Source organism: Schistocerca nitens, chromosome 2 (genome assembly GCF_023898315.1).
Source record: "Schistocerca nitens isolate TAMUIC-IGC-003100 chromosome 2, iqSchNite1.1, whole genome shotgun sequence".
Lineage (NCBI taxonomy): Eukaryota > Metazoa > Arthropoda > Insecta > Orthoptera > Acrididae > Schistocerca > Schistocerca nitens.
Window position 1 is genome coordinate 93018266 of NC_064615.1, and position 71499 is coordinate 93089764.

At 51.0% G+C, this 71499-nt stretch overlaps 2 protein-coding genes across 2 annotated transcripts in view; both read right to left on the reverse strand.

Moving 5' to 3' along the window:
• Nucleotides 1–1434, reverse strand: part of LOC126234850 (loricrin-like) — a 113059-nt gene extending 111625 nt beyond the window's left edge. Inside the window, exon 1 of the mRNA XM_049943592.1 lies at nucleotides 1242–1434. Coding sequence (XP_049799549.1) covers nucleotides 1242–1434 — 193 coding nt within the window. The remainder of the gene's footprint in view (nucleotides 1–1241) is intronic.
• A 22439-nt stretch (nucleotides 1435–23873) lies between these two features.
• LOC126234851 (uncharacterized) lies at nucleotides 23874–59685 on the reverse strand. The gene is made up of 2 exons (XM_049943593.1): nucleotides 59613–59685; nucleotides 23874–24874 (listed from the first exon to the last, which is right to left on the reverse strand). Exons 1-2 carry the CDS (start codon nucleotides 59683–59685, stop codon nucleotides 23874–23876), a joined length of 1074 nt encoding a protein of 357 aa, XP_049799550.1.
• Nucleotides 59686–71499: the final 11814 nt, after the last annotated feature.

A 71499-nucleotide genomic window follows, 5' to 3' on the forward strand; every position in this document is an offset into this window, starting at 1 on the left:
CTTCGAGCCGATCAGCCAAGGATTTGAACCACAACATAATGGACATAACTTACGGTTCTCATATGTGTAACAGCCAAGGAGTAAAACAGGAAAACGACTAAGATTTTAAATCGCTAGGTGTAGCTCCTATGGAATGTTATGTGATCGCTAGCAATGACGCGGTTAACTCAGATACGATACGATTTGTACCATGAGAGAATTTTCTTTACTTTAAGCCTTAATTATGTCTTACTGCCGGAGAATCGTTAGAAAACCGTTAAACCAAGAGGCCTTCAGTGACACGAGGCATTTACGCGTTTCACAAATCATAAAATTCCCCACAACATATGTCACGGACAGTTACAGCTGCATGTTAACACATGATGGAATAATAGAATGGCTTCCCCTTCAATTTCCATTTCGAAATAGGCAGCATTCTGGTCGTATGTCTATCCATGCGAAGAGTCGGAGACAAAATTTGGGCTCGTGACCAGATACCAGCAACTGGGCGCGTCGTTGTGAACGCAGCCGTACACCTACCGAACATCAAAAATTAATAGGCTCACGTGTCACCAATGCGGCAGCGTGATGATGCGTTGTTGAGTCATACAAAGGTGCCATACCTGGTCATGATTTCAGAACAATGTATATATTTATTTGATATGCATTTCCGAAAACAAAATTACATCATTGATTATCCTCACTATAAATATCAGAAAGAAATTCTATTAAATAGCTTTTCTGGCATTAGTCTTCAGTCCCTATTTATCAGTGATAGATCTAATTAGCACAGGTCTTTAAATATGATTCGGTTCGTTTTAGTTTCTATACGGTTAAAGTCTTCAAACGAGTGCTATCGATATTATTACTTCATCTGCAGTTTCCACCTTTAAGGTAACAAATCACACACAAAATTCAGCATCTCTTACAGAACCGCATCACAGTAGATCACGGCCGGAAACGCTTTCCTAGGATTCAGTTACAAAAATAGCCCTACTTGCGATACTAAGCATAACGGACACAGTTCTTGATCGAGCTGAGTTCTGAACAGGTATTTTTCGGCCATGACACTGCCGGGATCAACTACTGCGGTAAAAATTGTCTACATTGTTGCGAACTGCATTTCAGTTAAGTCTTCTGGCTGCACTTGGAGCTGACTGGTCCCGCCTTCAAAGGTCTATAAAATTCCGCCACCGACCGCCCGCGGCGCTGTCTGTCAAAGTGACGCTCTCTGGCTGCTGTTTCTACGATCTGAGTCTTACAGTGTCCATGGACGCAGTCTTGTTTCTCGTGGTGTGCATTATAGCTGAGTCGGCCTCGTAGTACGTAGATGCAGTCGTGACCCATCACCATCTCGCCACCATGTGGAGTCCAGTGGATCTGCTGATCACTTATTATTCTCCTAAGAACCAGAAGAGTTAATTTTGCTGAATGATCAGGTGGGATGATTACCATTGTTAAACTGAGTAGTGTTGGCAAGATATGTTTCATTCAGCTAGCTGCTTTAACAAGAGGCAACATGGAGCCGGCGTGGTATCGCCGTGGCTTTTGTGTGATCCTGTTCTAAATGGTATTACGTGTTTGGAAATTGGTTTGGCGTTCTTTACGAGTAGTTCCGCAACGATGTGTGGTTGCTGATTCGGGACCGTTGCGTCTCGGTTTTTCTTCGAAGGCAAATAGACAGGAGTGTCAGGTATTGTTCGTGTTCTCACCGTTAGCACTACGAATTGTCTTCTGATATTCTCGTGTTTGCGGAATGCTACGGAAATATAGCAGTGATCACCAAAAACACCACAGTATGAGAGTATTGTTGAGTCTATTGTTCGTCAATGTAATTTTCACGTTATTGTGGAGGAGAAAAAGATTCTCTCTCGCCTCTTTAATGTGTACAATCTGCTGCCCATGAGACAATCTGGTTGCCATAGTAAAGACCAGCTGCCTCACTGTTGCTGGGATTACACCTATGTAGGGTGTGTCTGCAGGAGTTACCGGATAACAAGCTTCGTGAAAGACGTGTTAGAGCGAACGTGCAGTCTGCCGCGTGTTTTGTGAACGTCATAATTTTGTTGGCTATGGATACATTCAGGGAAATAGTACGCATCCGGTTACGTTGTTACCTGCTGCTACTTAGTGCGACTTCACCACTTTCATCGTGTATTTGTATTACTTCAGTATCGACCACAGGTCAGCATGTCTATTTTGTTGGGGTACGGCGTTGGCCACCGTCAGACTACAAAAATTCATCATCATGGTTTTCTTCCTTACTTTGTTGGTTGTGTCTAATGCACGTTTGGCATCATGCGTGTGTTTGGCTTGAGTTCTGCTGTTACAGCTGGGTGCATGAAACGACACTGGTCGCTGTTTTTGGTGATTCTTTGTCAGTCCTCTTCTTTCCGCTTATACACACACACATGAGCGTACTTAGTAAACTGAATTCCTTTGTGGCCCCTTCTGCCAAATAATATTCGTCGGTTTGTTCCTGGGATGGCCTCTTATCTCGGTGTGCATACTGCGTTCACACCAGCAAAACCTTACAGGTTGAGGTATTCAGTTAACAGCCGCATGCCCGTTTTAGTCAGCATTTGTCAGGCTAGCGCCTGTTCAGTTGTAAGACATCAAGGTGCCTGCTCCCCCCTGCGGGTCCGGGGTAATAGTAGGCCCGAGGTATTCCTGCCTGTCGTAAGAAGCGACTAAAAGGAGTTTCAACAGTTTCGGCCTTCCATGTGATGGTCCCCCTTGGGGTCTGACCTCCATTTTTCAAAATTCTACATAAGTTGGAGCCTTTTGGGGAAGGACGCCTTACGTGGTGTACCACTGGTCCTCAGTGCACCAAGACCTTGGCACTCAGCATCGTAACGGCGTTGTAACCATACCCACTATTCCTCAAATTGGACCTAAACGCCTGATGGGTTGTACAAGTTACGCCCATAGTGCCTCCCCATCCGCACCTACAATCATGATGGACTTTCCATGGCACCCGAAATCCAGCACGGCAGCCAGCCCGATGCGGTTGGGTCGTCATGTACCCTCTAGGTTGTAGCCCCCTGACAACACAGGGATCGTACTGCCGATGCCTGAGCTGCACCCTCCCCACGTCGCCCTAGGATTAGATGCCCGTCGCCTTGGGGCATCAGGACTCCCGGCAACGGTCATCCTGCCAGGTGGCCCTTGCTGAGGCTGGGTGGCGCCCATGGGGAGAGCCCCTGGTCGGAGTGGGTGGCATCGGGGCGGCTGCCCCGCAATGAAGCGGGTGAAGTCTCAATCCGGTGGTCGCACGACCGCCAACGTCTCTTAGCGCGGTAAGACAGAATTTAATGCTGTGACATATAACCCCAAATCGTTCCCTTCCCTAGCCACGCCATGGGAGGAACGTAGGGCAGCGGACAGACAGGAGCCGTATTCGCCGCGATACATTGTGTGCAGCAGAACTGATTGGGATTCGTTTTTGGGGACTAAGCTTCTCTTCTTTGTTCACCATCTTGAATATAAGTTTGGGGAAGTGGCACCTGTTTCCAAAATGAGGAGCGGGGCTATTTTGATACAAGCAGTTTCATCTTCACAGTCACGAGCGTTACTCGCCTGTGAGAAGCTCAGTGACATCCCCGTTCATGTCACTCCCCATAAGTCCTTAAATTTGGTCCAGGGGATTATTTTTCAAAAAGATCTTCTGCTACAATCTGATGACGAGCTACTGGAGAACCTGTCACGACGAGGTGTGCACTTTGTCCGTCGTGTCTTTAGGGGGCCCAAGGATAATAGGGTCGCTACCGGTGCCTTCATCCTGGCCTTTGAGGGTGACTGCTTGCCTGAGAAGGTCAAGGTCACGATCTATTGGTGCGATGTCAAGCCTTATGTCCCACCCCCTATGCGTTGCTTCCAGTGCTGGAAGTTCGGACATACGTCCTTCAGAGGCACTGCCAGCCCCCTCCGGCCGCTCAGCCGGAGAGGCGACAGCCCCCTCCGGCCGCTCAGCCCTTGGGGAGTCCCTTCCAAGGATTTTACCAGTGTCTCGCTAGACGCTAGCCAGTGGCTGAGGAAGCCACCAGCTGCTGGTCGAAGGGCTTCACGCTCTTCCTCTGTTCCTGACAATGCATCCGGAAAACCCTCCCAGCATGCGAACCCTCCTCCCAAAGCCAAGAGAGAGAAGAGGAAGCTCTCTAAGAAGCCTAAGGACCCAGTGGTTCCCGCGCCAACGCTTCCTGTCAGCTCAGCCTCAGAGGATGAGGTCGAGCTCCTTGCGTCCCCAGATGACCTCGATCTCGCCGTCTCGGAAACAATGGCAGTTGCGACGTCAGTCACTCAGTCGGTGGCAGCATGTATGAAACGTCCCCTTTTAACAATTTTTTACGACTGTGCTTAACCTGACACACAATATTTATAGCGCAACGCAATCTGACTTTCCACACACAATATTTTGTTAACGCAACGCAATCTGACTTTCAAAATTCTCTACAAGAGAATGGCCCTGACTAACATTAACCTGTACTTTTCAGAAATCACTTACCTCACAAAAATCTTGGTTACTCCCACTACTGCAATACAGCAAGCGCCACTACTGCCAGCTAAATAAAAGATTCAAACTATGGAAGGCACTAACTACTGATAGGGATAGTTAGCAAATGAAAGATATTAATAGAGAACAAAGAATGTATTTATCTTTATATCATCATATATACATATATATATAGAGCAGTTCATGACAACTTCCAAAACTCCGCCATCTCTCTCCCCACATCCACCACTGCTGGCGGCTCACCTCCAACTGCCCAGCGCTACGCGCTGTTCACAGCCAGCTGCCTAACACTACAATGGTTGAGTATTACAACAATGCAAAGCAGCCACAGACTGCACACGGCACAGCCGGTGATTTTCATACTGAGGTGGCGTTATCAATAAAAAAACCTAAACAGCCTACTTACACATGTGACACTGTGAAGTAATTTGCTTTTTCAGTACCTTCATGCCCTTACAGGACACGCTTTGTACGATCCTCCAGCGGAATTGTGGCGGTTATTTTAGCCATCTCCCTGAGCTACGACAGCTTCTAAGCCTGACACCTGCTTTCTGCATTGCCCTCCGGGAAACCTGGTTCCCGGCAATGCGGACCCCTGTCCTTCGTGGATACAGAGCTTATTACTGCAACCGTAGCACTTACAATTGCGTGTCAGGTGGAGCCTGCGTGTATGTCCTTACCTCTGTATATAGTGCTCCTGTGCCCCTTCCAACATCATTGGAAGCTGTGGCTGTACGCGTAAGGACTACCTAGGACATAACCGTCTGCAGTGTCTATCTCCCTCCAGGTGGTACAGTCTCCCTGACCGAATTGGCTGCACTTGTCGCCCAACTCCCTACGCTTTCTCTTCTACTGGGGGATTGTAACGCCCACAAACCTCTGTGGGGTGGAACGAAGGTTACTGGCCGAGGGAGAGATGTCGAGAATCTCATCTCCCAACTCGACCTCTGCCTCTTAAACACTGGCGCCGCCACACATTTCAGTGTGGCGCATGGCACGTTCTCGCCAATAGATCTGTCGTTGTGCAGCCCAGGGCTTGTACCATTGGTCCACTGGAGAGTTCATGACGACTTGTGTGGTAGTGACCATTTTCCCATCTTCCTTTCACTACCCCAGCGTCGATCCCATGAACGTCTGCCTCGATGGGCATTTAGCAAGGCAAATTGGGAAACGTTCTCCTCTGCTGCCACTGTTGAATATCTCCCCCACGGTACCATCGATGTGGCGGTTGAGACACTGACTGCAGCGGTTGTTTCCGCTGCAGAACGTACTATTCCTCGTTCGTTAGGGTGCCCCCGGCGAAAGTCAGTGCCTTGGTGGTCTCCGGAGGTCGCTGAAGCCATTAAAGAACGTAGGCGAGCTCTTCAGCAATATAAGCGGCACCCGTCTTTGGAGAACCTCATTTTATTCAAACGTCTCCGTGCTCGGATACGGAGGCTTATCAAACGGCGGAAACAGGAGTGCTGGGAGAGATTCGTTTCCAACATTGGTTCCCGTACTTCACCCTCCCAGTTGTGGATGAAGATTCGGCGCATCTTTGGATTGCAGCACTCTACAGGTGTCGCAGGGCTTACCATCAACGGGGCGGTATCCACCGATGCCGATGCAATCGCCGAGCATTTCGCACAGCACTATGTTCGGGCCTCTGCGTCGGGGAATTACCCGCCCCCGTTTCGCGCGCTCAAACGCCAGGAGGAATGCAAACGGCTTTCTTTTGCTTCTCGCCACCCTGAGGCGTATAACACCCCGTTTATTTTGTGGGAACTCCAAAGCGCCCTGGCGCAGTGCCCCGATACAGCCTCTGGGCCAGATGACATCCACAATCAGATGCTCAAACACCTGTCCCCGGAATGTCAGCGGTGTGTTCTTGCCTTCTTCAACCGCATATGGGGTGATGGTATCTTTCCGTCGCAGTGGCGGGAGAGTACAGTCATTCCGGTGCTGAAGCCTGGTAAGGACCCGCTTCATGTGGATAGCTATCGGCCCATTAGCTTGACAAATACTCTGTGCAAGCTATTGGAACGCATGGTGAGTCGACGGCTGTGTTGGCTGCTCGAGTCTCGGGGTCTTCTGGCTCCGTGTCAGAGCGGCTTCCGTCAGGGTCGTTCCACCGCCGATACTTTGGTCTTTCTTGAGTCTGCAATCCGCACTGCTTTTTCCAGGCGCCAACACCTCGTCTCTGTCTTTTTCGACCTCTCCAGAGCATATGACACGACGTGGCGGCACCATATTGTCGCCACGTTGCACGGGTGGGGTCTCCGGGGCTCTCTCCCCAGTTTTATTCAGAATTTTTTATCTGTTCGGACATTCCGCGTTTTAATTGGCACATCCCATAGTTCACTTCATATCCAGGAGAACGGCGTTCCACAGGACTCTGTATTGAGCGTGCCCCTTTTCCTTGTGGCCATTAATGGCCTTGCAGCAACAGCAGTAGGTTCCTCTGTCTCACCCACGTTATATGCTGACGATTTCTGCATCTTTTTCAGCTCATCCACCATACGCAAGGCGCAGGCGTGGGCCCTAGCCCATGGGTTTCAACTTTCTCCTGCGAAGACTTCTGTTACGCACTTCTGTCGGCGTCGAACTGTCCATCCCCACCCTGAGCTTTATCTTCAGGATGCCATGCTCAGGGTCGTTGACACTTACCGTTTTCTGGGATTGCTGTTCGACATTCGGCTTACTTGGCTTACACATATTCGTGAGCTCAAGCGTCAGTGCTGGCAGCATCTGAATGCCCTCCGCTGCCTCAGCAACACAACTTGGGGTGCAGATCGTAACACGCTGCTGCAGCTCTACAAAGCCCTTGTGCTGTCCCGACTGGATTATGGGAGTGTGGCGTATGGCTCAGCGTCGCCCTCTGCGTTGCAACTGCTGGACGCCATTCACCACTGTGGGGTTAGACAGGCGACAGGAGCATTCCGCACCAGCCCTGTTACTAGCCTCCTTGCTGAGGCTGGGGTTCCTCCACTTCGTATTCGGCGTCAACAACTGTTAGCCAACTATGCTGCCCACGTCCGTTGTTCGCCCCGTCACCCTAACTATCGTCTCCTTTTCACTAATGCGGCAGTCAGTATCCCACACCGGCGGCCGCGATCGGGCCATACCATTGGGATGTGTGTTTGGTCGCTCCTTAATGACCTCGAGTGTTTGCCTCTTCCATCCGCTTTCCAGGTCCGCCCACATACACCAACTTGGTGTATTCGTCGGCTGCAGCTTCGGCTGGAACTTTCCCGATGGCCAAGAGATTCAGTTCCTCCTGCAGTCTTGCGCCGCCAATTCCTAGCTCTCCTAGGCGCATACCATGCCTCGGAGGTTATCTATACCGATGGCTCGATGGTTGATGGCCGTGTGGGGTACGCTTACGCTCATGCGGACTATGTCGACCAGCGCTCCTTGCCGGAAGGCCGCAGTGTTTACACCGCAGAACTGACAGCTATTTGTCGTGCCCTTGAGCATATTCGAACCCGCACTGGAGAGTCCTTTGTCATTTGCAGTGACTCGCTCAGTAGTCTGCAGGCTCTTGACCAGTGCTACCCACGCCATCTCATTGTTGGTGCCATCCTGGGGTCCATTCACGATCTTGAACAGCGTGGTCGTTCGGTGGTGTTCATATGGACCCCGGGACACGTTGGGATCGCGGGAAACCAACTCGCCGACAAGTTAGCCAAAGAAGCCACCCGCAAACTGCCGTTGGCGATCGGCCTCCCGGCAACTGATCTCCGAACTGTTTTGCACCGTCGGGTCTTTGGGTTGTGGGGAGACGAATGGCGCCTCTGTCTGCACCCAACAAGCTGCGGCAGGTAAAGGAGACCACGACTGTGTGGGGTTCCTCCATGCGGGCCTCTCGCAGGGATTCTGTTGTTCTGTGTAGGCTCCGCATTGGCCACTCTTGGCTGACGTATGGTCATCTGCTGCGTCGAGAAGACCCCCCTCATTGTCACTGTGGTGCGAATATGACGGTGGCCCATATATTGTTGGACTGTCGTCTTTTAACCGCCCTCAGGCGAACTTTTAATCTCCTGGGTGATTTATCTCTTTTTGGGTGACTATGTCTCTATGGCAGATCGTGTTTTAAGTTTTATTCGAGCAAGTGACTTTTATACGCCACTCTAATTTTATTGCGTCACCCTCTTTTGTGCTGTATCTTTTACTTTGTTTTGTGTTGTACTTCGACTACACCGTAATCTTTTAGGCTGGAGGTTTTAACGTGTTGCAGAGTGGCTGGCTCATCCTATTATTTTCGTGATCAGCCAGCCACAGTCCTCTGCTGTGCAGTTTTAATTCCTTCTGCCTTTCTTCTCTGTTGTTTTTGTTGCTGTGCTCCGTTTTCCATGTTTCTCTATTATTGACCTTGGGGATTTTCTTCCCCTGGAATTTTTATCCTCTGCTTCGAATGACTAATGGATGGTTTCCCTGTGCCCTGTGTGTTTATGAAACAAGGGACCGATGACCTCTGCAGTGTGGTCCCTTTAATCCTCAAACCAACCAACCAACCAACCAACCAACTAACCAACGTATGAACATCCATTTTTTGTGATTGGTTCTTTCCCATTAGTCCCTTCGTAACTATATACTCGTATGACACTGTCTCACTTCCACAAGATGTTGATAATAAGGAAATAGGCTGGTGGATTTGAGAGACTTAAATGGTCAATGACAAGACATTGGTTTTAGTTTCCACGTTAAACGGTGTGACTAGTTGGCGGTTGAAGGTCCATTATGACATCATTCAGTGATGAAAATACGCCTTGTGTGTGAGCTTTGATCCAAAAGAGTAGTTCCACTTCCTGGGTTTCCTAATGCTCTGTTTCAGAACGTAATGGATATTCACCTTCCTAATGTGATTGTAGGTACGAAATGACTGATCTTTAATTCTACTCGTTCATGCATAAAAAAATTTTCTCGAATGTAAGATTTCACCTACACGTTTCTTGGTTCTTGTTTGATTCAGTATGCCTTTCATCGTTACTCGCCGACATCAAACAGCTGTAAACCACATGAAAATCTCTTCGATAAATGCTTTCTCACACGATCTCATTAATATAGCTCGTCACGTCGCTATTATTGCTGGAATGTGCAGCACTTCCATACAAGTTGACGGTCACTCAGAGCTTGTTCCAAATGCTGGCTGTACGTTGAGAAAGCTCTCAGCATTGATTCAGTCGATTAATTATCCTAGGAGAGGTCAGATTGGTTCAGTCAGTCATTACGGCGGTTATATACCCCTTCTCGTTGATGTGTCCTTAAAGAGAGCAAGAAAAGGTCATGGCAGGAGTTCCTGGACTCCATAAACCGTTCCACTTGTTCCACAAAAGTATGGGAAGCCATCCGGAGGATTTCCGGTAAACGCAGCCGTCTACCAATAGCTGCAGTCCTGAACCAGGGATGCCTCCAAACAACACCCAGCGCCATTGCTCAGACGCTGGCAGAGCATTTTGCACAAAGTACTGCCACTGCAACCCAGGATCCAGCATTTCGTCGCTACCGTGCGACTGTCGAACGAGCGAAGTTGGACTTTCGGTCGAACAGTTCTGAGGCCTACAACTCCCCTTTCTCCATGTGGGAACTTGAATCGGCACTTACTGCGACTTCTGACACTGCACCAGGTTACGACCGCATCCGGTACTCCATGCTTCGCCATCTGCCAGCGGTGTCAAAGGAAATCCTCCTCGAATGTTTTAATCTCATATGGCAGACAGGAGTGTTCCCCACCTCGTGGAGGGAGGCAATCCTCATCCCTCTCCTCAAACCAGGAAAGGACCGCACATGTCCCAGTAGTTATCGTAGTATCGCCTTGACAAGCTGTGTCGGAAAGACCCTGGAACGGATGGTTAACCGTCGTCTGGTCTGGCTGCTAGAGACCAGGCAGCTCCTTAGCCGCTTTCAGTGTGGATTCCGAAAATTTCGGTCCACAGTCGACAACCTGACACTCCTCGAGGCGGCTATTCAGCAGGCTTTCCTCCGTCAGCATCACTGTATCGGTATCTTCATTGATATCAGTAAGGCATATGATACTGCTTGGAGACACTGTATTCTTGCACAACTGCATCAATGGGGCTTTCGTGGCCGCCTCCCCTTTTTCATTCGGTCTTTCCTGTCTCAGCGGTTTTTTCGGACCCGCGTTGGTAACACGCTGTCTGATCGCTTTGAGCAAGAGAACGGTGTCCCCCAGGGCAGTGTTTTAAGCGTTACCCTCTTTGCCATAGCCATCAACAGTATAACGTCTACAGTGAGGAGTCCGGTACAGTGCTCCTTGTTTGTGGACGACTTTGCTGTTTTCTGTTCCTCCTCCAGTGTTGCAACCGTGAGCCGTCAGTTGCAGCTAACAGTGCGGCGGTTAGAGGAGTGGGCTGCAAAGACAGGTTTTCGGCTTTCTGCCGATAAGTGTGTTGGTGTTCATTTTAATCGTTCTCGTCGTCTTTTTACTTTGCCTGCCTTGCATTTGGGGGATGCCGTCCTACATTTTAGAGACGCAGTGCGGTTTCTGGGCCTAATTTTTGACTCCAGGTTGTCATGGCTGCCACACCTACGTGACTTGAAAGCCAGATCCCTGAAGGCACTGAACATCCTCAAGTGCCTCAGCCACAGGTCTTGGGGAGCGGACAGGGCGCGTCTCCTTCAGTTTTATCGGGCTTTCGTGCGTTCACGGCTGGACTATGGGTGCACAGTATATGGGTCAGCGAGGCAGTCTTATTTGCGGATCCTTGACGCTGTCCACCATGCTGGGATTCGACTGGCCACGGGTGCTTATCGGACCAGTCCCATACCCAGTCTCTGTGCTGAGGCTGGCGAGCCGCCACTTACCATCCGGCGGCAGCTCCTTCTGGTGTGCCAGGCTTGTAAGTTTCTTGCGGCTCCCAGCTCGCCTGCTCACCGCCTTGTTGCCCATCCACCTCTGGACCGCCTTTTTTACCACCGTCCCCGGGCTACGTTGCCATTTGGGATCTGTGTGCAACGTGTTCTAGAGTCGCTCGGTGTGGAGTCTGTACAACCCCAAATCCAGGGTTTTAACCGCCTGCCCCCCTGGTTACTGAAGAGGCCCAGAGTGATTTTAGATTTATTGCAGTACAAGAGAGGTTGCACTCCTGCCATCGTTTTTCATGCAGCATTTTCTGCTGTTTTATCTGAGCACCACGACTATGTAGCGGTTTTTACGGATGGGTCGAAACAAGGGGATTCCGTTGGTTGCTCAGTTGTTTTTCCGGATCGTGTCCTTAAGGTCCGACTGCCTCAGACTTCTACGGTCTTTGATGCAGAATTGTCTGCGATCTTGCGGGCGCTGGAGCAGATGAGACGTTCTTCCTCTCCTAAATTTCTTGTCTGTTCCGATTCCCTCAGTGCCCTTCAATCATTGCACCATTTGTATCCGGCAGATAAAGTAGTCCAAACCATCCAGGATGCCCTCCTCCAACTACAGCGACTGGGGAAGGTTGTAGCTTTCTGCTGGGTTCCGGGGCATGTTGGCATTGCTGGGAATGAAAGGGCAGATCTCGCAGCCAAGGAGGCGTGTCTTGATCCACACGTATCACAGTGTGCTATCCTCGTGCACGCACTCACCTCGCTGTTGAGCTCCCGAGTCATGTGTCGGTGGGAGGACGAGTGGCTGGAAGTGGCTGACAATAAGCTCCGTCTAGTCAAGCCCACAACGCGTGTGTGGTGTACTTCCTTTCAGCCCCATCGACGGGACGAGGTTCTCCTCACTCGGCTTCGAATAGGCCACAGCCCTATGACGCATGGCTTCCTGCTCCGGCGAGAAGACCCTCCATTGTGTGGTGCTTGCGGCGTCCAGGTCACTGTGCGCCACGTTTTACTGGATTGCGTTTTATTTTCTGACCAGCGGGCCGCGGCTGACTTGCCAGCGGACCTGCCAACTCTTTTAGGCAACACTCGGACGAATGTGGATAAAGTTTTAAAGTTCTGTGCCATGTCAACTGTTTTTACAAAGATTTTAGGGAGAGGATTTTAATTTGCTCACTGTGTGACAAGCTCGCCCATATTTTATGTAAGTGGCCAGCCAATGACAATTTCCTGTGTCATTCTTGTTACTATATTTTCCCTTTCCTTAGGTTTTACATTCTTCTGTAGTATTTTCCCTCTTCTTCTGCTTTCCTTGAGTGTGTTTTTTCAGTTTTATTAGGTCTCTCCACATTCGTTCCTTTTCATGTGTGTCAGGGCGCTGATGACCTCGATGTTGAGCGCCCATAAACCCCAACACACACACACACACTTCTCGTTGATCTTAATTCCTAGTTATCACTAGGTTTATTTTTGATGTGTTAAGAAACACTGGTAGTTCCATCACGTGCTCTTCAGCCCCTTTCACTTCTTGCAGTTCCTCTTTCAAGTTTAAGCGCTCTCCTGACGTATTATTTATTGTGTGTGAGATACATTCCCATCCAGATACATTTGGTATTGTATTTGATGAGGATCTACTTCTTGGCCCACTACGCCAGACTTCTGATGTGAATTGTTCCTTTGTCATACTCTGGGCTCAACTCAGAGGCGGCCGTTGAACGGGGCATCTCCCTACAAAAGGTACATTCCCATCCGGGTACTGAATGTTTTCATCAGTTGCTACGTCACAACTTGCTTCTGCACCACTGCTTCTTTCAGCAAGGAGCAGTGCTGTGAATGTATGTTGTATTGAAGTCGCCCATTTCATCAACAGAGAAACTGGTTTTATCAAGGTCAGCTACGCAAGCTGCAAAAACGATCACATGTAGCACTAAAGCTCGCAGTATCACTGTTGTTCCTCAATTTAGGTTACGCTGTCTTCTTTTTAAATATTAGAATTCGTGAGTGAACGGAATGCGTGCATTTTCCAGCAGCCGTTTTGAGAACTACTGTGGACTGCAGGTTGTCTTCAGCAGTACGGATGTCTTCTAGGAAAGTAGGCATAGTTAACGCATCATCTTCTTTTCGATAAGGACACTCCTAGTCTGATCGGCTGATAGAGCTTTCCTTGCTGATACCATTCCTTCGTATGGTAACCGTCCATTTGATACTGTCTTCTTACCACGCAATCTTTCGCGCTGTATGTGTCGCAATACGTTGAACGTCTGCGGCGGCGCGGTTCTTTCCGTCCCTTTTACGACGGACCTGCACCTACCTGTAAACAATGACTCAGCATATCAGTAGGGAAGCTGAGTGAAACCTACTGTACTTAGACGTGAACCAGGCTGCAATTAAAGTCACTAATCTAAGTTTCTCGAGAAATTTTTCACACCAAATGAAAGGTTAGAAATTTCGTCCTCAATTAATACATTCTGAAACTTAGGTGAAAAAGTATCCCTGCCAAGCCCGTGCTAGTCTTAACATAATCAATCACAATCTCTTTACTCACGTCAGCAAGTTTATGGTGTTGCATTAACCGAAAACGTAATAGCTACAAAAATACGGATTGTTTTTGTGAATGCTCGCCAAATATTAGGTCTGTCGGTACCTAATGCAGTCACAGTTTTTAGTCATCGACCTGCTCAATACGCCAAACGGAATTTGTCTTTTATCGTCACAAAATTCACTCACAAATTCAGAAATTTCTACATACACATCGGAATAATTATGCCGTCACTTTCCAACACTTTTGATGTATGAAACACTGCTAGATCCGGCAACTTACGGTTTCCATCGGAACTACTACTACTACTACTACTACTACAACACAGGTCCGAACTGTTTCATGGCAAGGCTCCAACTCTTCGCTAGAATACTCAGTCTTTTCTACCAGCAGAGAAAGGCGCGCGAACAATATTGCTTTACCATTGGACAGTTTACTCAACAGCCAATAGCAAAACAACATTGTCCCGCGTCAGTCCGTGCTTTTCATCAATAACCATTCGCAAAATAGTAAACCTAACGACTGCGCTTTTTACCGACGTAATTATCTAATATGCATAAGTTTTGCTTATGCATAAAGTTGTTTACTATTGTTATTTATACCTGACTTAACCTTCCCTTTACCATAAACTGTCTTTACAAAAATCCCCTTAGTCCCTATCCATACTTGGTCGAAATGTTTCCACACTAAATCCTACTACATAATTCGTTAAACAATTATCTTCATGTTAACGTTAAACCACAATCGGGCATCATTCGTACTGCTAAAACACATTTATAACATTTTACATACCCAAAAGACATAACACTTTATGAAAATACTAGAACAGTTTTGAAAACATGGCGCTAAGTCTCATGTCGAAGCCACCATTTTACAAGCAGTGCTCGTTTGATGGATGGCGCCATACTCTTCTTCATTTCCCAATGTTCTGTGAGTGACTTACTCTCCATCGACCAGGGCGCTCAGTAAGAAAACAGCTTTCGTAAGGTGGCCGTGGGTGTTCTGTAGAAGAGGGCCCATTTGTACTGCTCTGGTGATAGCTGTGAGAAGGTTTGTTTGAATCCAACTGTTAGTAACTAGCCAGCTGCCTTGTAAATGTGATATTCCACTTTGTGTGGAGACCACAGAGGTGTTCGACTGGATATTTCATCATACCGTACCTCACGAATAAGATGATCATCACACAATTTGACGCTTAAAGCATATACATCTGCACTATAAGCTAACGTTCAGCGTGATTCACTTCTTTCTCATTTCATATTTAATAGGTATGGGTCTCTCTTCATTAAGTTTTCTATCACTTGTAACACACCTTAATAAACCCAGGAGTATCTGAGTGAGTTTCGCATGATAATAAATGAGTACTGGCATACTGGAATGGTGTGGGCGCAAAACGTCCACTATTTAAGAGATTAGCTCCGCTAACGGGATACATTGTGTTGCGGAGGCCCATGAGGTACCGGGTAGCAGCGTGATGGAAGACAGACCACCCGACTGCTCACGCACGTCCCTCTTACGTAGGTGTCTAAACGTAAGGAGGACCACGAGATTGCACTCAGTGCACTCCGTAAGGAGCATCTAAAAGGTGTTCCACAAAGTTAAGTTGACTCTGCAGTGCGCCTCATGAAACACTTGACCGACTCGACCTAGGGCGTTAGTTTTGAACAAAGTACAATAACACTACATGGAATCGGGTAAGGACAGAAACAACTAAAATTTCTATGTTCTGGAGCTGGGGGCCTTATTAAATCAACCTTCAGGAGAAGTGCAACATTGAAGGTACCTGAGTGACAAACGTTTTGTACGTAGTTTGAAGTTTCATCCTAGACCATCATGTCCTTAAAGTGTAGATGCTACAGTGCGTGGCCTGTTTATTGCTGCTGCGAGTTAGTGGGTCTAAAATTGCTGGTAATGCATAAAGAAGTGTTAAAAGTTCCACGAATGCCCCCCTGCGGGTTCGAGAGTTAGATTAGGCCCGTGGTATTCCTGCCTGTCGTAAGAGGCGACTAAAATGAGTCTCAAATGTTTCGGCCTTATTTGATGGTCCGCTGTTGGGTTTGACCTCCATATCTCAATTTTTCCGAAGAGCTAGTCGATTGGGTAAGGGCTCCTTTCTTGGTTCATTGTGTCCATCTTTAGTTCAGACCTTTCGCCAGCTTATTCGTCGTGGCATTGCAGTCCTGCCTGCTCTCCATCTGTTAGGCATGCATACGTTCCTGTGTGCATTTTCCGCCATGCAATGTGCAGTGCCATTTCCTGCACTGACGGCGACCATGGACTACATGTTTTCTAAAATCCAGCACGGTAACCAATCCGTTGTGGTGGGGCCGCAATGTACCCTGTTGCTTGTAAACCCCCTGACAACACAGGGATCGCTCTACCGATGTAAGGGCTCCTTTCTTGGTTCATTGTGTCCATCTTTAGTTCAGACCTTTCGCCAGCTTATTCGTCGTGGCATTGCAGTCCTGCCTGCTCTCCATCTGTTAGGCATGCATACGTTCCTGTGTGCATTTTCCGCCATGCAATGTGCAGTGCCATTTCCTGCACTGACGGCGACCATGGACTACATGTTTTCTAAAATCCAGCACGGTAACCAATCCGTTGTGGTGGGGCCGCAATGTACCCTGTTGCTTGTAAACCCCCTGACAACACAGGGATCGCTCTACCGATGCCTGCGCCGTTAAATGCACATCTCCCTGGGGCATCAGGACTCGCGGCAATGGCCATCCTGCCAGATGGTCCTTGCTGAGGCTGGGTGGCGCCTGTGGGGAGGGCCCTTGGTCGGAGCAGGTGGCATCAGGGCGGATGACCCGCAATGAGGCGTGGTACATCTCTCGCTGGTGGCCAGCCGCCAGTGGTCTCTAAGCGTTCTCGGGCTCAATTTAATGCTCAGAAGGATTATCCGAAAACGTTCCAATCCGTGGCCACGCCGTGGGAGGAGTGTAAGTCTCAGGATGGCGGTAATAGTTCTTCGCCCCCCTATTCTTAGCTTGTACGAGAGCTGATGGGGAGTGTTTTCTATCCACAAAGCCTCAGTTCTTCGTCAGGAATTTAGAGGACAAAGTTGGGGAGGTGGAGGGCTTGTCAAAAATGCACTCTGGGTCATTACTGATACAAACGGCATCCTCCGCCCAGTCACACAGGTTACTTGGTTGTGACAAGTTGGGGGATGTTAACATTACCATCACACCACATAGGAGTTTAAATATGGTCCAGGTGTTGTTTTCCTTAGGTACCTACTTCTGCAGTCTGATGACCTGTGTGATAACTTGGAGCGTAGAGGTGTTCATTTCGTCCGGTGCCTTCATCTTGGCCTTCGAGGGTGATACATTACCAGAGAAGGTCAAGGTGATGGTCTAACGTTGAGCCGTCAAGCCCTATATCCCTCCCCCGATGCGGTGCTTTAAGTGCTGGAAGTTCAGCCATATGACTTCGCGCTGCCATTCCAGCCTTACAGGTCGAGATTGCAGACGCCCATCACATCCCAATAATCAATGCGCCCCACCTCCCATCTGTGTCAACTGCGGAGAGCATCATTCACCTTGCTCGCCAGACTGCAATGTCTTTCAGAAAGAGCGCAAAATCAAGGAATATAAGACCCTGGACCGACTAACCTATACTGATGCCAAACGGAAATATTATAGACTACATCCTGTGAGAATGAAATCTTTTGCCGCTGTTACAACGCTGTGCTAGCCCCATTAGTTTCGAGACTTCCAGAGAGCTCGATAAGCAGTACAACTCCTCCTGCCCCCTTGCCTGTGGGGGGGGGGGGGGGCGGGAGACTCTGCCCACCTGGTTGCTCTTGCACCACCTACCTCAGGAGCAACATCCTCCCACCTATCCATCCGTCCGTCCGTTCCCGCTTCTCCAGCTGAGAACTTCTTCGGCTACTCTCGCTTGTAAGGGTTCCGTTGGGGCCCTCCATTCCCAGGCTTCCACCAGCGGGAAGGATGACGCCAGACAGCGGCATAAGTCCCCACCACCGACTGGTCGTAGGGCTTCGCGATCCTCCTCCGTCCTGGTGACTCAATTGGTGAAGCCTTCCCAGCCGGTGAAACCCAAGGTTCAGCAAGAGAAGTCCAAGCGAAAGACCTGTAAGGCCAAAGAACTTACGGTTGCACCGACCTCACCGCACCCTACGAGCTCTGCGTATGAGGATGAGGTGGAGATCCTGGCGTCCGCTGAGGACCTTCATCTCGCCAGTCCCTCAGACGCCATGGATGTCACTCGTGCGGGTACTGAAACGGTGGCAGTTAGTGAACACAAGGCGCAAATGGCCTCCCCAGTCCCTTCATGCTTTTCTCAGCCATGGACAATACCATCCTCCAGTGGATCTGAAGCGGTTTCTCTAACCATCTAGCTGAGCTCCGACAACTTATCAGCCTTCACCCATTCTTCTGCATTGCTCTTGAGGAAACGTGGTTTCCAATAATGCGAACCCCCGCCCTCTGTGGCTATCGGAGTTATCATAAGAACCGTGCAGCTTATGAAAGGGTATCTGGTGACGTCTGCAGTCTTTACCTTCCACCGGATGGTGATGTCGCGCAGCATTTCCTGGCTGCGCTGATAGCCCAATTGCCGCCACCTTCCTTGTTACTGGGCGACTATAACGCCCATAACCCTCTGTGGGGTGGGTCAGTGGCAACAGGTCGAGGCGCCACCATTGAGCGTTTATTGGCACAGCTCTATCTTTCGATATTAATTGGCAGTGCCTCCACGAACTTCATTGTGGCGCATGGCATGTACTCCGCCATCGACCTTTCGATCTGCAGTCCTAGCCTCTTACCTACCGTCCACTGTAGTGTGCATGACGACCTGTGTGGTAGTGACCACTTTCCGATGTTTCTGTCGTTGCCACGGCGTCACTCTCCTGTGCGCCCTTGCAGGTGGGCTATGAATAAGGCTGACTGGGACTTGTTGTCCTCCACTGCCGGTATTGACCCTGTTTCTCATGAAACCATTGATACAGTGGTTCACTCAGTCACTACCAGCATTGTTCATAGCCGCAGAATCTGCCATTCTCCGTTCTTCTGGATCCCCTCGGCGGAGGACAGTGCCTTAGTGGTCGCCTGAGGTCGCTGAAGCGATTAAAGATCGCTGGCGGGAACTCCAGCGGCGCCCCCTGTGGGTTCGGTTGTGAGAATAGGCCCACAGTATTCCTGCCTGACGTAAGAGGCGACTAAATGGAGTCTCAACTGTTTCGGCCTTTAATATGATGGTCCCCTGAGGGGTTTGACCACTACCATTCCAAATTTTCCGTTAGTGCGTACCATTTGGGGAAGGAAGCCTTAAGTGGTACATCTTAAATCCATCTTGCCCTAAGATCTGGCCTACCCGATATTGTCATGGAGTTGGATTTACATCGAGCTTCCAGACACATCCGCTGCAGTGTGTTCCGGATAGCATACATTCCCTCCTTTATGCACTTCCATCTTTGCCCTCGTGATGTACATGAATATTTCGACACCCAACATCCAGCACGGTAGCCAGTACGTTGTGGTGGGGTCGTCATGTAACCTCTTGGTGGTAGCCCCCTGACTACACAGGGATCACACTGCTGATGCCTGAGCTGCTACCTCCCCACGTATGCGAAGGAGTAGATGTCTATACCTCTGGGGCATCGGGACTCCCGGCAAAGGCCATGCTGCCAGGTGGTATTTGCTGTGGTTGGGTGGCACCTGTGGGGAGAGCCCCTGGTCAGAGTGGGTGGCATCAGGGCGGATGACCCGCAATGAAGCGTGGTACATCATCTCTCGCTGGTGGGCGTCCACCAGCAGTCTCTAAACGATCGAGGTCTAACCTCAACGGGAAGAAATTTGATCAGAGATGGTTTCCCTCCCTGGGCACTCCATGGGAGGAACGTGTGGCTAATGAAGGCAGTGGAGAATATTCACCCCGGTACTTTGTGTGTATGCAAGTAAATGGGGAATCGTTTATGTCGACCAAGCCCCGGTTTTTTGTGGAGCATTTAGAGGAGAGGTTCGGGGAGGTGGAGGGCTTGTCCAAAATGCGCTCTGGTACAGTACTGATCAAAACAGCATCCTCTGCCCAGTTATGGAGGTTGCTAAATTGTGACGAGTTGGGGGATGTTTCAGTTAGCATCACCCCGCATAAGAGACTCAACATGGTCCAGGGTATTATATATTCCACAGGGATCTTCTTCAGTCCGACGAACTACGTGCCAACTTAGAACGACGAGGTGTTCACTTCGTCTGGCGCGTCCATTGGGGTCTGAGGGATAATCAGGTAGCCACCGGTGCCCTTGTCTTGGCTTTCGAAGGTGGTGATTTACCCGAAAAGGTCAAGGTGATGGTTTACTGTTGTGATGTGAAGCCATATATCCCTTCTCCGATGCGGTGTTTTAAATGATGGAAGCTCGGGCACATGTCATCCCGCTGTATTTCCGGCATCACATGTCGAGTTTGTGGACGTCCTTTGCATCCCAATACTCCATGTGCTCAACCTCCTATCTGTGTTAACTGTGGAGAACACCATTCCCCCTGCTCACCAGACTGTCGGAACTTCCAGAAGGAAATGAACATAATGGAGTATAAAACCCTGGACCACCTGACCTACACTGAGGCAAGGCGGAAATATGAGCGGCTACATCATGTGCTCACGACATCCACCTATGCCACTGCTGCAACACCAGTTCGACCCTCTACCACGTCGTCACCTACAGTTCGATCTCAGCTCTGTCAGAATTCACCGGCCACCTTGGTTGTGGGAGGCACTTCACTCCCTGTTGCTCCTGCTCCATCTACTTCAAGAGCAACGCCACCCGAACCATTGGGGACATCTGTTCCCACTTCTCAGCCGGAGAAGCGTGAGCCTTCTTCGGCTCCTCGCGCCTGGAAGGGGTCTCTTGGGGCCCTCCCATCCCAGGCTTTGCCCAGTGCCAAAGCGGACACCCGCAAGTATCTCAAACAACCACCGGTCGGTGGTCGTAGGGCGACACGGTCGTCTTTAGTCCCTGAGACTGACACAGTGAGACCCTCCCAGCCAGAACCACCGCAGGCACAGCGCGCAAAGCAGTCGAAGAAAAAGGCTCCCAAGCATCCTGACATTGTGGTGGCACCTGTACCACAGCAAGCTTCCATACCTGTGTCCTAAGATGAGGTGGAGATTCTGGCGTCCACTGAGGTCCTGGGTCTCGCCAGTCCCTCGGACGCAATGGATGGCTATACCACAGGTGGTGACTCAGTAGTAGCAGCAGGGGTCCAGGAGGCGTAATCTGCCTCCCCAGTCCCTTCACGTCTTCCCATCCATGGACAATATCATCCTCCAGTGGAACTGCAATGGTTTTTCCACCATCTAGTTGAGCTCAACCAACTTACCAGCTTTCACCCTTTCTTCTGCATTGCTCTTCAGGAAACTTGGTTTCCAGCAATGTGAACCCCCACCCTCCATGGCTATCGGGGTTATTATAAGAACTGGGCAGCTAATGAAAGGGTGTCTGTTTGCGTCTGCATATATGTCCTTAACTCTACTCACAGCGAGTCTGTCCCTCTACAGACACATTTAGAGGCTGTCGCTGTTCGGGTGTGGACGCCACAGGCTGTTACTGTCTGAAGTCTTTACCTTCCACCGGATGGTGATGTCTGGCAGCATGTCCTGGCTGCGCTGATAGCCCAATTGCCGCCAACCTTTCTTGCTACTGGGCGACTTCAACGCCCATAACCCTCTGTAGGGTGGGTCGGTGTGCCTTGGTGGTCGCCTGAGATCGCTGCAGCGATTAAAGGTCGCCGGCTGGCGGTGCAGCGTCACAAGCGACGTTCCTGCGTTGAACACCTCATCACCTTCAAACGACTGCGTGCACGGGCCCGCCGCCTTATCCGCCAAAGCAAGCAGGAGTGCTGGGAGCGATGTGGGCTATCGGCCACCTGTCAGCGTCCCTGATCACTGAAAGGAGCAGTTTGTACTGACTCCGACGCCATTGCAAATCGCTTAGCAGAGCATTTTGCTCTGAGTTCCGCTTCTGCGAATTACCCCCAGGCCTTCCGCTCCATTAAAGAGCGGATGGAACGTCGGAGCCTTTCGTTTCGCACCCACCACCAAGAATCTTACAATGCTCCATTCAGTGAGTGGGAATTTCGCAGTGCCCTAGCCGCTTGCCCTGATACCGCTCCTGGGCCAGATGGCATCCACTGTCAGATGCTGAAACACATTTCAGTGGACTGCCAGAGACAGCGCCTTGACAACCGTCTTTGGGTCGAGTGGGAGTTTCCGTTGCAGTGGCGGGAAAGCATTGTCATCCCAGTTTTGAAACCTGGAAAGAACCCTCTGGAGGTGGACAGCTACCGTCCCATTAGCCTCACCAACGTTCTTTGTAAGTTGCTTGAACGGATGGTGAGCCGGCGCTTGAATTGGGTACTGGAGTCTCGGGGCCTTCTGGCTCCGTCTCAGGGTGGGTTCCGTAAAGGCCGCTCCGCCACCGACAATCTGGTGAGCCTGGAGTCGGCCATCCGTACTGCCTTTGCCCGCCGTCAGCACCTGGTCGCTGTCTTTTTCGACATGCGGAAGGCGTACGATACGACATGGCGTCATCACATCCTTTCCACGCTTCATGGATGGCGTCTTCGTGGTCCTCTGCTGATATTTATCCGCAATTTTCTGTCGTATCGTACCTTCCGCGTGCATGTCGCGGCCTCATCCAGTTCCTCCCACGTCCAGGAGAACGGTGTGCCACAGGGTTCTGTTTTAAGTGTCTGCCTGTTTTTAGTATTAACGGGCTTGCTGCGGCTGTGGGGAATTTTGTCTCCGCCTCCCTGTATGCTGACGACTTGTGCCTTTACTATAGCTCCATTGGCACTGCAGCTGCTGAACGTCAGCTACAGGGCGCAATCCGCAAGGCGCAGTCTTGGGCTGTAGCGCGTGGTTTTCCGTTTTTGGCTGCCAAGACCCGCGTTATGCGTTTCTGCCGGCGCCGAACGGTCCATCCTGCGCCGCGGCGACCTTCTCGCTGTGGTGGAGACCCACAGGTTTTTGGGTGTACTTTTTGATGCCCGGTTGACTTGGCTGCCTTATATTCGGCAGCTTAAACAGGCGTGTTGGTGGCATCTCAATGCTCTGCGATTCTTGAGCCACACCAGCTGGGGCGCCGACCGATCTACCTTGTTACGGCTCTATCAGGCGTTAATCCAGTCCCGTCTGAATTACGGGAGCCTGGCTTATGGCTCCGCTTCCCCATCTGCGTTGCGGGTACTGGACCCAATACTACACTGCGGGATACGACTTGCCACTGGTGCCTTCCGCACCAGCCCTGTGGACAGCATACTAGTGGAGGCAGGTGTCCCTCCCCTGCGGTTACGGCGCCAACGTTTGCTGGCCGCTTATGCTGCCCATGTTTTTAGCTTGCCCGGGCATCCAAACTATTGTCTCCGGTTCCCGCAATCGGTCGTCCATGTGCCAGAACGTCGGCCCCGGTCAGGTTGTACGATCGCGGTCCGCGTCAAAGAGCTTCGCTCCAGGCTTAGGTTTCGCACTGTTCCACCTCCTTTCCGGGCCACTTTGCGTACACACCCATGGTGTGTTCCTCGCCTTTGCCTTCGGCTCGACTTGGCACAGGGCTCGAAGGACTCAGTCCCTCCAGAGGCCTTACGCCGCCGCTTTTATTCCATCCTGGCCACGTATCAGGGCTCTGGCATTGTTTACGATGACGGTTCAATGGTTGCTGGTCGTGTCGGGTATGCGCTAACTCTATGGGACCCCCCTGCGGGTCCGGGGATTAGAATAGGCCCGAGGTATTCCTGCCTGTCGTAAGAGGCGACTAAAAGGAGTCCCTCCCCCTCAAGGTGGTAGTTCGCGCCTGCGTCCGGAGACGGACGGTTCCACGACCTCTATTTGCGGTCATTTTGCTTTTTCACTTCTCGTTTCTTCCTTCCTTCCTTTGGTTGGTTCCTTTATTTGCTCTTCTCCACCTCACTGTCTTCCTTACTCTTTCCCCTGCAAAATCTCCTTGCCTTCTCATTGCCTTCTTCTCCTTGCCTTCTCATTGCCTTCTTCTCCTTGCCTTCTCATTGCCTTCTTCTCCTTGCCTTCTCATTGCCCTCTTCTCCTTGCCTTCTCATTGCCTTCTTCTCCTTGCCTTCTTCTCCTTGCCTTCTTCTCCTTGCCTTCTTCTCCTTGCCTTCTTCTCCTTGCCTTCTTCTCCTTGCCTTCTTCTCCTTGCCTTCTTCTCCTTGCCTTCTTCTCCTTGCCTTCTTCTCCTTGCCTTCTTCTCCTTGCCTTCTTCTCCTTGCCTTCTTCTCCTTGCCTTCTTCTCCTTGCCTTCTTCTCCTTGCCTTCTTCTCCTTGCCTTCTTCTCCTTGCCTTCTTCTCCTTGCCTTCTTCTCCTTGCCTTCTTCTCCTTGCCTTCTTCTCCTTGCCTTCTTCTCCTTGCCTTCTTCTCCTTGCCTTCTTCTCCTTGCCTTCTTCTCCTTGCCTTCTTCTCCTTGCCTTCTTCTCCTTGCCTTCTTCTCCTTGCCTTCTTCTCCTTGCCTTCTTCTCCTTGCCTTCTTCTCCTTGCCTTCTTCTCCTTGCCTTCTTCTCCTTGCCTTCTTCTCCTTGCCTTCTTCTCCTTGCCTTCTTCTCCTTGCCTTCTTCTCCTTGCCTTCTTCTCCTTGCCTTCTTCTCCTTGCCTTCTTCTCCTTGCCTTCTTCTCCTTGCCTTCTTCTCCTTGCCTTCTTCTCCTTGCCTTCTTCTCCTTGCCTTCTTCTCCTTGCCTTCTTCTCCTTGCCTTCTTCTCCTTGCCTTCTTCTCCTTGCCTTCTTCTCCTTGCCTTCTTCTCCTTGCCTTCTTCTCCTTGCCTTCTTCTCCTTGCCTTCTTCTCCTTGCCTTCTTCTCCTTGCCTTCTACTCCTTGCCTTCTTCTCCTTGCCTTCTTCTCCTTGCCTTCTTCTCCTTGCCTTCTTCTCCTTGCCTTCTTCTCCTTGCCTTCTTCTCCTTGCCTTCTTCTCCTTGCCTTCTTCTCCTTGCCTTCTTCTCCTTGCCTTCTTCTCCTTGCCTTCTTCTCCTTGCCTTCTTCTCCTTGCCTTCTTCTCCTTGCCTTCTTCTCATTGCCTTCTTCTCATTGCCTTCTTCTCATTGCCTTCTTCTCATTGCCTTCTTCTCATTGCCTTCTTCTCATTGCCTTCTCTGGTCTCCGCCTCGGCGTTTGAGACCGTCTCTCTCTCTCTCTCTCTCTCTCTCTCTCTCTCTCTCTCTCTCTCTCTCTCTCCTTTTTCCTCCTCTTCCTTCCTCCCTGTGCGCGCCTGAAGGCCGACCCACGCATTAGCACGCGTAGCCGGTGACGGGGTAACGCGTAAGTCCCCGCCCTGGGTAGACATGTAAGGCACGCGCGTACCCCCTGGTAAAGGCCAGGCCCGGGGAGGGGTGATTGCCTGAGCTGATACCTTCTGACCATGCCGATTGGTCCCTCCGTCTGTTTCTCGGGAGGTGTGACCTGAGGTGTAAACATTCACCTAAGGCGGGAGTGCCCTCTGAGAGGGTCCCCACAAGGAAGGAGCGCGCCATCGGAGACGCTGGCAATCATGGGGGATTCCTCCGCAATGGATTTCACTCCATCTCTCTCGACTTCTGCCCAAAATCGGAAACGTGACCAGCTACCAGTGACAAAAGTACTACCGCCTGCCCCACAGTTCCTCGTCGTTTCTCGATCTGAGGACGGAAAGGATTTTTCCTCTGTTAACCCTTTCGTTATGCCGTAGCCGGATGTGTCAAATCCTGTACCAGGTTGCGTAACGGTACCTTATTACTCGAAACTGAGAGCGCCTTTCAGGCACAAAAACTGCTTCGGGCCACACTCCTGTACACACTCCCTGTCCGGGTGGAGGCTCACCGAAGTTTGAATTCGTCTCGTGGTGTGGTCTATACTAGATCCCTCGACGGCTTGACTGATGAGGAGATTCAATCTTTCCTCGCTGAGCAGGGCGTGACGGCTGTCCATAGGGTCATGAAAAAGGTCAACAATGACCTTGTACCGACCCGGACACTTTTCTTGACCTTCGATAGTGTTCAGCTGCCATCGCGCATCAAAGCGGGCTACGAGGTTATTTCTGTTCGCCCCTATGTCCCGACACCTACGCGCTGCTACCAGTGTCAGCGTTTCAATCACACTCGCCAATCTTGTTCCAATGCGGCTAAATGTGTCACTTGTGGCAGGGATGCCCATGAGGGTGACTGTCCACCTCCGTCTCCTCGTTGTGTGAACTGTCAGGGTGACCATGCTGCATACTCCCGCGACTGTCCTGTCTATAAGGAAGAACGCTGTATCCAGGAAATTCGGGTCAAGGAGAAAGTGTCCACCTCGGCTGCTCGCAAGCTATTGGCTAGTAGGAAGCCCACGCTGCTCCCAGCGGGGAAATACAGTACTGTCCTCGCCTCTCCTCGGACTACCAGGGAGGTGGCAACCCAGACCTGCGATCTGACCTTCAGCACCACGGTCGTCCGTTCGTCCAGTGCTAAGATCGCGCGGTCGACGTCTCCTCTTCGTCCAATCACCCCACAGACACCAGCCCCTTCATCAGCTTTTGCTAAGACGAAGACCCAGAAGTCAGATGCACGGGCCTTCAAGAAGGAACCGTCCCGTGCAGACTTCCTACGTACCTCGACCTCCCAGCCTTCGTCCGGTACTTCCACCAAACGACCATCCAAGAAGGCTAATAGGAAGCACAGTTCTCCTTCTCCGCCACGGCGCATTTCTTCTCCTGCGCCACCCAGCGGTTGCCGCCCCAGGCCGTCATCCCTTTCGCCTGGCCGCACCGCTGGTAGCCGAACATCTGGCCGTTCACCGGCGGAGGAAGCTCCCCCTCCCGGCCATCTTCCCAAGATGGCCGATGAACCTATAGAACCAATGGACGATGACTGTCCGCCTACTGATAGCGGCGGCAGTGCTCGCTCGAAGCCAGGCCCTCAGCGGCCCTCGAGGTGACCCCTTCTCTCATCTTCCTTTTCTTCCGATGGCACTTATTAACTGGAATATTCGCAGCGTTCGCTCCAACCGAGAGGACTTGAAGTTGCTGCTCCGCTCGCATCGTCCGCTCGTCGTAGCCCTCCAGGAAACGAAGCTACGCCCATGCGATCACATTGCCTTGGCACACTACACCTCTGTGCGTTTTGACCTACCCCCTGTGGTAGGTATCCCAGCTCATGGAGGGGTTATGTTGCTGGTCCGGGATGATATTTACTACGATCCCATCACGTTGCACACCGGCCTGCAGGCAGTTGCCATCCGCATTACTTTCCCCACTTTTACGTTTTCCTTTTGTACCGTTTACGCTCCATCGTCATCTGCCGTTACCAGGGCAGACATGACGCAACTTATTGCTCAGCTACCTGCACCATTTTTGTTAACTGGAGACTTCAATGCCCACCATCCTCTTTGGGGCTCTCCAGCATCCTGCCCGAGGGGCTCCTTGTTAGCAGACCTTTTCAACCAGCTCAATCTTGTCTGCCTCAATACTGGCGCCCCTACTTTTCTTTCGGACACATCTCACACCTATTCCCATTTAGATCTCTCTCTATGTACTCCCCAACTTGCACGCCGGTTTGAGTGGTATGCACTTGCTGATACATATTCGAGCGACCACTTCCCGTGTGTTATCCATCTCCTGCAGCATACTCCCTCTCCGTGCTCCTCTCGTTGGACCATCTCCAAGGCAGACTGGGGGCTCTTCTCTTCCAGGGCGACCTTTCAGGATCAAACCTTCACATGCTGCGATCGTCAGGTCGCACACCTCACGGAAGTCATTCTCGCTGCTGCTGAATATTCCATCCCTCACCCTACTTCTTCTCCACGTCGCGTACCGGTCCCCTGGTGAACCGCAGCATGTAGGGACGCTATACGTGCTCGTCGACGTGCTTTACGCACCTTTAAACGCCACCCTACAGTGGCGAATTGTATTAATTATAAACGATTACGTGCTCAGTGTCGTCGTATTATTAAAGAAAGCAAGAAAGCCAGCTGGGCTGCTTTCACCAGCACCTTCAACAGTTCTACTCCTTCTTCTGTTGTCTGGGGTAGCCTGCGCCGGCTATCTGGCACTAAGGTCCACTCCCCAATTTCTGGCTTGAAGGTCGCGAATGAAGTCCTTGTGGCCCCTGAGGCTGTCTCCAATGCCTTCGGCCGCTTTTTCGCCGAGGTTTCGAGCTCCGCTCATTACCACCCTGCCTTCCTCCCCCGCAAATAGGCCGAGGAGGCTAGGCCACGTGACTTCCGCTCCTCGAATTGTGAAAGTTATAATGCCCCATTCACCATGCGGGAACTCGAAACCGCACTTGGCCGATCGCGGTCCTCCGCTCCAGGGCCTGATTCTATTCATATTCAGATGCTGAAGAACCTTTCTCCTGCGGGTAAAGGTTTTCTTCTTCGTACATACAATCGCATCTGGATTGAGGGACATGTTCCCGCATGCTGGCGCGAGTCTATTGTTGTCCCGATTCCTAAGCCGGGGAAGGACAAGCACTTGCCTTCCAGTTATCGACCTATCTCGCTTACCAGCTGTGTCTGTAAAGTGATGGAGCGAATGGTTAACTCTCGATGGGTTTGGCTGCTCGAGTCTCGCCGCCTACTTACCAATGTACAATGTGGATTTCGAAGGCGCCGCTCTGCTGTCGACCATCTGGTTACCTTGTCGACCTTCATCATGAATAACTTCTTGCGGAAGCGCCCGACCGCGGCTGTGTTCTTTGATTTGGAGAAGGCTTACGACACCTGTTGGAGGGCGGGCATTCTCCGCACCATGCATACGTGGGGCTTTCGCGGTCGCCTCCCTCTTTTTATTCGTTCCTTTTTAATGGATCGACAGTTTCGGGTACGTGTGGGTTCTGTCCTGTCCGACACCTTTCGCCAGGAGAATGGGGTGCCACAGGGCTCAGTTTTGAGCGTCGCTCTCTTCGCCATCGCGATCAATCCAATAATGGATTGCCTCCCAGCTGATGTATCAGGCTCCCTTTTCGTGGACGATTTTACCATCTATTGCAGCGCGCAGTGTCCACGTGTCTTGGAGCGCTGTCTTCAGCGTTCTCTTGACCGTCTTTACTCCTGGAGTGTCGCCAATGGCTTCCGTTTTTCTGCCGAGAAGACGGTCTGTATTAACTTCTGGCGCTACAAAGAGTTTCTCCCACCGTCCTTACGACTCGGTCCCGTTGCTCTCCCACTCGTGGAGACAATCAAATTTTTAGGCCTTACCTTTGACGGGAAACTTAGCTGGTCTCCACATGTGTCATATTTGGCCGCCCGTTGTACCCGTTCTTTAAATGTCCTCCGTGTTCTCAGTGGTATGTCGTGGGGAGCGGATCGAACCGTCCTACTTCGTCTATATCGGTCGATCGTCCGCTCCAAGCTGGATTATGGGAGCTTCGTATACTCCTCTGCACGGCCATCCATCTTACGCCGCCTCAACTCCATACAACATCGGGGTTTACGACTTGCGATCGGAGCATTTTATACCAGTCCCGTAGAGAGTCTTCATGCTGACGCTGGCGAATTGCCACTCACCTACCGGCGCGATATACTGCTTTGTCGGTATGCCTGTCGGCTACTGTCAATGCCCGACCATCCTTCTTATCGTTCCTTTTTTGACGCCTCTCTTGACCTTCAATACGGGTTGTATGTCTCTGCCTTGCTACCCCCTGGAGTTCGCTTTCGTCGCCTCCTTCAACACCTTCATTTTTCACTCCCTGCAACCTTTCGAGTGGGCGAGAGCCGCACGCCACCTTGGCTCCAGGCTCAGGTCCGCGTTCACCTCGACCTCAGCTCGCTCCCAAAAGAGGTCACCCCCGGTTCGGTCTACCACTCCCGTTTTTTGGAACTTCGTTCGAAGTTCAACAACATGACTTTCATTTATACAGATGGCTCTAAGACCAATGACGGGGTTGGGTGTTCCTTTATTGTCGGGGCACAAAGTTTCCAATACCGGCTCCATGGCCATTGTTCGGTCTTCACAGCTGAGCTCTTTGCCCTCTACCAGGCTGTTCTGTACATCTGCCGCCACCGACATTCTGCTTATGTCATCTGCTCAGATTCCCTGAGCGCCATCCAGAGCCTCAGTGATCCGTACCCGGTTCACCCTTTCGTACACCGGATCCAACGCTCTCTTCAGCAGCTGGTGGACGTCGGTACGCCGGTTAGCTTTATGTGGGTTCCTGGCCATGTCGGTATCCCTGGGAACGAAGCTGCAGATGCCGCGGCCAAGGCTGCGGTCCTCCAGCCTCGGACAGCTTCTTGTTGTGTCCCTTCGTCCGATTTTAGCAGGGTCATTTGTCGGCGCGTTGTGTCCCTGTGGCATGCCGATTGGGCTGCACTTACCGACAACAAGCTTCGGGCCTTAAAACCTCTTCCCGTGGCTTGGACGTCCTCCTCCCGCCCTTCTCGGCGGGAGGAGGTCGTTTTAGCAAGGTTAAGAATTGGACACTGCCGGTTCAGCCATCGCCATCTGCTGACGGCTGCGCCGGCGCCGGCGCCGTTCTGCCCATGTGGGCACTTGCTGACGGTTCGTCACATTTTAATGTCCTGTCCCGATCTTAAAACACTGCGCCTCGATCTTAACCTGCCTACTACTTTAGATGCCATTTTAGCGGATGACCCACGAGCAGCTGCTCGTGTTCTTTGTTTTATCAATTTGACAAACCTCGCTAAGGACATTTGATGATGTTTTTTAATCCTATGCCTGTCAGTCTGTCTTTTATTGTGTTTTCCCTTTTAGTTGTTGTTGTCAACTTGTGCCTCGCGGTGCATTCTTAGAGTAGTCAGGGCGCTAATGACCATTGAAGTTGTGCGCCCGAAAACCACAAAAAAAAAAAAAAAAAAAACGGCTCGCGACCAGCAGCTGGTCTTGGGCCGTAAGGTGCTTGGGATGTGGGTTTCTGAGTGGCGTGGCATGACAGCCCCGAATAAACTGCGGGCTGTCAAGGAGACGACCGATGTGTGGTGTTCCTCCCTGCGGGCTTCTCGCCGGGACTCGGTAGTCCTGTGTCGGCTGCGCATCGGCCATACATACCTGACGCACGGCCATCTGTTGCGTCAGGAGGATCCCCCCCTGTGTCGGTGTGGGTCCCGGCTGACGGTCGGCCACATTTTGCTGGAGTGTCCTCGACTGCGCACACTCCGGCAATCTTTTAATCTCCCGGCCACTTTGGCTTTGGTTTTATCTGACGATGCCTCCATGGCTGACAATGTTTTACATTTTATCCGTGGTAGTCCTTTTTATGGTTCGATTTAGGGAGGTCCTGCACCTTTCCCTTTCTGTGTCTTTTGTCCTTGTGTCTGTTGCTGTTCTGGTGTGCCGTCAGATGGTTGAATCTTTCCCTTTTTTGTTCTCGTGGTCAGTCAACCAGTCTCCGGCCGTCTGCCTTTCTTCTGTTCTTTCTGTCTGGTGTTTCTCTGTCCTGTTCTTGTCTGTAGTGTTTGTTGCTGCATTTGTGTTCTTTTAGCGCCTGGGGGGACGTCTCTTCCCCCTTTGGTTTTTACCTGCTACGTAGATTTTTGGCTCGCCTGATTTTGGAATGGGGGACTGATGCCCTTAGCTGTTTAGTCCCCCTTAAACATCCCAACAACCACCACCACCACCTTCTTGCGTCCCCAGATGACCTCGATCTCGCCGTCTCAGAAACAATGGCAGTTGCGACGTCAGTCACTCAGTCGGTGGCAGCATGTGACCCTGTGAAGTAATTTGCTTTTTCAGTACCTTCATGCCCTTACAGGACACGCTTTCTACGATCCTCCAGTGGAATTGTGGCGGTTATTTTAGCCATCTCCCTGAGCTACGACAGCTTCTAAGCCTGACACCTGCTTTCTGCATTGCCCTCCGGGAAACCTGGTTCCCGGCAATGCGGACCCCTGTCCTTCGTGGATACAGAGCTTATTACTGCAACCGTAGCACTTAGAATTGTGTGTCAGGTGGAGCCTGCGTGTATGTCCTTACCTCTGTATATAGTGCTCCTGTGCCCCTACCAACATCATTGGAAGGTGTGGCTGTACGGGTAAGGACTACCCAGGACATAACCGTCTGCAGTGTCTATCTCCCTCCAGGTGGTACAGTCTCCCTGACCGAATTGGCTGCACTTGTCGCCCAACTCCCCACGCCTTTTCTTCTACTGGGGGATTTTAACGCCCACAAACCTCTGTGGGGTGGAACGAAGGTTACTGGCCGAGGGAGAGATGTCGAGAATCTCATCTCCCAACTCGACCTCTGCCTCTTAAACACTGGCGCCGCCACACATTTCAGTGTGGCGCATGGCACGTTCTCGCCAATAGATCAGTCGTTGTGCAGCCCAGGGCTTGTACCATTGGTCCACTGGAGAGTCCATGACGACTTGTGTGTTAGTGACCATTTTCCCATCTTCCTTTCACTACCCCAGCGTCGATCCCATGAACGCCTGCCTCGATGGGCATTTAGCAAGGCAAATTGGGAAACGTTCTCCTCTGCTGCCACTGTTGAATCTGTCCCCCACGGTACCATCGATGTGGCGGTTGAGACACTAACTGCAGCGGTTGTTTCCGCTGCAGAACGTACTATTCCTCGTTCGTTAGGGTGCCCCCGGCGAAAGTCAGTGCCTTGGTGGTCTCCGGAGGTCGCTGAAGCCATTAAAGAACGTAGGCGAGCTCTTCAGCAATATAAGCGGCACCCGTCTTTGGAGAACCTAATTTATTTCAAGCGTCTCCGTGCTCAGGCACGGCGGCTCATCAAGAGGCGGAAACATGAGTGCTGGGAGAGGTACGTTTCCACCATTGGTTCCCGTACTTCACCCTCCCAGGTGTGGATGAAGATTCAGCGAAACTTTGGATTGCAGCACTCTACAGGTGTCGCAGGGCTTATCATCAACGGGGCTGTATCCACAGATGCCGATGCAATCGCCGAGCATTTCGCTCAGCACTATGTTCGGGCCTCTGCGTCGGGGAATTACCCGCCCCCGTTTCGCGCGCTCAAACGCCAGGAGGAATGCAAACGGCTTTCTTTTGCTTCTCGCCACCCTGAGGCGTATAACACCCCGTTTATTTTGTGGGAACTCCAAAGCGCCCTGGCACAGTGCCCTGATACAGCCTCTGGGCCAGATGGCATCCACAATCAGATGCTCAAACACCTGTCCCCGGAATGTCAGCGGTGTGTTCTTGCCATCTTCAACCGCATATGTCGTGATGGTGTCTTTCCGTCGCAGTGGCGGGAGAGTACAGTCATTCCGGTGCTGAAGCCTGGTAAGGACCCGCTTCATGTGGATAGCTATCGGCCCATTAGCTTGAAAAATACTCTGTGCAAGCTATTGGAACGCATGGCGAGTCGACGGCTGTGTTGGCTGCTCGAGTCTCGGGGTCTTCTGGCTCCGTGTCAGAGCGGCTTCCGTCAGGGTCGTTCCACCGCCGATACTTTGGTCTTTCTTGAGTCTGCAATCCGTACTGCTTATTCCAGGCGCCAACACCTCGTCTCCGTCTTTTTCGATCTCTCCAGAGCATATGACACGACGTGGCGGCACCATATTGTCGCCACGTTGCACGGGTGGGGTCTCCGGGGCTCTCTCCCCAGTTTTATTCAGAATTTTTTACCTGTTCGGACATTCCACGTTTTAATTGGCACATCCCATAGTTCACTTCATATCTAGGAGAACTGCGTTCCACAGGGCTCTGTATTGAGCGTGCCCCTTTTCCTTGTGGCCAGTAATGGCCTTGCAGCAACAGCAGTAGGTTCCTCTGTCTCACCCACGTTATATGCTGACGATTTCTGCATCTTTTTCAGCTCCTCCACCATTAATGTTGCAGAACGTAGGTTGCAGGGAGCCATACGCAAGGCGCAGGCGCAGGCGTGGGCCCTAGCCCATGGGTTTCAAATTTCTCCTGCGAAGACTTCTGTTAAGCACTTCTGTCGGCGTCGAACTGTCCATCCCCACCCTGAGCTTTATCTTCAGGATGCCATGCTCAGGGTCGTTGACACTTACCGTTTTCTGGGATTGCTGTTCGACACCCGGCTTACTTGGCTTACACATATTCGTGAGCTCAAGCGTCAGTGCTGGCAGCATCTGAATGCCCTCCGCTGCCTCAGCAACACAACTTGGGGTGCAGATCGTAACACGCTGCTGCAGCTCTACAAAGCCCTTGTGCTGTCCCGACTGGATTATGGGAGTGTGGCGTATGGCTCAGCGTCGCCCTCTGCGTTGCAACTGCTGGACCCCATTCACCACTGTGGGGTTAGACAGGCGACAGGAGCATTCCGCACCAGCCCTGTTACTAGCCTCCTTGCTGAGGCTGGGGTTCCTCCACTTCGTATTCGGCGTCGACAACTGTTAGCCAACTATGCTGCCCACGTCCGTTGTTCGCCCCGTCACCCTAACTATCGTCTCCTTTTCACTAATGCGGCAGTCAGTATCCCACACCGGCGGCCACGATCGGGCCATACCATGGGGATCCGTGTTTGGTCGCTCCTTAATGACCTCGAGTGTTTGCCTCTTCCATCTGCTTTCCAGGTCCGCCCACATACACCAACTTGGTGTATTCGTCGGCCGCAGCTTCGGCTGGAACTTTCCCGATGGCCAAAAGATTCAGTTCCTCCTGCAGTCTTGCGCCGCCAATTCCTTGCTCTCCTAGGCGCATACCATGCCTCGGAGGTTATCTATACCGATGGCTCGATGGTTGATGGCCGTGTGGGGTACGCTTACGCTCATGCGGACTATGTCGACCAGCGCTCCTTGCCGGAAGGCCGCAGTGTTTACACCGCAGAACTGACAGCTATTTGTCGTGCCCTTGAGCATATTCGAACCCGCACTGGAGAGTCCTTTGTCATTTGCAGTGACTCGCTCAGTAGTCTGCAGGCTCTTGACCAGTGCTACCCACGCCATCTCATTGTTGGTGCCATCCTGGGGTCCATTCACGATCTTGAACAGCGTGGTCGTTCGGTGGTGTTCATATGGACCCCGGGACACGTTGGGATCGCGGGAAACCAACTCGCCGACAAGTTAGCCAAAGAAGCCACCCGCAAACTGCCGTTGGCGATCGGCCTCCCGGCAACTGATCTCCGAACGGTTTTGCACCGTCGGGTCTTTGGGTTGTGGGGAGACGAATGGCGCACTCTGTTTGCACCCAACAAGCTGCGGCAGGTAAAGGAGACCACGACTGTGTGGGGTTCCTCCATGCGGGCCTCTCGCAGGGATTCTGTTGTTCTGTGTAGGCTCCGCATTGGCCACTCTTGGCTGACGCATGGTCATCTGCTGCGTCGAGAAGACCCCCCTCATTTTCGCTGTGGTGCGAATATGACGGTGGCCCATATATTGTTGGACTGTCGTCTTTTAACCGCCCTCAGGCGAACTTTTAATCTCCTGGGTGATTTATCTCTTTTGGGTGACTATGTCTCTATGGCAGATCGTGTTTTAAGTTTTATTCGAGCAAGTGACTTTTATACGTCCCTCTAATTTTATTACATCACCCTCTTTTGAGCTGTATCTTTTAATTAGTTTTGTGTTGTAATTCGGTTCCACCGTAATCTTTTAGGCTGGAGGTTTTAACATGTTGCAGAGTGGCTGGCTCATCCTATTATTTTCGTGATCAGCCAGCCACAGTCCTCTGCTGTGCAGTTTTAATTCCTTCTGCCTTTCTTCTCTGTTGTTTTTGTTGCTGTGCTCCGTTTTCCATGTTTCTTTATTATTGACCTTGGGGATTTTCTTCCCCTGTAATTTTTATCCTCTGCTTCGAATGACTAATGGATGGTTTCCCTGTGCTCTGTGTGTTTATGAAACAAGGGACCGATGACCTCTTCAGTTTGGTCCCTTTAATCCTCAAACCAACCAACCAACCAACGTATGAACATCCATTTTTTGTGATTGGTTCTTTCCCATTAGTCCCTTCGTAACTATATACTCGTATGACACTGTCTCACTTCCACAAGATGTTGATAATAAGGAAATAGGCTGGTGGATTTGAGAGACTTAAATGGTCAATGATACGACATTGGTTTTAGTTTCCACGTTAAACGGTGTGACTAGTTGGCGGTTGAAGGTCCATGTTGTTGTGAGTGCATTATGACATCATTCAGTGATGAAAATACGCCTTGTGTGAGCTTTGATCCAAAAGAGTAGTTCCACTTCCTGGGTTTCCTAATGCTCTGTTTCAGAACTTAATGGATATTCACCTTCCTAATGTGATTTTAGGTACGAAAGGACTGCTGTTTAATCAGACTCGTTCATGCATAAACAAATTTTCTCGAATGTAAGATTTCACCTACACGTTTCTTGGTTCTTGTTTGATTCAGTATGCCTTTCATCGTTACTCGCCGACATCAAACAGCTGTAAACCACATGAAAATCTCTTCGATAAATACTTTCTCACACGATCTCATTAATATAGCTCGTCACGTCGCTATTGTTGCAGGAATGTGCAGCACTTCCATACAAGTTGACGGTCACTCAGAGCTTGTTCCAAATGCTGGCTGTACGTTGAGAAAGCTCTCAGCATTGATTCAGTCGATTAATTATCCTAGGAGAGGTCAGATTGGTTCAGTCAGTCATTACGGCGGTTATATACCCTTCTCGTTTATCTTAATTCCTAGTTATCACTAGGTTTATTTTTGATGTGTTAAGAAACACTGGTAGTTCCATCACATGCTCTTCAGCCCTTTTCACTTCTTGCAGTTCCTCTTTCAAGTTTAAGCGCTCTCCTGACGTATTATTTATTGTGTGTGAGATATATTCCCACCCAGATACATTTGGTATTGTATTTGATGAGGATCTACTTCTTGGCCCACTACGCCAGACTTCTGATGTGAATTGTTCCTTGGTCATACTCAGAGGCGGCCGTTGAACGGACATCTCCCTACAAAAGGTACATTCCCATCCGGGTACGCGATGTTCCATATGGAATTCGTTGGTGGAATGTGTACATCGTGGGGCAGTTATTATCGGTAAATACTGTGAATTGCTGATTGTTGGCTACACTACAGATTTATCCGAACTGCTACTTAATGACTTCCCACTTAGAAAGCAGAGTGAAACCACCCGTTTCTTGATGACGTGACAAGTCATTTTACTCCTTGGTTAATGGTGCTTCTTTGGTACCGAGCGCCGCGGGTTCTGAATTCGCGCCAGACGGCATGGACCTCGGTTACTACTAGAGGTCTCTATAGCCGTCACGCCGTAAGCCGTGGCTGCGCGAGTTCCAGGCTCGGGAATATCGTGAGGGCGCCACGGTGGAGCACGTGGTCCCAGCTGCTAATAGCGGCGTACCTTATCCTATATATAAGCGCCTTTCTCTCGCTCAGTTAGGCAGTTTGAATTTCGTGGAGCCTATCGACCTCGTGATAACCGAAACCGAGTTTACTGTACTTTGTTTTCGTTTCTAGTGGACGTCGTGGATTCCTTTGGTTGTCTCTGTCACGCCGTTGCATCTTGCGTGTATTCGTCGTCAGGTCTCGCGCATCCGTCCGTCGTCGTTCGTGTCGGTCTTTTCCGTTTATTTGTTCGCGTGCCTCTCTGTGTTTGGTCCCGTCTCGCTTCGTTACTGGCTACTTTTCGAACGTTTCGGTCTCGGTTACAACTGTTTCCATACTGGTTCTTTCCTTCGAAGTAGTTTTATCTTTGACTCCAAAATCATTATGCATGTTTGCCGTATTTGTCACAAGATTTTGAACGTTTCTTCCTCCATGTCACACATTATGTAACTCTCACTGATAACAGACGTATACTTATTGCTTTTCTGCGGTATTCCTCTGGTGACTAGTATATTCTCCATTGCTCTTTGCAGGAATTGGTGTCTCCTGGTGGCATGACATTCTTCTTTGGGGAATTCACTGGTCCATTGATGATACCTGTGAGAAGGTTCGTCTGAATTCGACTGTTAGCGGGTAGGTTCAAGGCTTGGACGTGAATTGTTCTCTCCTTCTTAATTCCTGGAGACAATGTGAGTGGTTGAGTTGGTATTTCATGCAGTCATAACGTCTCACTGACCTCACATTTTGGTTAATTATGCCTCAAACTGTAATGTACATGGTCTTCTACCCGTTCTGTCAGCTGATGATTTGCGTCATTCCTCTTTCTCTTTCCAACTTGGATCGTCTGCGTATCCTTAAAGTCCTCTGATGCTCGTAAACATAACTTACATGAAGAAGAAACCTCTTATTCAGAATCAGATGACGGTGGAACTAGCTAATTTATCGTGGAGCCTACCATTTCCTAGGACTTCGGTTACGTAGCGGCCGCAGTAATTTTCCAAATCGATTGTATCTGCTGAAAGCAAGCTTCAGTCCAAATATTCTTTCCCTGCCAGTACGATCCAATATAGTAATCACCTGGTTTTAAATCGTAGGATGACGGTGGATACTAACAATGTCCTTGGCTTCATTGTGGTTTATTCATGGTGTTGAAACACAGTGGTAGGCAAAGCCACCAAGCGTGTGATCTTCATTTAAAAGGTAAAATTGCTAACTGCTTGGATGCCAGCAACTGGTGTGAATAAAACTATGACGGCATGTGATGCTACTTTCAACCTCTATGCTGGTGACTGTTATTGTGCATTTTTATTGTTTCCTCACTTGAGCGAACAGAGGGTGTAATATATTCGCACATACGGCCAGAATTTTAAGTTGAAAGTCTGTAGCTTTTCGTTTTCCATCAGATTATGATCTTGTGTTGGTGTTAATTCGTCGAAAGATACTAGTTGACGGTCAAAATAGTCATTACAAATTCTTTGTTTCTGGCGTAATAACACTAAAAAGAGCTTACAATTGCAGATTCACTATGTAAGTCCATATCGCGGGTTAGAGACAGTTCATGCTACTCCGGGCTTCTTGGACCATTCAGAATTCGTAACGGTCTTAGCTCCTAAAAACCTTGCATCAGGAGTCTTTGTTTCTTGTCTTCGTTTACTTCACAGGACAGTGACTCCTCTCTCACAAGTATACTGTTGCTGACAGGAATGTTTCTTAACTTTCACCAGTTTACCTATAAAGATTTTTCACCGCTGAATGTTTTCATCAGTTGCTACGTCACAACTTGCTTCTGCACCACTGCTTTTTGTCAGCTAGGAGGAGTGCTGTGAATGTATGTTGTATTGAAGTCGCTCATTTCATCAACAGAGAAACTGGTTTTATCAAGGTCAGCTACGCAAGCTGCAAAAACGATCACACGTGGCACTAAAGCTAACAGTATCACTGTTGTTCCTCAATTTAGGTTACGCCGTCTTCCTTTGAAATATTAGAATTCGTGAGTGAACGGAATGCGTGCATTTTCCAGCAGCCGTTACTGAGAACTACTGTGGACCGAAGGTTGTCTTCAGCAGTACGGATGTCACTTTCTGGCCACTTGAAATAGCTTCACTTCTAGGTAAGTAGGCATAGTTAAGGCATCACCTTCTTTTGGATAAGGACACTAATAGTCTGGTAGAGCTTTCATTGCTGATACCATTCCTTCGTATGTTAACCGCCCATTTGATATTGTCTGCTTACCACGTAATCTTTCACGCTGTATGCGTCGCAATACGTTGAACGTCTGCGGCGACGCGATTCTTTCCGTCCCTTTTACGACGGACCTGCACCTACCTGTGAACATTGACTCAGCATATCATCAGTAGGGAAGCTGAGCGAAACGTACTGTACTTCGACGTGAACCAAGCTGCAATTAAAGTCACTAATCTAAGTTTCTCGAGAAATTTTTCACACCAAATGAAAGGTTAGAAATTTCGTCCTCAATTAATATATTCTGAAACGTAGGTGAAAAAGTATCACTGAGAAGCCCGTGCTAGTCTTAACATAGTCAATCACAATCTCTTTCACTCACGTCAGCAAGTTTATGGTGTTGCATTTCCCGAAAACGTAATAGCTACAAAAATACGGATTGTTTTTGATTGTGAATGCTCGCCAAATACTAGGTCTGTCGGTACCTAATGCAGTCACAGTTTTTAGTCACCGACCTGCTCAATACACCACGCGGAATTTGTCTTTTACCGTCACAAAATTCACTCAAAAATTAGCAATTTCTACACACACATCGGAATAACTATGCCGTCACTTTCCAAAACTTTTTATGTATGAAACACTGCTAGATCCGGCAACATACCGTTTCCATCGGAACTACTACTACTATACTACTACTACTACACACGTCCGAACTGTTTCATGGCAAAGCTCCAACTCTTCGCTAGAATACTCAGTCTTCTCTACCAGCAGAGAAAGGCGCGCGAACAATATTGCTTTACCATTGGTCAGTTTACTCAACAGCCAATAGCAAAACAACATTGTCCCGCGTCAGTCCGTGCTTTTCATCAATAACCAATCGCAAAATAGTAAACCTAACGACTGCGCTTTTTACCGACGTAATTATCTAATATGCATAAGTTTTGTTTATGCATAAAGTTGTTTACTATTGTTATTTATACCTGACTTAACCTTCCCTTTACCATAAACTTTCTTTACAAAAATCCCCTTAGTCCCTATCCATACTTGGTCGAAATGTTTCCACACTAAATCCTACTACATAATTCGTTAAACAATTATCTTCATGTTAACGTTAAACCACAATCGGGCATCATTCGTACTGCTAAAACACATTTATAACATTTTACATACCCAAAAGACATAACACTTTATGAAAATACTAGAACAGTTTATGAAAACATTCTAGTACTGAAGTTCACTCTAGTGGGCACAATCGAAACTAAAATCACAGTCCCCCTATCCAGTATAGTCCTCTATCACCTGATACATAAACTACGTGCGCGTCCAGTCTCGCGTCACCATCTGTCCCTATCCAGCTCTGAGACACATCTCCCACTTAACCGCCTCCAAGGCAGGATAGGTATATGGCGCTAAGTCTCACGTCGATGCCACCATTTTACAAGCAGTGCTCGTTTGATGGATGGCGCCATACACTTTTTCATTTCCTGCAATGTTCTGTAAGTGAGTGACTTTCTCTCCATCGTCCAGGGCGCTCAGTAAGAAAACGGCTTTCGTAAGGTGGCCGTGGGTGTTCTGTAGAAGAGGGCCCATTTGTACTGCTCTGGTGATAGCTGTGAGACAGTTTGTTTGAATCCAACTGTTAGTAACTAGCCAGCTGCCTTGTAAATGTGATGTTCCACTTTGTGTGAAGACCACAGAGGTGTTCGACTGGATATTTCATCATACCATACCTCACGAATAAGATGATCATCACACAATTTGACGCTTAAAGCATATACATCTGCACTATAAGCTAACGTTCAGCGTGATTCACTTCTTTCTCATTTCATATTTAATAGGTATGGGTCTCTCTTCATTAAGTTTTCTATCACTTGTAACACACCTTAATAAACCCAGGAGCATCTGAGTGAGTTTGGCATGATAATACAACTATTTAATTTCTTGGGCATCTTATTGATTTCTGCACCTTCTCTTATATACCAGGCACAATAAAATCTTACTTTGTCGTATGTTTTAGATAGATCAAGTAACCGCCATGAAGAGACACACACACTGTGGCTTCAGTCAGCGTCATCGTATTATTCTTTATTTGTCGACCAGTGAGCAGGCTTAACAAAATTACGTCAATTACGTGGTGACAGTATGATGCAAAGTCTAATGTCAATGTTGTTAAGATGAGTTTAGCTATAGTTGCAATATTCACTAGGATCTTAAGATGTCTGGTCTGAAAATATTTCAGACAGCAATCAATTCACAGCTTCACCACGTAGGCACCACTGTTGCGGTAATGATAGTGAAGGGTTATTTGGTTGTTTTGTCACATCCAGATTTAGTGTTGGCTATCCGTCCTTATAACCTTTCACGTGAAAATGACTTTCCTTCCTGTCCTCATTTAGAGCACAGGGTCCTGGTTGCTCCTTCACAAGATATCGGTCCTGTCTTCCTTACCTTTGCTTTTAGTTCCTTGGATGCTCATGCTCAACATGATACTCACATTGTGGATTTATTGGGCGTAAGACAGTAAGAGCGCATGCGTGACTACAAATCCTTTCACATGTTGATTTTAGTCAGGTTTCTGCTCCTCAGCTACTTCACGTTGGGAGTTCTCCCTAACTGCTGCTTCTTTGTTTCTGGGTGACAACCACAAACTGTTCCTCTAGACTTCATTCCAAGTCTTCACCGGTTCCGCAGTGCTCTCACCTTTCAATGTGTCGATTGTATTTGCAAGCGAAAAAAACTCCCACTAAAGCTGCGTGACCTATCTGGCGATGCACAGTAAAAACGAAAATTATATTGTTGTAAATTGCGAAAAGTACTGTAATCTGAAGTATAGCACGAAACTCCCTGCTTGAATTTCATCACGTATACTTTCTCAGTCAGCAGCTTTCGAGATAGCACCCGTTCGTAGGACAAATCACGTTATCCCCCGAGCCGATCAGCCAAGGATTTGAACCACAACATAATGGACATTGCATATGGCTCTCAGCTAATGTGTAACAGTCGAGGATTGAAACTGGAACACGACTGAGATTTTAAATAGCTGGGTGTAGCTCCAACGAAATGGTGCGTGATCGCTGACAATATCGTGGATTACGCAGATAAGATATGTACGATGGGAGAATTTTCCTTACTCTACCCCATAATTATGTCTTACTAACGGAGAAACGTGTGAAAACCGTTAAACAAAGAGGCCTTCGGTGTGACGAGGCACTTAATAGTTTCGCAAATCATAAAATTCCCCACAACATTTTTCACAGACCGGTTTAGCTGCATGTTCATACATGGTGGGGGTAATGGAATGGCTTCCCCTTCAATTTCCATTTCGAAACGGGCAGCATTCTGATCGCGTGTGGTTCTATGCGAAGGGTCGGAAACAAAATGTAGGCAAGTGACCAGCCGCCTGTCAACTGGGCGCTTCATTGTGAACGCAGCTGTACACCTACCGAACATCAAAAACTAATAGGCTCACGTGTGACCAGTGCAGCAGCGTGATACGTTGTTGAGTATTACAGAGGTTAAGGCTGTGTGCCGTACTTGTTCTTGATTTCAGAACGGTGTTTATATTTATTTGATATGCATTTCCGACAACAAATTTAAATTTTGTATCATTCTCCCTATAATACCAGAAGAGATATTTAAGACCGTTTCTTCCTGAAAATTAGCCTCAACTCCTTTTTTTTTTTCAGTGAAAGACCTAATTGGACGTAGTTTTTAAATTTGGTTAGTTTCTTTTCAGATTGTACAAGGTTAAAATCATCAAACCAGTACTATCGATATTGCTATCAGAGTAATATTGCCTTCATTTAATACTTCATCTGCATTTTCCTCCTTTAAGGTAAGAAATCACACACAAAATTCAGCATCTCTTACAGAACCGCATCACAGTAGATTTCGGCCGGAGACGCATTCCTTAAATTCAATATCCAAAATAGCCCAATCAGGAACTATCAATTATGCTTAGTATCGCAAGTAGAGCTGAGTCCTGAACAGTTCCCTTTTTGTTTTTTTCGGCATTGACACTGCCGGGATCAACTACTGCGGTAAAAATTGTCGACATTGGTGCAAATTGTATTTCACTTACGTCTTCCGGCTGCACTTCGATATGACTGGTCCCGCCTTCAGAGGTTTATAAAATTCCGCCACCGACCTCCCGCGGCGCTGTCCGTCAAATTGACGCTCTCTGGCGGCTGCTTCTACGATCTGAGTCTTGCAGTGGCCATGAGCGCAGTCTTGTTTCTCCTGGTGTGCAGTAGGGCGGAGTCGGCCTCTTAGAACGTAGATGGTGTTGTGACGCATCACCATCTCGCCCCCATGTCGAGTCTAGTGGAGCTGCATACTGGTGAGTATTCTCGTAAGAAACAAAAGCGTTTATTTTACTCAGTAGTTCGGTGCGATGATTACTCAGTTGCACAGTGGTTGTGTTGGCGAGATGTGTTCCATTCAACTAGGTGCATTTACAAGAGGCAACGTGCTGCAGGCGCGGTATCACCGTGACCTTTGTGCGATACTGTCCATAATGGTGTCACGTATTAGGAAACTGGCTCGGTTCGCTTTACGAATGGTTCCGCAATTATGTGTGGTTGCTGATTCGGGACCGTTACGTTTCGGTTTTTCTTCACACGCAAATACACTCCTGGAAATGGAAAAAAGAACACATTGACACCGGTGTGTCAGACCCACCATACTTGCTCCGGACACTGCGAGAGGGCTGTACAAGCAATGATAACACGCACTGCACAGCGGACAAACCAGGAACCGCGGTGTTGGCCGTCGAATGGCGCTAGCTGCGCAGCATTTGTGCACCGCCGCCGTCGGTGTCAGCCAGTTTGCCGTGGCATACGGAGCTCCATCGCAGTCTTTAACACTGGTAGCATGCCGCGACAGCGTGGACGTGAACCGTATGTGCAGTTGACGGACTTTGAGCGAGGGCGTATAGTGGGCACGCGGGAGGCCGGGTGGACGTACCGCCGAATTGCTCAACACGTGGGGCGTGAGGTCTCCACAGTACATCGATGTTGTCGCCAGTGGTCGGCGGAAGGTGCACGTGCCCGTCAACCTGAGACCGGACCGCAGCGACGCACGGATGCACGCCAAGACCGTAGGATCCTACGCAGTGCCGTAGGGGACCGCACCGCCACTTCCCAGCAAATTCAGGACACGGTTGCTCCTGGGGTATCGGCGAGGACCATTCGCAACCGTCTCCATGAAGCTGGGCTACGGTCCCGCACACCGTTAGGCCGTCTTCCGCTCACGCCCCAACATCGTGCAGCCCGCCTCCGGTGGTGTCGCGACAGGCGTGAATGGAGGGACGAATGGAGACGTGTCGTCTTCAGCGATGAGAGTCGCTTCTGCCTTGGTGCCAATGATGGTCGTATGCGTGTTTGGCGCCGTGCAGGTGAGCGCCACAATCAGGACTGCATACGACCGAGGCACACAGGGCCAACACCCGGCATCATGGTGTGGGGAGCGATCTCCTACACTGGCCGTACACCACTGGTGATCGTCGAGGGGACACTGAATAGTGCACGGTACATCCAAACCGTCATCGAACCCATCGTTCTACCATTCCTAGACCGGCAAGGGAACTTGTTGTTCCAACAGGACAATGCACGTCCGCATGTATCCCGTGCCACCCAACGTGCTCTAGAAGGTGTAAGTCAACTACCCTGGCCAGCAAGATCTCCGGATCTGTCCCCCATTGAGCATGTTTAGGACTGGATGAAGCGTCGTCTCACGCGGTCTGCACGTCCAGCACGAACGCTGGTCCAACTGAGGCGCCAGGTGGAAATGGCATGGCAAGCCGTTCCACAGGACTACATCCAGCATCTCTACGATCGTCTCCATGGGAGAATAGCAGCCTGCATTGCTGCGAAAGGTGGATATACACTGTAGTAGTGCCGACATTGTACATGCTCTGTTGCCTGTGTCTATGTGCCTGTGGTTCTGTCAGTGTGATCATGTGATGTATCTGACCCCAGGAATGTGTCAATAAAGTTTCCCCTTCCTGGGACAATGAATTCACGGTGTTCTTATTTCAATTTCCAGGAGTGTAGATGGGAGAGTCAGTTATTATTCGTGTGTCTCACAGTTAGCAGTACGAATTGTCTTGTGATATTCTCGTTTTTGCGGAATGCGACGGAAATATCGCCGTTATCACCTAAAACACCATAATACCAGTGTATTGGTGGGACTATCGTTCGTCAGTGAAATTTACGCGTCATTGTGGAGTTGAAAGAGATTCCCTCTCTCCTCTGTAATGTGTACAATCTGACGACTATGGGAGAAAATTGTTGCCGTACGGCTGCCTCACTGTTGCTAGAATTAACCCTCGGTAGCTTGCGTCTGTAGGGGTTGCCGGGGTACATGTTTCGTGAAGGACGTGTTCGAGCAAGTGTACAGTCTGGCGCATGCTTCGTGAACATGTCGTAATTTGGTTTACTATGATGATACATTCAAGGAAAGTGTACGCATCTTGTTACGTTGTTACCTGTTGCTACTTAGTGCGAGAATCATCACTTTCATCGTGTATTTGTAGTACTTCAGCATCGACCACAGGTCGGCATGTCTATTTTGTTGGGGTACGGCGTTGGCCACCGTCCGACTACAGTATTTCCATCTTTGTTTTTTTTTCTTACTTTATTGGTTGTGGCTAACGTGAGTCCGCCAGCGTGTGTGTTAGGCTTGAATTCTGGTGCTGTTACAGCTGGGTGCAAGAAACGATACTCTTGAAAGTTTTTCGTTAACCTTTCTTAGTCCTCTTCGTTCAGCTTATACACACATAAGGCGTATTTAGTTAACGGTGTTCCTTTGTGTTACTTCTGAAAGAGTTAATGGGTTTGTTTCTAGGTTCGCCGCTTATCTCGGTTTGCATCCTGTGTTCACAGCAGGAAAAGCTTACAGGTTTCGATACGCAGCTAACCACCGCTTGCTTGTTTCAGTGAGCTTTTGTCGCTCTAGTTGCAATGTGGCTGCTGGCACAGTTGTGACGTCATTCAAACTGAGTGCAAAGTCACCAAACCAGCTCAAATATCACCTCGGGCGTATTTGCTGAGTGGCTACCAAGTTGTATGACAGTGCGTCCGGTTCATTATTGCTATTTTTTTTAACAAGTGGTGGAGCCCCTGCACGCCCACACCGGCATGATGGCCAACACAATAGGTCTACTGCCATCTCTGCATAAGGGTTAGTATTCACTAAAATGAGGTGTCGCAGGATGTGGGTACTGCGATGTTTGCGTACGTCTGGTTAGGGTTAACCATTAATACGCGCTCATCTGGAGATACATTGGGTCGAAATTGAACTAAGGGTAGCGGTTTAAAGGGCAGAGGAAAAAAAGTGCCAAGGCAAGAACCAAGGGGAAAAAACCTCTGCTATAGTTAGATCGGGTGGTAAGAGCAGTAGCGGTTGTCTTGCTGCCTGCGATAGGTCGTGCAAGGATACGGTTTGTTAGTAGTAACTATCATGCATGTTGATACCCTGACGTTGTACGGTTGTGCTGCTCGGCAGCTGGCGCTGGGTGCTGGTACTGAGTCCTCGTTCAGCGTCAACAACCTGCAACAGTTAGGTTTACTATAGATCTTGCGTCCAATAGGTCATATACCGGAAGCACAGTGTGAGTGAATGTTGGCGAATTGTTTGTGCGTCTGTGGGCGAGCTCGTCGGTGTCCCTGCTGTGGCCTGTTAGTCGGCTGTAATAGCAGATGGTAGTTACCAGTCAGTGTTTCTGATATGCAGGGGCTTGCACACGTTTGTCGATTGTTTGCGTATGTTAACCATAGTTGGCTAGCAGTGTCTTTGGCCGCTTGTGCTTCCTCCTATGGTTGTGATCGTAGTTTCCCAGAGTGAGGATGAAACGCTTCTTCCATTGTCTCGAGTTCCTGTATAGTCGTGTGGCGTGTTTCTTGAATACTTCCTTTAGGGTATCAAGGCGGTATCCATGGTGAAGGTCCACGGTGCGTGTGTGGCGTGCAGCGTTGCTAATGATTCGTAGCACCTTGTTCTGTACGATCTGCAGGCGGCGCAGTCGTGTAGGAGCTGCATATCCCCAGACCTGAGCTGCGTACGTCATCAGAGGTCTAATCGGTGTAACGTATATGGACCTAGACACCCTCCCATTCAGTGTGCTTTCCCTGTTGAGCATTGTGTAGAGCTGTTGGAGCCTCGCGTACGCTCGGTAGGCAACGTGTTCGATGTGGTCCCCCCATGTAAGTTTCCAGTCCAGCCAGACACCAAGAGACTTTCTCCCGGAAACGAATTTGGCGTGTATGTAGTGTTATTGGTCTACAGTGTTGATGTTTGCGCAGTAGTTTCGGTCTGCGTGTGAACAGAACTGCTTTGCCCTTGTCGACGTTTACTTTAATACGCCATCGCTCCAACCAAGGCTCAGCTATTTTGAGTGCTGTACGTATTGGTGAATTGATGTTCGGCGGTTTCCAATCTTGGGCAAGGATGGCGGTGTCATCCGCGTAGACTGCTAACGTCGTGTTTGTGTTGCTGGGAAGTCATTAATGTACAGGTTAAACAAGATGGGCCCTAGTATGCTTCCTTTGGGTTCTCCAGCTTGGATACCGGGTTGTGTTGATTGTTTATCCTGCACGTTAGTGTTGAAACATCTGTTCGTTAGATATGAGTGTATGAGACGTACGAGTCCGTCCGGGAAACCACGTTCGCTTAGGTCGCGTATAACTCCGTTGTGCCAGAGACAGTAGAAAGCCTTTTCGATGTCCAGGAACACGGCCCCTTGTGGCTTTGTTCAAGTTGTAGCCGTGTGTTATATGTTCGACTACGCGGGGTAGTAGTTGCGTTGTCGATTGGTGATTCCCAAAGCCGAATTGCCCCGGTCTTACGGTGTCATTAGCGATGCAATGCCTAGTGATACGTTTTAATATTACCTTCTCAACAATCTTGCTGAGCGAACACAGCAGACTGATGGGTCGGTAATTTTGTGGGAGGGAGTGGTCTTTCCCTGGCTTCCTGAACATCAGGACCTTGGCCGCCTTCCAAAAGTCAGGGAAGTGTTAGTGTTTCAGGATGACATTCGTTCAGTGTGTGAGGTATTCTACGGCTTTATCCGTGAACACCTTGAGGACACGGTTTTGAATGCCATCAGGACCAGGGGATTCTCTAGCGTTGGTGTGCTTGATAGCCAATGTGATTTCATTTGTGCTAGTACGTCTAATTTCGTTGCGCGAAAGCTGGGCTACAAGTCGTGTAACCTCCTGGTCCGTTTCAAATGTGAACACTGGGTCTGAGGAACTGGATTCTGCATGAAAGACGCTTCAAGTGTTGTGGCCATAAGCTCTGCCTTCTCCGTCGCGGAGTAGGCTGGGCCGTCTGGTCCTTGTAACGTGGGAACGTAATGTTTCTCCCTGGTGAAGTGTCTGGCCAGCTGCCACACGCCAGGACGTGTGGTATCCAGCCCAGCGAGTTTCTGTCCCCATTGCTCGTTTCTGAATGTATTTTATCCCGTATTATGCCCTGGAGTCTGTTGACGTGCAGTTTATAGAACGGGCGCATGGTTCGCTGCCAGTATCTCTTGAGGTGGTTCCTCATTGAGATAACGCCCAGGATCTCCTGGGCAGGGCCGTCGAGAGTTGTCTTGGTGTTGTAAATGGAATGGCGTCAGTCAGTGCGTCTTGGACGGCAGTTGAGAGAGCCTCCACAGGTCCATCGATTTGCTGTGTTATTAATTTCGTGGGTGTCAGGAATGCGACTATCAAGTGTTTCAAGGAACAGTGTCCAATTCGCGCGCTTGTAGTTAAGCATCCTGCGTGGTTCGATGTCGTGCCGTGTTTCTTCCATGTGCAGTATTACAGGCATGTGGTCTGAGTCCAGCCCTTTATGAGGGCTACGTCTAGCACGTCTGGCCTACGTCGAGCCGGTGTAGGCACGAACGTGGGAACGTCCGGCACAAGTATAATGTAATTTCGGCCTAGTGCGTCTTCGTACAGTTTATTGCCGTTGGAGGATCGTATACGTGAATTCCAATACGGGTGTTTCGCGTTTAGGTCTCCAGCGGCTTTAACCCGCTGTGCTATATTGAGTACTGTGCTGACATCGCGTGTTACTATGTTTTTAGGAAGATTGTATATCGATACCAGTGAGGAGTTGGCTCCGTTGAACTTGACCCTGACGGCCGTGGCCTCTAGTCTTTCAAGCGCTGGGAGCTCGATGTTCGTGTGTTCAATGTCTGTGTATGATGATTGCCTTGCCGCCTCCATTCCTGCCATCCGCTCGGTCGGTACGATAGACAAAATACCCTGGGATGTTGTTTGCGAGGCGTAAGCAGTGTTTCGTTCACAAGAACGATTCGGATACCCTTTCGCTCCATGAACGCGGCCATTTCGGGTTTTTGCTTGCGATCCCGTTGGCATTCCAAAACAGGATCTGTGAGTTGGTGTTAGCGTCTGCGTTTCGGGCCTGGTGTGGTGTATTATCCATGTAGTAGTGTAATAAGTGGTGTGATAGTGGCTTGGAAGCTAGTCCAGTTAAGCGTGCTCGACATGAACTGCATGAAGAGTTCTGAGACACACCCCATAATCTTCGTGACTATTTCCGTGGTCGTGCGTCCGGGGAATAATGTTTCCATTATTCTCTGGAATGTTGACATAATGTTGGTCTTGTCGCCCCCTCGGTGTTGGTCTTGTTGGCGGCCGCTTGTTCCTGTGTTGACGTCTGGTGAGGGCTGGCCTGTGTATCGGCTGTTTGTGTGACAGTTACGGGCGCCTGTGTTCTCTGTGGTGAGTGGGTGTGTTGGGTGTGTTGTGTGGGTTGTCGTGTTGGTGTCCTGTTGTCTGTGTACTTGCGGTGGCGTGGTCGTGTTCCTCCTGTTCCTCCTGTTCCTCCTCCGCTGGCGTTGTTGTCGTCCCTGTATTGGTGCGTCTTCTGTAGCCTGTGGTGGGCTGCAGTCCGCGATCTCTGGGGGTAGGGTGGTGATATTGCTGGTGTCGTGTGGTGTGCCCGGTGCTGGTGTGGTGTTAGGTGTTGTTTGTCTGTAGTGTGTCTGTTGCTTGGGGTGTTTGTTGTACGTGTCCAGAGCTCTGGGCTCCTCTGACCGTCCCGCGCTGCTGGGGCTGCCAGCGACCACTCCAGCGAAGGATACTCCACTTCTTACTGGGTGCGGGGCCGTTTCGGAACTGTGATGGCGGTAGGTTTAGCGTGTTTGGCTATGTTGCGCCTCAGAGCTGCTTTGTAAGCACTGCACCCCCTGTAGTTTGCCGGATGGGCAGCAGCCTAGTTCACGCACTTGCCAGGTGCTGTATGGGGAGTTTGCAGTGTTCAGTCGTGTGACCGCCAGCGCAAATACGGCAGCGGGGAGCGAGACCACGTCTTATACCCGCGTGCACAAAGCTCTTGCAGTTATGGCATTATTGGGGGGTGCGCGGCGTGGTGTAGATCTCTACATTGACGACCATGTGAAGAAACAACAACAGGTCGCGGGACTTGGACGTGTCGGCCAATTCCGCCATGTAGTTACGCGACGGTTTTGCTGTGCCGAACTGACATTCGGTTTACCCGAATCCACTCCCACCCGAGAGCGGAGATTTCTTCGTGTACTGTGTCGGTCGGAGTTCGTGAATCTATCCCCTTTATCACGTACTGCTATGTCCTTTCAAGGACTGTTCTGTACGTGAAGTGCTCTACCTTCCTTTCTTTGAAAAAGTCCAGTAGATTCGAGTAATGTGACTTGTTCGCCACGTACAGTGCAGCGTGTTCCCAGGTGAGCTTAGAGTCGTATGTTGTGGGGTTGTGTTTCTTATTAAATTCCTTGTTTAGGAGACCGAGGTCTCCGTAGTTGTGTATGATGACTGGTGGGAAGCCGGTCGCGGTATTGTTTGGGTTCTGCGTAGCACCTTCTGTCTGTGTGTGTGTGTGTGTGTGTGTGTGTGTGTGTGTGTGTGTGTGTGTGTGTGTGTGTGTGTGTGTGTGTGTGTGTGTGTGTGTGTGTGTGTGTGTGTGTGCTGCAGACGCAGGGTTGTTCATGTTGGTCCCTGTGTTGCCTTCGTTGCTAATTTGCGGTATCGTTGGAGTTGACAACTGCACTCGGCCGTTGCCTCAAGAGTTTGTGGGCTCACTTGTTCGTGTGTTTGCCGGCTGTTGACGTCACGGATCGATCTGCTGCCACGGTCCGTCTTCTTCAGTGTTAGCTGTGTCCTCCGTCGGCTCTGGCTCCGGTTCCGTTGGTGCCTGGGCCGCCAGAGGTGAAAGAGAGGGCATGTACTTCGACTTTTCAGCAGGCGCCTGTGTGTGTGGTGTGGGTGTTGCTGCCTGCATGTGTTCACTGCCCATCAGCTCTGCGATCAGCTCTTGCTGTTCCGCAATCTGCTTGTCCTTCAAGGCAACCTGCTCTTGAAAGGTTGACAGTGGGACGGAAATGGTGGCGGGAGTAACCGGCATTTCCGGCTCTTGGGCTGCAGCTTTGCTGCGGGTAATTGGTGGGGAAGCACGGGAAAGATCGGACATCTTTGCTGTTTGGAGGAATTTTATTTGGATAGGGAAGGATGAGCGACAATTTTGCTCTTTTACGAAACGACAATATTAGCTTTTTCGGCGAAAGTGCGGTGTAACGTGTCCCTACGGAAGAGAGGGTCCCTGCGACCTATCTGAAAAGTGTGCAATGCGCGGCGCAACAGCGGGTAGAAGAGAGCGGCCTACAGTGCGCGGGGCCGACATGAACGGGCCCCGGACACTGCCAAAGAACTGGAGAGTCCCGCTGGGGAGATTTGCAACCGAAGGTGCAGGAAGTTGAGCTGAAACGCTTGCCACTTAGCGCCCGGAAGCGTTAAGCGGCTTGCGCTAGCTCGTGCCGCTCAGGAGAGCGTCACCGGCAGCTACGCAAATTGCATCTTATTTGTGACCACTCCGAGGAGCTATCAGCCGGGCAGCTACGCCAGGTGCAGAGAGCAGCGTTCCGCTCGGGTCGGCTGTTCGACTGCGGGTCACTCATTATTGCTAGTGGGGACGCATCGTAATATAATACCGTTATTTTCTGAAACAGACCTACACGTCATCAACATTTAATTATTTTAGACGAAATGATCATATGCGTTTCTGGGGAAGCGTTAATAGCAATATTCCATTTAATGTTTCCGTCGCGAGTTTTTACATGTTGACAGCCAATAGTCTAGTACTGACATTAGTTGGAATAAGACTGTTGATTATTCAGAACTTTCTGATCACTGTTTCCACCTTACTCCCAGCAGTTGTGGCATTGTAATCCATGGCCTCTTCTTGCCGCGACAAGACGCAAGTGTCTCTGGTGAGTTTGTAAGTTTTGTGATGGGTTCAACTTGTTCTTCAGACGTTTCAGGAGGAGTTCTGAAAGTGTTAATACGGTGACTAGTCCACCCAAGTTTTCTGTAAGTGTTCAGCCAGTTACGTTTCCCTGTGTCATTATTTTCTCTAATATAGATAGAGGTACATTTTAATCCGATATGAAGCACCATTCAGTTTTTCTTAACTTCCGTTACGGCTAGTGAGATGTTGTATGTGGGTCAAAATAAGAGAGATCCGAATGAGTGTCAGTTTATTGTATTACCGCATATTGTGACAATGTTTAATTATTTCATCCTCGTTAGTATGTTCCTACATGTTTAAGGGCGTTGATAAATAACTTCGCCGCTGATTGCCCGTGAACTCCAACCACAAATACACATTGTCGAGGAGTGTGGGGTATACACGCAGAAAGCGATGCCGAATATTTATGTTCTTAAATGAGTACTGGCATACTGGAATGGTGTGGGCGCAAAACGTCCACTATTTAAGAGATTAGCTCCGCTAACGGGATATATTGTGTTGCGGAGGCCCATGAGGTACCGGGTAGCAGCGTGATGGAAGACAGACCACCCGACTGCTCACGCACGTCCCTCTTATGTAGGTGTCTAAACGTAAGGAGGACCACGTGATTGCACTCAGTGCACTCCGTAAGGAGCATCTAAAAGGTGTTCCACAAACTTGACTCTGCAGTGCGCCTCATGAAGCACTTGACCGACTCGACCATGGGCGTTAGTTTTCAACAAAGTACAATAACATTACATGGAATCGCGTAAGGACAGAAACAACTAAAATTTATCTGTTCTGGAGCTGGGGGCCTTATTAAATCAACCTTCAGGAGATGTGCAACATTGAAGGTACCTGAGTGACAAACGTTTTGTACGTAGTTTGAAGTTTCATCCTAGACCATCATGTCCTTAAAATCTAGATGCTACAGTGCGTGGCCTGTTTATTGCTGCTGCGTGTTAGTGGGTCTAAAATTGTAGGTGGTGCATAAAGAAGTATTACCACCCCCCTGCGGGTACGGGGGTAAGAATCGGCCCGCGGTATTCCTGCCTGTCGTAAGAGGCGACTAAAATGAGTCTCAAATGTTTCGGCCTTCTGTGATGGTCCCCTCTCGGGTTTGACCTCCATCTTCCTAAATTATTCCGAAGAGCGAGCCAATTGGGGAAGGGCGCCTTACATGGTGCACTGTATCCGTCGTGCAATTAGACCTTTAGCCGGCTTTCTCGTCGTTGCAATGGTGTCCCGCTCGTTTTCGATCTCTTGGGCGATTACCACGCTGCACTCTGCAGTGTTTCTTTTATCTGCGACGACGACCTTGGTCAGTTTTGCACCTAAGATCCAGCACGGTAGCCAGTATGTTGTGGTGGGGCCGCCATGTACCCTCTTGGTTGTAGCCCCCTGACAACACAGGGATCGCTCTACTGATGCCTGCGCCGTAACCTTCCCACGTATGCCAAGGAGTAGATGCCCATCTCCCTGGGGCATCGGGACTCCCGGCAATGGCCATCCTGCCAGGTGGCCTTTGCTGTGGCTGGGTGGCGCCCGTGGGAGGGCCCTTGGTCGGAGTAGGTGGCATCAGGGCGGATGACCCGCAATGAAGCGTGGTACATCATTTCTCGCTGGCGGCCAGCCGTCAGCAGTCTCTAAGCGTTCTCGGGCTCAATTTAATACTGAAAATTACAATCCGAAAACGTTCCCCTCTCTGGCCACGCCGTGGGAGGAACGTAAATCTCAGGATGGCAGTAGCAGATATTCGCCCTGATTCTTAGTTTGTACGAGAGCTGATGGGGAGTTTTTTCTCTCCACAAAGCCTCGGTTCTTCGTCGAGCATTTAGAGGACAAGTTTGGGGAGGTGGAGGGTTTGTCAAAAATGCGCTCTGGATCGGTCCTGATACAAACGGCATCCTCTGCCCAGTCACGGCGGTTACTTGCTTGTGACAAGTTGGGGGATGTTGCTGTTACGATCACACCGCATAAGAGTTTAAATATGGTCCAGGGTGTTATTTTCCATAGGGACCTCCTTTTGCAGTCTGATGACGAACTGCGCGCCAACTTAGAACGTAGAGGTGTTCATTTCATCCGGCGCGTTCATCGGGGTCCGAGGGACAATCAGGTTGCTACCGGTGCCTTCATCTTGGCCTTCGAGGGTGATACGTTACCTGAAAAGGTCAAGATGATGGTCTACCGATGTGACGTCAAGCCCTATATCCCTACCCCGATGCGGTGCTTAAAGTGCTGGAAGTTCGGCCATATGTCTTCCCGCTGCACTTCCAGCCTCACATGTCAAGATTGCGGACGCCCATCTCATCCCGATACTCCATGTGCCCCGCCTCCCATCTGCGTCAACTGCGGGGAGCACCATTCACCTTGCTCGACAGACTGCAGAATATACCAGAAAGAGCGCAAAATCATGGAATATAAGACCCTGGACAGACTGACTTATACTGAGGCCAAAAGGAAATACGACCGATTACATCAATTGAGAATGACGTCTTCCTATGCCGCTGCTACAACACCTGTGCTCGCCCCATCAGTTTCGCGACTTCCGGCCGGATCGCTAAGTGGTGCAACTCCTCCTGCCCCCTTGCCAGTGGGGGTCTCTACCCACCGGGTTGCTCCTGCGCCACCTACCTCAGGGGCAACACCATCCCCCCCCATCACGGACGTCCGTCAATGCTTCTAAGCCGGAGAAGTGTCCAACTTCTTTGGCTTATCACGTTCGCAAGGGGTCCCTTGGGTCCCTCCCTTCCCAGGTTTCCACCAGCGGGAAGGCTGACGACAGACAGTGGCGTAAGTGCCCACAATCAGCTGGTCGAAGGGCTTCACGATCCTGCTCAGTCCCGGAGACTGAATCGGTGAAGCCCTCCCAGCAAGTTCAACCCAAGGAGCAGCGCGAGAAACCAAAGAAGAGGAGCTCTAAGCCCAAGGAACTCGCGGTGGCAGCCACCCCACCGCAACCTTCCAGCTCTGCGTCTGAGGACGAGGTGGAGATTCTGGCGTCCGCTGAGGACCTCGATCTCTACGGTCCCTCAGACGCCATGAATAGCACTAGCGCGGGTGCTCCATCGGAGGCAGCAGGTGCCCCGGCGGCGTAATCTGCCTTCCCAGTCCCGTCACGCCTTTCCCAGCCATGGCCAATACCATCCTCCAGTGGAACTGCAGTGGTTTCTTCCACCATCTAGCTGAGCTCCGCCAACTTCTCAGCCTTCACCCTTTCTTCTGCATTGCTCTCCAGGAAACTTGGTTTCCAGCAATGCGAACCCCCGCCCTCCGTGGCTATCGGGGTTATTATAAGAACCGAGCAGCTTATGAAAGGGTGTCTGGTGGCGTCTGCATATATGTCCTTCACACTCTGCACAGCGAGTCTGTCCCTCTCCAGACGCCTTTAGAGGCTGTCGCTGTACGCGTGTGGACGCCACAGGCTGTTGCCGTCTGCAGTCTTTACATTCCACCGGATGGTGATGTCTCGCAGAATGTCCTGGCTGCACTGGTCGCCCAATTTCCGCCACCTTTCTTGCTATTGGGCGACTTCAACGCCCATAACCCTCTGTGGGGTGGATCAGTGGCAACAGGTCGAGGCGCCATCGTTGAGCATTTATTGTCGCAGCTCGATCTCTCGCTGTTACATGATTGTGCCTTCACACACTTCAGTGTGGCGCATGGCACCTACTCCGCCATTGACCTTTCGATCTGTAGCCGTAGCCTCTTACCGTCTGTCCAATGGAGTGTGCATGACGACCTGTGTGGTAGTGACCACTTTCCGATCTTTTTGTCACTACCACAGTGCCACTCTTCTGGGCGCCCTAGCAGATGGGCTATGAATAAGGCTGACTGGGACTTGTTCTCCTCCACTGCCGCTTTTGAGCCTCTCTCTACTGATGACATTGATGCGGTGGTTCATTCGGTCACCACCGGTATCGTTACTGCCGCCGAATCTGCCATTCCCCGTTCTTCTGGGTCCCCTCGGCGGAGGGCTGTGCCTTGGTGGTCGCCTGAGATCGCTGAAGCGATTAAAGATCGCCGGCGGGCGCTCCAGCGTCACAAGCGACATCCCTCCATAGACCACCTTATCGCCTTCAAACGGCTGCGTGCGCGGGCCCGCCTCCTTATCCGCCAAGGCAAGAAGGAGTGCTGGGAGCGGTATGTGTCCACCATTGGCCTCGATGTCACTCCATCGCAGGTCTGGGCCAAGATTCGACGCGTCTACGGCTATCAGCCACCAGTCAGTGTCCCTGCGCTCTCACTGAATGGAGCAGTTTGTACTGACTCCGACGTCATTGCAAATAGCTTAGCAGAGCATTTTGCTATGAGTTCCGCCTCTGCGAATTACCCCCAGGCCTTCCGCTCCATTAAAGAGCGGATGGAACGTCGGAGCCTTTCGTTTCGCACCAACCACCTAGAATCTTACAATGCTCCATTTAGTGAGTGGGAATTTCGCAGTGCCCTAGCTGCTTGCCCTGATACCGCTCCTGGGCCAGATGGCATCCACTGTCAGATGCTGAAACACCTTTCAGTGGACTGCCAGCGGCGCCTTCTCGATCTTTACAACCGTCTTTGGGTCGAGGGGGAGTTTCCGTCGCAATGGCGGGAAGGCGTTGTCATCCCCGTTTTGAAACCTGGAAAGAACCCTCTGGAGGTGGACAGCTACCGTCCCATTAGCCTCACCAACGTTCTTTGCAAGTTGCTTGAACGGATGGTGAGCCGGCGCTTGAATTGGGTACTGGAGTCTCGGGGCCTTCTTGCTCCGTCTCAGGGTGGGTTCCGTAAAGGCCGCTCCGCCACCGACAATCTGGTGAGCCTGGAGTCGGCCATCCGTACTGCCTTTGCCCGCCGTCAGCACCTGGTCGCTGTCTTTTTCGACATGCGGAAGGCGTACGATACGACATGGCGTCATCACATCCTTTCTACGCTTCATGGATGGGGTCTTCGGGGTCCTCTGCCGATTTTTATCCGCCATTTTCTGTCGTGTCGTACCTTCCGCGTGCAAGTCGCGGCCTCGTATAGTTCCTCCCACGTCCAGGAGAACGGTGTGCCACAGGGTTCTGTTTTAAGTGTCTGTCTGTTTTTAATAGCCATTAACGGGCTTGCTGCAGCCGTGGGAAATTCTGTCTCCGCTTCCCTGTATGCTGACGACTTCTGCCTTTATTACAGCTCTACTGGCATTGCAGCTGTTAAACGTCAGCTACAGGGCGCTATCCGCAAGGCGCAGTCTTGGGCTGTAGCGCATGGGTTTCAGTTTTCGGCAGCCAAGACCCGCGTTATGCATTTCTGCCGGCGCCGAACAGTCCATCCTGAGCCGCAGCTTTATCTTGCCGACGAACTGCTTGCTGTGGTGGAGACCCACAGGTTTTTGGGGGTGGTTTTCGATGCCCGGTTGACTTGGCTGCCTCATATCCGGCAGCTCAAACAGGCATGTTGGCGGCATCTCAATGCTCTGCGCTGTTTGAGCCACACCCGCTGGGGCGCCGACCGCTCTACCCTGTTACGGCTCTACCAGGCGCTCATCCAGTCCCGCCTGGATTATGGGAGCCTGGCTTATGGCTCAGCATCCCCATCTGCGTTACGGGTGCTGGACCCAATTCTCCACAGCGGGATACGCCTTGCCACTGGTGCTTTCCGCACCAGCCCTGTGGACAGCGTACTAGTGGAGGCAGGTGTACCTCCACTGCGGTTCCGACGCCAACGTTTGCTGGCCGCTTATACTGCCCATGTTCTAAGCTCGCCCGGGCATCCTAACTATCGTCTCCTGTTCCCGCGATCGGTCGTCCGTCTGCCAGAACGTCGGCCCCGGTCTGGTTGTACAATAGCGGTCCGCGTCAAAGAGCCTCTCTCTGGGCTTCGAGTTTTCACTGTTCCACCTCCTTTCCGGGCTACTTTGCATACACCCCCATGGTGTGTTCGTCGCCCTTGCCTTCGGCTCGACTTGGCACAGTGCCCGAAGGACTCAGTCCCTCCAGAGGCCTTCCGCCGCCGCTTTCATTCCATCCTGGCCACGTATCAGGGCTCTGGCATTGTTTACACCGACGGCTCGATGGTTGCTGGTCGAGTCGGTTATGCGCTAACTCTAGGGGACCATTCCGAACAACGTTCCTTGCCGGATGGCTGCAGCGTTTACACTGCTGAGCTGGTCGCCATCTTTCGTGCCCTAGAGCATATCCGCTCCTGCTCAGGTGAGTCCTTCGTTATCTGTAGCGATTCCCTGAGCGGTTTACGAGCTCTCGACCAGTGTTTTCCTCGTTCTCGTCTGGTGATGGCTATCCATGAGTCTCTGCATACTCTTGCGCGTTGCGGCCGCTCTGTGGTCTTTGTGTGGACCCCCGGTCATGTCGGTATCCCGGGCAATGAACATGCTGACCGCCTGGCGAAGGAGGCCACGAGACAACCGTCTCTGGATGTTGGCCTCCCAGAGACTGATTTGCGAGCAGTCCTCCGCCGAAAAGTTTTTGCGCTTTGGGACGCTGAATGGCGCGATTGGATCACGCCCAATAAACTCCGTGCCATTAAGGAGACGACGACTGTGTGGCGGTCATCCGTGCGCGCCAACCGCAGGGACTCAGTCGTCCTTTGTCGGCTCCGCATTGGCCACTCCCGGCTGACACACAGTTATTTACTGCGCCGGGAGGACCCTCCTGTATGTCGTTGCGGGGCGGCTTTGACAGTGGCCCACATTTTGTTGGCCTGCCCCCTTTTAGCTGTGGTCAGGCAGACGTTCGCACTGCCTGACACGCTCCATGCCATTTTACTAGATGACTCTGCCATGGTGGACTTAGTTTTGCGTTTTATTCGGGCAGGGGGTTTTTATAGTTTAATCTGAGTGTTTGTTTTTTAGCGTTGATTCTCGTTTTTAGCCTCTGATTTTAAACTGAGTTTTTAATGTGATCTTGGTGGTTGGCTTCTCCTCTTTTTTTCTCTATGGTCGGCCAACCACCGTCACACTCTGTGTGTTTTACTTTGTTTTGTCTGATCTCTGTCGGCGTCTTTTTCGTCCTGTGTCGTCTGACGTCTTTCCTGCTGTTTGCTTTTTATTCTCTTTGGGCGGTTTTAATTTTTTTTGGAAAAAGGGACCGATGACCGTAGCAGTCTGGTCCCTTTGATCCCCCAAACCAACCAATTCCTTTGATCCCCCAAACCAACCAACCAACCAAGCTCCTACAAACCTTGCATCAGGAGCCTTTGTTTCTTGTCTTCGTTTACTTCACAGGACAGTGACTCCTCTGGCACCACAGGCATTGCCGTCACATCCTCTTCCACCTTTGGTATGATTTTAGTCGACACCTTTTATACAACATATACAGTTCTTGGGTGTAGAGGGGTAATAGCTGGTCCGTCTCTGGAATTTCATACGCATAGTGAGGTATCTGCTACCTCAGGTTCTGGGTGCTGGCGATTGTCACTAATTCTGTCGGGCTTTACTCAAAGGAGAGTACAGGTCCTGCTCCCTTAGCCACTCTTACAAATCGACATTGTCCTCTCTCACAAGTTTACTGTTGCTGACAGGAATGATTCTTAACTTTCACCAATTTACCTATAAAGATTTTTCACCGCTGAATGTTTTTATCAGTTGCTACGTCACAACTTGCTTCTGCACCACTGCTTCTTTCAGCAAGGAGCATTGCTGTGAATGTATGTTGTATTGAAGTCGCTCATTTCACCAACATAGAAACTGATTTTATAAAGGTCAGCTACGCAAGCTGCAAAAACGATCACATGTAGCACTAAAGCTCGCAGTATCACTGTTGTTCCTCAATTTAGGTTACGCTGTCTCCTTTTAAATATTAGAATTCGTGAGTGAACGGAATGCGTGCATTTTCCAGCAGCCGTTTTGAGAACTACTGTGGACTGCAGGTTGTCTTCAGCAGTACGGATCCCCCTGCGGGTTCGGGGGTTAGAATAGGCCCGCGGTATTCCTGCCTGTCGTAAGAGGCGACTAAAAGGTGTCTCAAACGTTTCGGCCTTAATGTGATGGTCCCCATTAGGGTTTGACCTCCATTTTTCCAAATTCCACAGAAGTACGAGCCTTTTGGGGAAGGACACCTTACGTGGTGCCCATGAGTCCTCTGTGCCCTAAGAGCTTTGCACTCTTGATCGCCTTGGCGTCGTCCCTGCACCCTCCATCCCTCATTTTGGGCTTACGCAGCTGATGGATTGTGCAAGTTACGCCCTTAGTGCGCCACCATCTGCACCCACGGTCACTATGGACTACCCATGGCACCCAAAATCCAGCACGGTAGCCAGCCCGTTGTGGTGGGGTCGTCATGTACCCTCTAGGTTGTAGCCCCCTGACAACACAGGGATCGTACTGCCGATGCCTGAGCTGACACCTCCCCACGTAAGCCAAGGAGTAGATGCCCGTCTCTCTGGGGCATTAGGACTCCCGGCAACGGCCATCCTGCCAGGTGGCCTTTGCTGTGGCCTTTGCTGTGGCTGGGTGGCGCCCGTGGGGAGAGCCCCTGGTCGGAGTGGGTGGCATCGGGGCGGATGCCCCGCAATGAAGCGGGTGAAGTCTCAATCCGGTGGTCGCACGACCGCCAACGTCTCTAAGCGCGGTAAGACAGAATTTAATGCTGTGACATATAACCCCAAATCGTTCCCTTCCCTAGCCACGCCATGGGAGGAACGTAGGGCTGCGGACAGACAGGAGCCGTATTCACCGCGATACCTAGTGTGCAGCAGAACCGATGGGGATTCGTTTTTGGGGACTAAGCCTCTCTTCTTTGTTCACCATCTTGAAGATAAGTTTGGGGAAGTGGCATCTGTTTCCAAAATGAGGAGCGGGGCTATTTTGATACAAGCAGCTTCATCTGCACAGTCACGGGCGTTACTCGCCTATGAGAAGCTCGGTGACATCCCCGTTCATGTCACTCCCCATAAGTCCTTAAATTTAGTCCAGGGGATTATCTTTCATAAAGATCTTGTGCTACAGTCTGATGACGAGCTACGGGAGAACCTGGCACGACGAGGTGTGCACTTTGTCCGTCGTGTCTTTAGGGGGTCCAAAGATAATAGGGTCGCTACCGGTGCCTTCATCCTGGCCTTTGAGGCTGACTGCTTGCCTTTGAAGGTGAAGGTCATGATCTACCAGAGCGATGTCATGCCCTATGTCCCACCCCCATGCGATGCTTCCATTGCTGGAAGTTTGGACATATGTCCTCCTGATGCACTGCCAGCACCACGTGTCGTGATTGTGGACGACCTTCACATCCTAATGCTCCATGTGGTCCACCTCCCACGCCCCCAGGGGCTCAGCATTCATTTGCTGGGTATGGGCTTGGCGACCCCGGGGTGCCTGAGCTGGGGACTGGTAAGCGCCGCCAGTCCTCTGTCACCGTAACCTCTGAGCATACTTGAGCGACCACCGTGCGGCGCGGCGGTGGAACGTTGTGTGTCTCAGGGAATGGGGATCTTGGCTTGACCGCCCGGATCGCGAGGATGGAATAAACCTCTATAAAAAAAAACCTCAATCTCAAGGTGTGCTGCGCGCCGATGAGATGCATGGCTGTTGAGGTGGAACAGTCGATAGCGGGCAACCTCTGGGGAACCTGCCGCACCTCAGTTGTATAAGGCTTACCTAGGCACGCGGGGCTCTGTCTAGGTGAACTTGTAGTTCCCTAGCTGCTCGTGGGACCGCGATGGATCCTTCGAAATCTTCTTTTCTTCCTCCCAGCGGAAAGGGTGGGCCGCTGGAAGGTTCTAACACCCAGTCTCTTAAGAGGACCCGTGCAGTCAGTCCCCCTGACTCCGGCGCTTCTTTACAAAGTCCAGTCTTAGGTAACAGAATGCATTCTTGTGATCCGAATGTGTTTCTCATTGTGAAACGGAAGGAGGGTAGTTTCGAGAAGGTTTCGCCCTTCTATATACAAAAGGGATTGGAGGGAATATGTGGCTCTTTAAAATCGGCGAAGCGCTTACGTAATGGGACCTTGCTCGTGGAAACTTCCACTTCTCAGCAAGCAACTAACCTCCAATCTGCTAAATGCCTTGGAGAGTATGCCATAGACACTGAACTGCACAGCACCTTGAACTATAGCAAAGGTGTTGTGACATGCCGGGATCTAGCTGATATTCCCAAGGAAGAACTGCAACGTGAGTGGGCTCCGGCAGGTATCGTTGATGTTCAACGTATCATGAGGAGGGTTGATGGCAATCTTGTCAAATCCGACTCCTTTATTCTGACCTTCAGTGGCACTAAACTTCCCGAACATGTTAAAGCTGGCTTCCTTCGCCTTAGTGTGAGGCCTTATTTCCCGACCCCAATGCGCTGTTTCAAATGCCAGCGTTTTGGGCATACCACCTTAGGATGCAAAGGCGACGCGACTTGTGGCAACTGTGGTACAGCTGCTCATGACGGAGTTGGTTGCTCCTCTCCAGCCAAATGTATCAATTGCTCTGGGAACCACCCTGTTTGGAGTAGGGACTGCCGAATATTTTTAGAGGAACGCAAAGTCCAGGAAATAAAAACAACCAAGCGTATCCCCTATGGTGAGGCCAAGAAGATCTTTAAGTCGATGCAACCTCCCACCTTTGCTACATCTTTTACCTCCCTGGTTCAGAAGCCTACTCCAAAAGTCGATGCCTCCACACAGACAGAGGTGGTGCGTGTTGGCACTAATACCTGCAGCTGTCAGTGCACTTGCAACGCAGCCAGTGTTTGAGCCAGTAGCCCCTATTCGAATGGCAGACAAAGGTACAGTGGCGAACTTGGGCCAGCCCCTGACGCCTCCAACAGCTGAGGATGTTCCGAAGCCCAGTACAGCCATTACCACTCCCACAACAGCTCCCCCAAAGCCCACCAAACCGCAGAAAGCTCCCATACAGCAGCAACAGCGGGTCAAATCCCGTAGTAAACCGTCTGACCATGCAGATGTGGTTTTCCGTGAGGCTTCCTCTGACTCTTCCCCAGAGTTGGAGTACGATGTATGTGTGGGGCAATCATCAAGTCCCACACCTGCCCCTCCACCTGCTGCAGTCTCCCCGTCCCGTCGGAGAGACAGGATGAAGGTGCTACCCCCATCATAGATTGCTCTCATACTTCAGTGGAACTTGCAAGGGTTCAGGACGCATGTGGAGGAACTTCGTCTAAAATCGCAGGGTAGACCACTGTGTCTCTGTCTCCAGGAGACGTATTTCCATCCATCATACTCCCCTGAGATACGAGGCTATACACTCCACAAAAAGGACGACCTGCGTGGAGAGAGAGCTAGAGGAGGCGTCGGTATTTTCGTCAGGACGGACTACCACTCCCCGCCTCTCTCACTTACTACGACTCTACAGGCCGTCGCTGTGTCCGTGCACGTGCGTCATCCATTGACTGTATGTTCACTTTACTTGCCCCCACATGATGCTCTTAATGAAGCGGCCCTCACCGACCTTCTCACACAGCTCCCCCAGCCATTCATTCTTTGTGGTGATTTTAATGCCCACAATGTGCTTTGGGGCTCTACCCCAGGGGTAGAGCAATTGAGAGGCTTCTTCTGTCATCCTGTGCCTACTTACTCAGTGGAGGTCAGAGTACTCATTTCTGCACGGCGACCGGGTCGTTCTCTGCCATTGATCTCTCGCTTTGCTCTCCAGCTCTTGCCGCCAGTGCTCACTGGGAAGTGGTCGCTGACTTGCACGGCAGTGATCATTTTCCCATCTGGATTCACCTGCCAGATGGCGTGGGCCCCGAAAGGAGACCACCACGATGGGTGCTCAGTGGAGCTGACTGGACACTTTATAGCCAGTTGGCCCAATTCGAACACTGTGCGAATGTTGAGGTGTGGGTGGATCATATTACCAAAACGGTCGACCACGCCGTTGCAGCATCCATTCCACAGTCCACAGGCCACCGGAAAAGGCCACCTGTGCCTTGGTGGAGTGACGGATGCCGCTCTGCAATCAGGACCAGGCGTGCGGCTCTGCGTCGGTTCAAGTGTCTGCCGACTGCTGAGAATCTTGCAGCCTTTCGGGTGGCGAGGGCAAGTTGTCGCCGCATTATTCGTGAGAGCAAGAAGAGGTCGTGGCAAAAGTTCCTGCACACCATTAATCGTTCCATCAAAAGTTCCATTGTGTGGGAGACCATCAGGAGAATTTCTGGCAGAGGAGGGAGGTGCCCCATAGCTGCTGTAATGCATAATGGCACTCTCCACACAGATCCGCGAGACATTGTCGCAAAATATGCTGCCATAGTCTGGGCAGTTACTGCCACAACCAGTCAGGATCCAGGTTTCCAGCGCCATAGAGCGGTTGCTGAGAGGTGTAGTCTGAACTTCCAGTCCACCTCTCATGAAGTTTACAAGTGCCCTTTTTCTATGTGGGAGCTGGATTCTGCATTGTCTGGAGCTCGTGACACATCCCCTGGTCACGACAGGATCCATTACAGTATGCTATGGCACCTCACAATGCGCAACAAAGAAATCCTCCTCGCACTTTTTAATGCCATTTGGGCGTCGGGTCACTTTCCTGACGCGTGGCGTGAGGCAGTTTTAATCCCTTTTTTAAAACCTGGGAAAGACCGCACGAGCCCAAGTAGCTACCGTAGTATTGCCCCCACTAGTTGCATAGGGAAGACCTTGGAACGGATGGTCAACCGCCGCCTTGTCTCGATGTTAGAATCCCGGCAACTCCTTAGTCGCTTTCAGTGTGGGTTCAGGAGGTTTCGTTCCACCTTCGATAACCTTGCCCTCCTGGAGGCGGCTATACAACAAGCTTTCCTCCGCCGTCATCACCTTCTAGGTGTATTTTTCGACATCGAGAAGGCCTACGATACCACTTGGAGGCGTCTCATCCTGGAGCAGCTTCACGAATGGGGTTTTCGTGGTTGTCTTCCTCTTTTTATTCAGTCTTTCCTCTCGCCACGATATTTTAGATACCGAATTGGTGACGTCCTGTCTGATCGCTTTGAGCAGGAGAATGGTGTCCCTCAGAGTAGCGTTTTAAGTGTGACTCTCTTTGCCATCGCTATTAATAGCATAACGTCCATAGTGAAAAGTCCTGTCCAGTGTTCTTTGTTTGTGGATGATTTCTCTTTGTTCTGCTCTTCTTCAAGCCTTGCAACGACAACTCGTCAGTTGCAACTTACGATTAGGCGTTTGGATGACTGGGCGCTGAAGAGTGGATTTAAGTTTTCCACCGAGAAGTCTGTATGTGTTCTTTTTAACCGTTCTCGTTCGATTTTCACCTTTCCTGAGTTGCGCTTGAGGGATACTATTCTGTCTTTTACAGACACGGTGAGATTTCTGGGGCTCATTTTTGACTCGAGGCTCACGTGGTTACCCCATCTTTAAGACATGAAACGGCGGTCGCTTCAGGCTTTACGTATTTTAAAAAGTCTTAGCCACAGTACATGGGGAGCTGACAGGACTTGTCTGCTCAACTTTTACACGGCGTTTGTGCGATCTCGGCTCGATTATGGGTGCACGGTGTATGGGTCTGCGAGGCCTTCGTACTTAAAGATGTGGGACGCTGTCCACCATAAATGGCTTCGGTTGGCCACTGGGGCATTCCGAACTAGCCCCATACCAAGCCTCTGTGCAGAGGCTGGTGAACCGCCACTTCATATGCGGCGACGGCTACTTACGGTCCGTCAGGCGTATAAAACTTTGTCCACACCATACACACCTGCATACCATACCGTTGCTCAGCCTCCTCTGGCACGGTTATTTCATAACCGGCAACGTACGAAGCAGCCCTATGGGATTCGCGCACAGGATTGCCTCGCTGCAATGTCTAAGGCTGGTCTTCGTGTTTTACGTCGCGGTTGGAGCAGATCTCCACCTTGGCTCCTCCGGAGACCCAAAATTATTATACATTTGACTCGTTTTAAGAAGGATGGCACGCCAGATTTTACATTCCAGTCACTGTTTTTTAACATTTTAGATGTGCATCACGGTTTCACTGTCGTTTACACTGATGGCTCCAAACAGGAGAATTTCCCTGGCTGTTATGTGGTGTTCCCTGATAATTCGCCTCCCTGCTGAATATACCGTTTTCGCAGCGGACCTCCACGCGATCCTGAAGGCACTGGAGCAGATGAATCGTGTTCAGAGCGATCGATTTCTTCTCTGCTGCGATTCTCTTAGTGCCTTACAATCACTGCAGAACCTATACCCGACTGAGGAGATGGTCCAGCTGATACATGGCCAACTGTACTTGCTCCAACAGTGGGGTAAAGAGGTATCCTTCTGCTGGGTGCCTGGTCATGTCGGCATATGGGGCAATGTACAGGCTGATGGGGCTGCCAAGGAGGCCTGCAGAGAGCAGGATGTGGTCCAGTGCCCTATCCCCTTGCAGTCAGTCATTGCTGCACTCCACAGGAAGTGCATGCAGTTGTGGGAGGACGAATGGCTGGCGGTGACGGCCAAAAAACTGCGGTCGGTGAAGTCAACCACTCGGCCGTGGCGTTCCTCCTGCCGGTTGCTCAGGCGGGAAGAGGTGGCCATCACACGTCTTCGGATCGGGCACTGTCCTCTGACGCATAGCTATTTATTACGGCGGGAGGATCCTCCGTTTTGTGATGCATGTGGTGTGCGCATCTCTGTCCGGCACATTTTAACAGACTGCATTATATACTGTGATGCAAGGGCAGAAGCACAAGTTTATGGGGATCTGCCTTGTGTTTTAGCTAACGATGAGACGTGTGTGTCTAGGGTTTTTAAGTTTTGTGATATGTCTGGACTCTGGCCTAAACTTTTAGGCTGGAGGTTTTAGTGTATTGCAGAGTGGTTGACTCCTCCCTTTTTACCCTTGCGTTCAGCCAGCCATTTCCATCTGCGACATCTGCGACAGCCTCATCCGGCCGCTGAGCCGGAGAGGCGACAGCCTCATCCGGCCGCTGAGCCGGAGAGGCGACAGCCTCATCCGGCCGCTGAGCCGGAGAGGCGACAGCCTCATCCGGCCGCTGAGCCGGAGAGGCGACAGCCTCATCCGGCCGCTGAGCCGGAGAGGCGACAGCCTCATCCGGCCGCTGAGCCGGAGAGGCGACAGCCTCATCCGGCCGCTGAGCCGGAGAGGCGACAGCCTCATCCGGCCGCTGAGCCGGAGAGGCGACAGCCTCATCCGGCCGCTGAGCCGGAGAGGCGACAGCCTCATCCGGCCGCTGAGCCGGAGAGGCGACAGCCTCATCCGGCCGCTGAGCCGGAGAGGCGACAGCCTCATCCGGCCGCTGAGCCGGAGAGGCGACAGCCTCATCCGGCCGCTGAGCCGGAGAGGCGACAGCCTCATCCGGCCGCTGAGCCGGAGAGGCGACAGCCTCATCCGGCCGCTGAGCCGGAGAGGCGACAGCCTCATCCGGCCGCTGAGCCGGAGAGGCGACAGCCTCATCCGGCCGCTGAGCCGGAGAGGCGACAGCCTCATCCGGCCGCTGAGCCGGAGAGGCGACAGCCTCATCCGGCCGCTGAGCCGGAGAGGCGACAGCCTCATCCGGCCGCTGAGCCGGAGAGGCGACAGCCTCATCCGGCCGCTGAGCCGGAGAGGCGACAGCCTCATCCGGCCGCTGAGCCGGAGAGGCGACAGCCTCATCCGGCCGCTGAGCCGGAGAGGCGACAGCCTCATCCGGCCGCTGAGCCGGAGAGGCGACAGCCTCATCCGGCCGCTGAGCCGGAGAGGCGACAGCCTCATCCGGCCGCTGAGCCGGAGAGGCGACAGCCTCATCCGGCCGCTGAGCCGGAGAGGCGACAGCCTCATCGGGCCGCTGAGCCGGAGAGGCGACAGCCTCATCGGGCCGCTGAGCCGGAGAGGCGACAGCCTCATCGGGCCGCTGAGCCGGAGAGGCGACAGCCTCATCCGGCAGCACTCGTTCGGAAGGGGTCCCTTGGGGGAGTCCCTTCCAAGGATCTTACCAGTGTCTCGCTAGACGCTAGCCAGTGGCTGAGGAAGCCACCAGCTGCTGGTCGAAGGGCTTCACGCTCTTCCTCTGTTCCTGACAATGCATCAGGAAAGCCCTCCCAGCATGCGAACCCTCCTCCCAAAGACAAGAGAGAGAAGAGGAAGCTCTCTAAGAAGCCTAAAGACCCGGTGGTTCCCGCGCCAACGCTTCCTGTCAGCTCAGCTCAGCCGTCTCAGATACGATGGCAGCTGCGACGTCAGTCACTCAGTCGGTGGCAGCATGTGACCCTGCGCCGTAATTCGCTTTTTCAGTTCCTTAATGCCCCTACAGGACACACTTTGTACAATCCTCCAGTGGAATTGTGGCGGTTATTTTAGCCATCTCCCTGAGCTACGACAGCTTCTCAGCATGACACCTGCATTCTGCATTGCCCTCCAGGAAACCTGGTTCCCGGCAATGCGGACCCCTGTCCTTCGTGGATACAGGGGTTATTACTGCAACCGTAGCACTTACAATTGTGTGTCAGGTGGAGCCTGCGTGTATGTCCTTACCTCTGTATATAGTGCTCCTGTGCCCCTTCAAACATCATTGGAAGCTGTGGCTGTACGTGTAAGGACTACCCAGGACATAACCGTCTGCAGTGTCTATCTCCCTCCAGGTGGTACAGTCTCCCTGACCGACTTGGCTGCACTTGTCGCCCAACTCCCCACGCCTTTTCTTCTCCTGGGAGATTTTAACGCCCACAATCCCCTGTGGGGTGGAACGAAGGTTACTGGCCGAGGCAGAGAGGTCGAGAATCTCATCTCCCAACTCGACCTCTGCCTCTTAAACACTGGCGCTGCCACACATTTCAGTGTGGCGCATGGCACGTTCTCGGCCATCGATCTGTCGTTGTGCAGCCCAGGGCTTGTACCATCGGTCCACTGGAGAGTCCATGACGACTTGGGTGGTAGTGACCATTTTCCGATCTTCCTTTCACTACCACAGTGTCGCTCCCTTGCACGCTCGCCTAGATGGGCATTTAGCAAGGCAAACTGGGACACGTTCTCCTCTGCTGCAACTGTTGAATCTCTCCCCCATGGTACCATCGATGTGGCGGTTGAGACACTGACTGCAGCGATTGTTTCCGCTGCGGAACGTACCATTCCTCGTTCGTTAGGGTGCCCCCGGCGAAAGTCAGTGCCTTGGTGGTCTCCAGAGGTCGCTGACGCCATTAAAGAACGTCGACGGGCTCTTCAGCAACATAAGCGGCACCCGTCTTTGGAGAACCTCATTTTATTCAAACGTCTCCGTGCTCGGATACGGAGGCTTATCAAACGGCGGAAACAGGAGTGCTGGGAGAGATACGTTTCCAACATTGGTTCCCGTACTTCACCCTCCCAGGTGTGGATGAAGATTCGGCTCATCTTTGGATTGCAGCACTCTACAGGTGTCGCAGGGCTTACCATCAACGGGGCGGTATCCACCGATGCCGATGCAATCGCCGAGCATTTCGCACAGCACTATGTTCGGGCCTCTGCGTCGGGGAATTACCAGCCCGCGTTTCGCGCGCTCAAACGTCGGGAGGAAGGCAAACGGCTTTCTTTCGCTTCTCGCCACCCTGAGACGTATAACGCCCCATTTAGTTTGTGGGAACTCCAGAGCGCCCTGGCACAGTGCCCCGATACCGCCTCTGGGCCAGATGGCGTCCACAATCAGATGCTCAAACACCTGTCCCCGGACTGTCAGCGATGTGTTCTTGCCATCTTCAACCGCCTATGGGGTGATGGTGTCTTTCCGTCGCAGTGGCGAGAAAGTACCATCATTCCGGTGCTGAAGCCTGGTAAGGACCCGCTTACTGTGGATAGCTATCGGCCCATCAGCTTGACAAATACTCTGTGCAAGCTACTGGAACGCATGGTGAGTCGACGGCTGTGTTGGCTGCTCGAGTCTCGGGGTCTTCTGGCTCCGTGCCAGAGCGGCTTCCGTCAGGGCCGTTCCACCGCCGATACTTTGGTCTTCCTTGAGTCTGCAATCCGCACTGCTTTATCCAGGCGCCAACACCTCGTCTCCGTCTTTTTCGACCTCTCCAGAGCATATGACACAACGTGGCGGCACCATATTCTCGCCACGTTGCACGGGTGGGGTCTCCGGGGCTCTCTCCCTATTTTTATTCAGAATTTTTTATCTGTTCGGACATTCCGCGTTTTAATTGGCACATCCCATAGTTCACTTCATATCCAGGAGAACGGCGTTCCACAGGGCTCTGTATTGAGCGTGCCCCTTTTCCTTGTGGCCATTAATGGCCTTGCAGCAGCAGTAGGGTCGTCTGTCTCACCCACGTTATATGCTGACGATTTCTGCATCTTTTTCAGCTCCTCCACCATTGGTGTTGCAGAACGTCGGTTGCAGGGAGCCATACGCAAGGCGCAGGCGTGGGCTTTAGCCCATGGGTTTCAGTTTTCTCCTGCGAAGACTTGTGTTATGCACTTTTGTCGGCGTCGAACTGTCCATCCCCACCCTGAGCTCTATCTTCAGGATGCTATGCTCAGGGTCGTTGACACCTACCGTTTTTTGGGATTGCTGTTCGACACCCGGCTTACTTGGCTTCCTTATATTCGTGAGCTCAAGCGTCAGTGCTGGCAGCATCTGAATGCCCTCCGCTGCCTCAGCAACACAACTTGGGGTGCAGACCGTACCACGCTGCTGCAGCTCTACAAAGCCCTTGAGCTGTCCCGACTGGATTATGGGAGTGTGGCGTATGGCTCAGCGTCGCCCTCAGCGTTGCAACTGCTGGACCCCGTTCACCACTGTGGGGTTCGACAGGCGACAGGAGCATTCCGCACCAGTCCTGTTAATAGCCTACTTGCTGAGGCGGGGATTCCTCCGCTCCACATTCGGCGTCAACAACTCTTAGCCAACTATGCTGCCCACGTCCGTTGTTCTCCCCGTCACCCTAACTACCGTCTCCTTTTCGCCGATGCGGCAGTCCATATCCCACGTCGGCGGCCGCGATCAGGCCTCGCAATTGGGATCCGTGTTCGGTCACTCCTTCGTGAACTCGAGTCTTTGCCCCTTCCGTCTGCTTTTCAGGTCCACCCACATACACCACCTTGGTGTATTCATCGGCCGCAGCTTCGGCTGGACCTCTCACAATGGCAAAAGGATTCAGTTCCTCCTGCAGTCTTGCGCCGCCAATTTCTTGCTCTCCTCGACGCATCCCGTGACTCGGAGATAATCTATACAGATGGCTCGATGGT

Bases quoted from the DNA above. Each gene is read 5' to 3' on its own strand.
- LOC126234851 (XM_049943593.1), bottom strand. From the start codon at position 59,685: ATGCCTGTGGTGCCAGAGGAGTCACTGTCCTGTGAAGTAAACGAAGAC. The intron at 24,875-59,612 runs GTTTGTAGGAGC...GGCAATGAGAAG, and splicing joins ACAAAGGCTCCTGATGCAAG to AAGGCAATGAGAAGAAGGCA.